The sequence below is a fragment of the Piliocolobus tephrosceles genome, chromosome 8, assembly GCF_002776525.5.
Source record: "Piliocolobus tephrosceles isolate RC106 chromosome 8, ASM277652v3, whole genome shotgun sequence".
Lineage (NCBI taxonomy): Eukaryota > Metazoa > Chordata > Mammalia > Primates > Cercopithecidae > Piliocolobus > Piliocolobus tephrosceles.
In genome coordinates, this window is record NC_045441.1 from 67,184,242 (window position 1) to 67,256,330 (window position 72,089).

Here is a 72,089-nt window from a genome sequence, read left to right on the forward strand (position 1 = left end):
TGTATATACATAATAACATATGCTAATTTGTAGTTTTAACATATCTCTGTATTTTGCTTTTATGTAAGAGTTATGTCTTTGCTAAGAGTAGGATTTGAAATTAAGTTTTTTCCTCACAATAGAATATAAATGTGAATATTTTGCAACTTAGAGTTGAAGATAAGATGAGAAATCGGCTTCTAGTCTAACTCCCCTGTCTTTGTTTTTAGTTCTTTGTGTCTGAAAGCCTGTAAAATCAGCTTTATCTTTAGAGTTCAGTTATTTTATAAGTTGTGTCTAGATGTATCTTTTTTATTTATTATAATTTGGATTTGATAGTTTTTTTCCAAATTGAAAACTCGATTTGATACTCAGCTATGCTGAGGTCTTACTGTAGTCTTCTCACATAAAATAAAATATTTAAAGCATATAGAAATATAGAAAAAAATTAGTAAAATTTTGAATATATAATTTTGCTTTATTTTCTTCCTCCTGTTTTGGCTTGTTTAGAAGTAAAACATTAGAGACTCAGTAGCAACACTAAGTTTTTTTCTTCCCCTTTTGAGAGAAGAAATTGTTATCCTCAATTTGTTTGTTATTCCTATGTGGGATTAATCTGTCTGTATACTATGTATGTTATGTATACATAATAAAAATATAATATTTTATGGTTAAAAAATTTGTGTGCATAGTATGATCATATATTTATAATCCATATGCTTGATTTTTTCATATAATATTAGGTTTTTGAGATTTATCCATGTTGATTCATGTGTCAGTATTTCATTCATTTTAATTCAGTATTGAGCTACATGAATAAATAGCAATTTAAAAATAGGCTGTTCAAATTTTTTCTGCAATTCTGAAATACATATTCCTGAACATGTCTCTATAGATATGTGCATGGGTTTTTCTTACGTGAGTGTTTCTGTATTGCTTTTCTGTAATCTTTGCCCACATTTTGTATTAACTTTTTCTTTGGGTTTAACTTTTTCTTCTTGTTTTGTAAATGTTCTTTATATTTTCAGATACTAGTCCTTCATTATTTAATGGAATATTTTTTCTTCTAGTTAATGTGTTTATGGTGTTTACATCAATGATTCGTGATTTTTCTTTGCTTGCCCGTAGGTGTAATTAATCTCAGCATAGCACAGATAGGTTTTGAAACCTTTCAGGCTGTGAAGTCCTGGAGAGCTTTCTGTAGGTTGGTCAGGTAGGAAAAACAGAATATTCTACTGGGCAATAGTGAAAAACTCCTCTTGGTTTAGTCATCTTCGGTACTAAGCAGAAGAGATATGGCTCTTCTTGACCAATGGGTCACAAATAAGTCAGTTTATGAGTACACCTTCTTCAAGATTTTGCTTATAAGCTAAATAGGCTCCTCCCAGAGAAAAGCAAAGTGCAAAAACCACTTTCCCCTTCCACAACAGATTCCATCAGCGTCTGCCACCAAAGCTCTCAGCAGCCTTAACCCCAAGTCTGTTGGTCTATTGATTGCCTCCCGGGCATTACCAAAATGAAATACCTAACTGTGCTTTTCTCTGGAGTATTTACCAGCAAGATTAATTTATTTGTTAAACCTCTTTAACAAGGAGCTGAGGAGGATGGGGCTGGGGAAGTGAGCTCAGGTGGCCATTTTCCCAGAACCCTCTACTCCATATCCTGATTTCAACTTTTTAAGAAATAAATATGTATTAAAGGTGCCTAGAAATATATTATCGCATTATCTTCAGGCTCATTATCTGCTTTCCTCTGACTTCTGAGCTTTCCCAATTTGCAATAATAAGATAGAAATTAATCCCAAACTAGCCATCTTTGTTTTTTCTTATGATTGTACCCCATTAAAAGGTTTGAATTTTAATGAGGTTGCCATTTTTGACACAATAGTGTTTCTGATTCACCTGTGGGCTCCTGTTACCTATAATGACACTCTATGCTATTACCCTGGAGACTCAAAGTGAAGAGCTATAGGAGGATGTTTCTTAAAATAAGGGAAAAAGAGTAGGAGAGATTGGATTCTAATTCCATGCTTCTCCAGTTCCATGCATATGAATCACTAAAACCATCCTTTTTTAAAAACGCATATTTTGGGATACCATTTTTGTAGAGTTAAGAAATTCACAATTTTTAACGAGCATCCCAAGAGTTTTGATATAGATGATCTGTAGATTAAAGTTTGAGAATCACTGCTTTAAGGAATGGCATTGAGCTTTGTTTGAAGAGTTCAAAATTTTATAAAAGAAAAAGAGCTGTCTGAGCAATGGAAAAATTGGGTCATACAGATGCAAAATTTCTCCATCCAGTTTGTATACAGGCACTCCTGTGTCTGAGAATCACTGTACATATGTATAGGGTACATTCTAAACTACTCATATAAGTATAAAAAACATATTCCTATTTCTTCTATAAGATGTTTATGCACATATTTCTATGTATTCTATAAGATCTTTATGTAAAGTTAGTTGCTTCTTGCATATGGTCTATATTGTTCACTCATTCACTTATTCATTATTTACCTTGGAATTACCTTTGAGCGCCTCTGCGATGATGACAGAATAAGAGATAGCACAGTGCTAAAGACACATTTCTCCTTATTTCCATCATTTCCCAGCCAATTCTTTCTGCAAAATCCTACTCTTTTAATAGGTCTCAAGGAGGAAAGGGGGATTTTAAGGCCGTGTAAGTTTGGCAAGCATTATATATTCTCTTCTGCTCTTACATATTCACAATGCATATCAGCATGTTAAAAGGCTCTGAGAAACATTGTTGTAGAATATCTGATCCTTTGTCACCATACTTCATTCTGATTAACTTAAAAATACACTTTTAGAAAACATTTGTGTTTAATGGGTGTTATGGTCTCAATGGGTCCCCCAAATTCGTATGTTGAAAACGTAATCTCCAATGCAACAGTGTTGGCAGGTGGAGCCTTTTGGGAGGTGTTTAAGTCACAAAGGTCTTCCCTCATGATGGATTAATGCCATTATAAAAGGGTTTTTTGCCCCTGCACGTACTGCCATGGGAGAACACAGTGCTCCTCCGGAGAATGTAGCATTCAAAGGCCATCATGGAAGCAGAGAGCAGCCCTCACCAGACACTGAACCTGCTGGTATCTTGATCTTGAACTGCCCAGCCTCTAGAGCTGTGAGAACTACATTTCTGTCCTTTACAAATTACCCAGTTTCAGGTATTCACTTACAGCAACATACAATGCACTAGGACAATGGATCTTCTACTTAATTCAAATGAGTTTGGTGATGGTAAGAAGAGTGCTGGCTCTACAGGCTCAGATTTTGTTTTATTTTTGTCTTCTCAGTGTTCAATTCAGCATTTAGCTCATAGTAATCAAACAAAAATTTTCCTTAATAACCATTCGTTGAATAAATGAATATATCACATTTGTGTGGGGGATGTACACTACCTTGAAAAGAATGTAAAATCTGTAAGTGGCAAAAGGAAAGAAAGTGGCAGTACTTAACTCCATCACATGGAATCAGCTAGTGTTTGCTTGAACAATTCTGTGGATGGGACTTCTGCTATTGGCTAATGTCATTTTCGTTAAAGAGAATAATCTTCATATTACAGTACAGTGAAAAACTTATATAAAAATAGCTTTTATGATTGTTTACCACTGGGAATTATCTTTTGGAAGCCATTAGTAACCTGGTGTCAAAGTTGAAATCTTGCAAATATCAAAGAGCAGAAAAACTCCAAGTCATAGAATTGACGTGTGAGCATGACAAACTCTGGTCAAGTTCTTAAATGGATTAATAAACAGACACGTTATGAATCTAAGAAAACAATGCGGTGATTATAGTATAAATTTACTAGAAACTAATGCCAGATCAGACTCGGTTCCTTTTTAGGCAGTGTTTATTCGACTAGAAAATCTGGGGAATGCTCTACTCTAGATATATTATAGCTTGGTTTTGGAAAAGGGTTATTTACCATTCTTGTCGTTAAACCTTAAACAAGCTCCTCCATCTCTCCCACTTCCTTCTGGTCCTTCTTCACCTCCCCCTTCATTACCTCATTTTGCTCCTTTTAATTCTTCTTGTCACATTTCCATGTGGAATGGAAATCCTGTTTGGAATTACTTCTCTTTAGATCTTCCCAGGTAACTCAGATTTGTTAAATCTAAAATGGAAAGAGTAAACTTCACTCTTTGATACATTGGAAATTAGAGGCTTTCAAATGCATTATAAGATAAGTTCTGTAATTTTGAAAAAGAGTTTAACAGTTCACTTAATTGCCGTTAAATTAGCCAACAAAGTGAAACATTTTTTGGCGTGTTATTCACAATAGTTAAATTAACCATTCAATTATTTGAGCTAGAGTAAATACATAAAAATATACCAGCATATCAATTTTCACAAGTATGTTTGCACATAGAATTATATTTCCTTGCCCTCTATGAGCAGAGTTAATTACACATATGTGAGTTCTAGTTGAAGAAAGCCTAATGTACCAGAACGTCAGAGATTGCTGGTTTGGGAGTGCTATTCTTATACTACTAATGCATCTGAACATCCCTTTTTAATCGTTCATAGTTTTTGCATATAAAACTTTTAGAAGTAATTTAATACCTTATTCACTTAATACAGATATTTTGTATTATCATTTTAAATAGGTAGTTAAGAGTCACTATAACTATATCAAAATATGATTCAACTTATAATTGCCTTACCATGTCACCTCTCAGGGAAGATTTGACTTTCTGGAGTGAACTAGGAAGCTGCCCTTGCAATTGTATCAGTGTATTTGCTCCCACCACACTCTCCCTAAACTCTCCTTTGGTTCCAAGTAGCTCCTGCATATTTTGAGACAGCATAGCACACTGGTTAAGATTCACAGTGGACTCCAACAGATTTGAAGTTACACTTTATGTATATCACTTACTGTAATAGTGGATTTTATGCGTTAACCTCACAGGACCATGGGCACCCAGACATTTGGTTGAACTTTATTCTTAGTATGTCTTTGAGGATGCTTCTGTATGAGAATAACACCTGAATCTATAGACTGAGTAAAACAGATTGTCCTCCTCAGTGTAGGTGTGCCTCATTTAATCTGTTGAAGGCCTCAATAGAACAAGACAGGCTAAGAAAGAATTCTGTCTGCCTGTATGGGAGCTGGGATATCTGTCTTCACGTGCCTTCAGACTAGGATTCTGACCAGAACTTACGCCACTGGCTCTGTTGCATTTTAGACCTTCACACTCATATTGGAATTATGTTGGCTCTCCTAGGACTAAAATTCTTAGCTTCCATAATTGCATAAGCCAATTCCTTATAATAAATCAATACTCTATGTAGCTACCTATCAATCAATCATTTACTCATTCATCCACACATCCCAATGGCTTTGTTTCTCTGGAGAACATTGACTAATACAATGACTATTTACTTTATTTGTGGCATGTGGCTTTTTCTTTAGTCTTCAGTTTTTTGAATCATAAATATGGGGTATACCACTCAAAATCTGCCTAGCACTCTGCCCACACTCCAGAACTGAAGTTCTTATCCCGAAGTTGCCTGGCAGGGTGGCTGCTGCTGACTCACAGCTAAGTCCCCTTCTGGAGACTGCCTCGGACCTCGCCCAAGGCCTCAACCCTTCTCTGGTGGTACCCTCATCCACTACCTACCAATGAGGGTGTATATGTCCCCAGCCACTTTGCCACAATTTGCACAACTCTGCAGGGTTCTTCCAGCTCCAGTGCTCCATTCAACTAGAAAGAGCTGAGACTTATGATCATACCACAGTACAACTTTTTCTTATCTTGCTAACCCCCCTTCCATTACAGATGTTAATCCGGAGAGCTCTTCCCAATAAATTTCCTGCATTCTAATATCTGTCTCGAACTTTACTTCCCAGGGAACCTGATCTGTCGCAGTACTTATCTCGCAGGGATAGTTGTGAGGTTTAAATAAGGGAAAATCTTAATAAATATTACCTGCTAATATCAGCATTATTAATAAGGATGTATTGAGCTGACTTTCAGCCCAAATGCTTTTATAGTTACAGTCAGATGCTCAATCTTAGTATCAGATTGGTGAGGTTTGAAATCTGATTCTGTCACTTATTGGCCATGTCATAATTTGCTTTACTTTCCTGTGTCTCAGTTTCTTCATTTGGAAATGAATAAAGATAATTCCACATTACAAAGTTATTTTGTGGGTTCAATGAGACAACTACATGTAAAGGGCTTCGAACAGTGCCTGGATCACAGGAAATTCAATAAATGCTGTTATTATAACTGCTATAATCATTATTCTGTACTTAGCCCCAATGATGTAATAAGATGTCTGCCATAGAAGTCACTTCAGGACACCTAGAGTTTGAAACATCAACTCCAGAAACTACCCTAGATTATTTCTTTTTTTTTGAGACAGAGTCTTGCTCTGTCACCCAGGCTGGAGTGCAGTGGTGCGATCTAGGCTTATTGCAAGCTCTGCCTCACAGGTTCATGCTATTCTCTTGCCTCAGCCTCCTGAGTAGCTAGGGCTACAGGCGTCTGCCACCACGCCCAGTTTTTTTGTATTTTTAGTAGAGACAGGGTTTCACCAAGTTAGCCAGTATGGTAGCGATCTACTGACCTCGTGATCTGCCCACCTCGGTCTCCCAAAGTGCTGGGATTACAGGTGTGAGCCACCATGCCCGGCAGATAGGTTATTTCTGATTCAAAATGAAATGCCACAAAGGCAGAACTAATTAAGCAAGAAAAAAAAAAGTCAGAATTTGAGGGAAAAAAGGTAGTTATAAAGACCATCCTTATTCCACAAACTTTTATGTTTCTTGGTTTTTGTTGATTTTTGTAATAATATTACCTGCTAATTTTAAGCAGGTAATTTAATCTTGTTTTTTTTTTTTTTTTTTCCAGATAATTTTGACTTTAATAAAATTAATGGTATGGTGGCTCAGGAAAGGTCAGGTCAGTTTGAGTATTTTCTTTTTTTTTTTTTTTTTTTTTGAGACGGAGTCTCACTCTGTCACCCAGGCTGGAGTGCAGTGGTGCGATCTTAGCTCTCTGCAACCTCCACCTCTCTGGTTCAGGTAATTGCCCTGCCTCAGCCTCCCAAGTAGCTGGAATTACAGATGCACACCACCATGCCTGGCTAGTTTTTTTTTGTATTTTTAGTAGAGACAGGGTTCACCATGTTGGCCAGACTGGTCTCGAACTCCTGACCTCAGGTGATCTGCCCACCTTGGCCTCCCAAAGTGGTGGGATTACAGGTGTGAGTCACCACGCCCTGCCAGCTTGAGTAGATTCTAAGTCCTGGGACAGAATAGTATGCTGGGAGGAAATAGGGGAAGAGAACTCAGGATTACAAAACTTGCATCTAAAGTTGACTCTCTCAGGCATGTGTCTTTCATTAAAAACTTTGATTTAGACAATTTGTTTTACTTATTTTTAAATAAACTTTTTATTTTGGAATAATTTTTGGTTTACAGAAAAGTCACAAGTACAGAGTGCCCAAGTTCCCTTCACTCTGTTTTATTCTAGTGTTCATAACCACAGTACATTTGTCAAAAGTAAAAAATTAAGTTTTCCACAATACTAGAGACATATTCATATTTCACCAGTTATTCTACTCTTGTCCTTTTTAATTCCAAGATCCAATTAAGAATTCAATATTGCACTTAGTCAATTGTCTTGTCTTCTTACTCTTTAGATTTGTATTAGCTTCTCAGTCTCTACTGGTTTTTCATGAGCTTTAAAGTTTTGACAAATACTTTTTAGTTATTTTTTAGAATGTCCCTCCATTGGGGTTGAAATGATGGGTTTTTGGGAAGAAAACCAGAGAGAAGAGATGTCTCCCTCATTGCATCATATCAGGTGGCACATGACATCAATATGACATCTCTAGTGATGTGAAATTTGTCACTTGATAAAGGTGATGTAGTCATTCCCTATTTCTGCTGTAACAAATTACCACAAGTTTAATGGTTTAAAATGACACACATTTATTATCTGATAGTTCTATAGGTTAAAAGTACAACATGGGTATCACATGGTAAAATCAAGGTGTCAGCACAGCTGTGTTCCTTTTTGTGGGCTCTGTTTCTTTGCCTTTCCTAGTTTCTAGAGGCTGTCTGCATTTCATTAGCTCATTTACCTCCATCTTCAAAGCCAGATTCAAAGCTTCTTCAAATGTCTCCCTGATTGATCTCTTCATCCACCTACCTCTTCCTCTTTAAGAACCTTTGTGATTATATTGGGCCCACCTGGCTAATCCAAGATAATCTCCCTATTTTAAGGTTATCTGATTAGCAACCTTAATTCTTCTTTGCCAAGTAACATAATACAATCGCAGGTCTAGGGATTAGGATGTGAGCATCTTAGGGGAGAATTAGTCTGCCAACCACAGGTAGTGTCTGCAAGGTTTTTCTACAGTAAAGTTAACTATTTTTCTCACACATATTTTTGATTCTCAGTTTCCTTATCTGTAGAAAAGAGGTGATAATCATATTTGCCTCATCCAGACTGCTTGGAGGTTTAAATGACTGTAGTGAAAGTATCTGGCATGTGGTCTCCTGAATGGTAGCTGAAGCTGAATCTAATGGCTCTCACTCTCTTTCTATACCTTCTTCCTCCAAGGCAGGAATATGATTATTTTCAACTGTGAAATAAGTGTTCTTAATTTTGTATCACTTTTATTTGGGTACAAAATGTGTGATATCCTCATTGGAACCAGGGAGGAGAGAACATTTTTCAAACTGTATCTAAAATATAGTAAGCTCTTTACTAACAATTCTGATGTAATCAAGGGGCTATTTACTCTTTTGTAAATAATTTTTATTTATATGAATATTCAGTTATCCTGCATAGGGAAATGGACAAGGTAATATTAAATAAAGACTACTTATTAATGATGCACTTTGGGTAAAAACAAATATAGAATTCACAATGAAACAGGAATGTGCTTATCTAATAATGAAATGCTTTCATTTTTGTCTACAATTTTACTATGTACAAGTTATTTCCCTGAAAATATTCTAAGACTTCACTATTTGCTACAGAGTGGAAGACAGAGAAAAATGCAGTGCGCTCATTAGTACTGAACTTGGAAGCAAAAACTGTTGACTTGTTCTTGGTTGGCAAAACTAATGGAGCTCATTTGCAATACTCAAAGTGGACTTTAGTTTGTGGGCAGTGCGATACAATGATGAGTTGGTATTGGGGCTCAAGTGCCTATTCTTTCTATTCAATAACGTAAAGATAAACACTGAGTATTAAAAATAAACTTGAAAATTTTAAATATTAAAACACTATGTATGCAAAGTATTGGACTTAAAGAAAGGACTGAATTTTCTTTTCAGATAAAGGAGGTGGGAAAGGAAAATAGATTTTTATTTGTCTTAATAAACACTCAGTGGCAAATGAGGTTTAGAACTTTGTAAAAAGGCTACATCTGTCCTGCTATGTATCTTTGTAATTTTAGGAGTCCTGCTCCTTCAGGGAGGAACATGCCTAGGTAGGACCTACTTGATGGTGACAGTTGTTTAATAAATACTTGTTGATGAACTGAATAAGTACAGATGCTAAGGCATTTTTTTTTTTAATTTACGGGGTGCTATCCAGCCATTTGTGGTGGCAGACACCACCCTTACCCTCCATATTGAAAGTCTCAGGATGTTGTAGGAGGCAAAAGCCCAAGTTAGTGGATAAAGAAGGGAGTTACATTTCTGCTTTGTCACTTTCAGTTACATGAACTTGAACAAACCACCTTACTTCTCTGGGTCTGTCTTAATAATTCTTAATACGGTTGGACAAGATTAGTGATGTTCAAACCTTTATAACAATGTTTTTTCTGGCTGACCCTTTTTAGAAAATGGATTTTTTTTCTGAAAACATGTGGTCCAGCAGAAGTAGAGCAGAATGCTGGCCTTTCCTTTCAGACAGACTTTGGAGCTCTTCCTGAAAACCAGGGCATCCGCAAAACACTTTTAACACCACTAAAATGAAAAGCTTCTAACAGTACTTTCATCTATAGAGTTGATCACCAGTCACCCAGGCCAGCAATTCTTACACATGGAATTGTGACTCTTTGCTGAATCAGTTGTATTACTAGTTGTGTTTACTGGCAAAAGAAAATCCAGTGGCTGAATCAACTTAATAATCTCAGTGGATTAATGCAATGGATCAGTTCTCTATTGCTGATTATTCAGGCACTCCAAGTTCAGTGACTTACCAGGAAATTCGTTATTTTTCACTATTCAGCGGGTCTTTTCTTTTATTTTTTTTGAGACCGAGTCTTGCTCTGTTGCCCAGGTTGGAGTGCAGTGGCACCATCTCGGCTCACTGCAACCTCCGCCTCTCAGGTTCACACCATTCTCCTGCGTCAGCCTTCCCAGTAGCTGGAACTACAGGCGCCCCCTACCAAGCCCGGCTAATTTTTTGTGTGTGTGTGTATATATATATATTTTTAGTAGAAACAGGGTTTCGCCGTGTTAGCCAGGATGGTCTCGATCTCCTGACCTCGTGATCCACCTGCCTGGGACTCCCAAAGTGCTGAGATTACAGGCATGATCCACCGTGCCTGGCTGGCATGGCTGATTTCTGCAGCAAGCTGCCTGTCAAGGTCAAAATTAGAGTCACGCACAGGAAGGACAAGTCCAGAGTTACCATTAAGAGCAGCATGGCTTCCGACTGGTAATCAATGCTTTGCTGTAATGTAGGTATTCCACCTAAAGGTTACTTCATACATAATGAACTGTAACCTAACTTGTTGTGTAAAGTAGACTGTAACCCTTCTTGTAATGAGTAGCCGAGTCTCAGCCAATCACAACAGCCAAACTTCAGTCAACCACTCCCAAGAAGCCAGCTGTTCAAAGCAAGATCAAATAAGACAAATGCCCAGCTGTAACTAATAGAGCTGTTTCTGTAGCATACTTCCATTTTCTACACAACACTTTCCTTTCTCATCTGTAAATATTATTCAACCATGTGGCAGCCTTGGAGTTGCTCTGAACCTATTCTGGTTCTGAGGTCTGCCCCATTCTGGAATTGGTTTTTTGATCAAATCAAAGTTAATTTGTCTAGAGTTTTTCATTTAACAGATGGCATCAGAAGCGGGATTCAAAGTAGAGCTTCAGGGGACCTCAGGAGCACTGACTGACCAAGCGAGACACCTTCCAGGGTCATCGTGTCCATTGGTCACTTGCAGTGACTGGAGATCGTGGGTAAGTTATTTCTCCGATTCTGAAGTTTCATGGATCTGTGTTTTGAGCTGAGTTTGTTTAGGCAAATTTTTGATCTAAATTGAGTTCAGAAGTTGGCATAAAAACTGGAATGGGTCCAGGATTGGATCAGATACAATAACTTACTAGATTGGATCCAGTTAGAGGCCTCAAATGTCTGACCAGACCAGGCAGAAACAGGCAGTAAACGGCAATCACTGCAGAGGGTACAAACTCTGCTTTTGCAAATTTGCGGGAATTTTGTGTTCTATTCTTTGTTTTTTTTTCACTTGCAAGTCTAGCTAGAGAAAAATCACTGACAATGTTGATCAAGGGGATCTCAGAACCAGTGCCAAGGTTCAGCGTAAAAATGGGATCCATAATTTCTGAAGAACTGAGTGCTCCACCTTCTAGCTAAGCCTACCTTTAGGTGTATAGTTATTAGGCCTCAGAAGCAGAGAATACTTACAAAAATGACATAATCTTACCAAAGAAAATAATTTAAAATTACAGTGGAACATTCAGAATGAACAGCACTGTAATTTAACAAGTGCATTTAAAAATGATGGCTCCCAAATTAGGCTCACCGAGGGACCGCTACTGACATGCAGAAACTTCTACAAAAATTTCAGTATTTTTATTGCCTCCTTTAAAAATTGTTTCAAAAGAAAAATAAAAAGCTTAAATGACTAATTGTTAAAAAAATAGACTCTGCTGACATTTGGTTTAGCTACTATCCCATCCCAAAGGTGAAAAGAAAACTGCATAAAGTGTTTATAAAAGGTGGCTCTCAGGTAAAGTAGGCTTTCTTCTTTTCAGAGGTATCCATGCTGAGTCCAGGCACAGAAGACACTTTTCGGTCCTATTTGTTAATGGCCTCCACCCTGAACTATGTAATTTTAGTTAAGAAATAAAAGCTAAGTCAAAAAGCTCTCCTACTGAACTAAATCAGTCATCAAAATACAGTCATGCGCTGCTTAACAATAGGGATACATTTCGAGAAATATGTCATTAGACAATTCTGTCCTTGTGTGAACATCATAGAATGTACTTACACAAACCTGGATGCTATAGCTTACTACACACCTACGCTGCATAGTGTAGCCTATTGCTCCTTGGCTACAAACCTGTATAGCATGCTATTGTTCTGATGTAATACAATGCTGAGTATTTGTGTATCTACGTATAGAAAAGGTACAGTTAAAATATGGTATTATAATATTATGGAACCACCATCATACATGCAATCCATCCTTGACCAAAATGTCCTTATACGGCATTGTACACTGTCCTTAAGTACACTGTCCTTCTGTAGAATTGTACAACTTTCTGGCAATTAGTTGGCTACTTTGAAACCCTTTTGTAAAAAAAATAATTACATCTATAAAGAATATCTATTTGTAAGAGTTTATATCTCTGTGCATTAGGAAGAGAGGAATGATTGAGTAACTAGAAACTCTTACAGTGGAAAAGGCATTGGTTTAAATTTACATAACATGCCTTATCCTTGTTTAAGTTGCTTTTCGTGACATCTTATTTTAACTAGGTCTTTTCCTATGCCCTCTTTCCTTGGCTTTGGCAAATGATGGTATTTAGGCTTTAGGTAGAAAGTGGTGTTTGGAAAAAATGAATGGGCCCTTAGAAAAATGGGTGATGGTTTGTGACAATATCTGTCTGGTTATGACAAAGTCTCCTTTCTAGTGATAAAAGTTAATCTTCCCTCATTGCTGGATCTCCCTGGAAAGAGAATTAACGACAATTGAGTTTCTTCGGAAAATCCGTCTTTAGACAGGTGCTGGGAATTTAAAAAGCCTTGCTTTGCTTACCTGTATTCATAGCAATAGTTCGATAAAATGACATTATTTTAGGGTGGTATTTCCAGAACTTCTTCAATGACTAGCTTAGCTTAATGAGCAATCCTCGCATGAATGAGTAAATTATCTGAATGTAAATGGCATAAAAGTTTATAAATGAACATGTCATAGTTTCAAAAATATTTTTTCAGCAACTTAAAATCTTAAAGTCATGTTAAATTAATACTCATTAAATATCTGAGTCATAGCTAAGTTAAAATATTGAAACATTAATTATTAAGAACAATTTTAAGTTTATATATTTTAACATGTTTTTATATGGTATAGAGAAGCTAAATATATTTGGGTTTATTAATCAACATAAAACACTGATTAAACATATATTTCTCAAAATTATGTAATGGCTTTCATCTACAAATACTGTTACAAAACAGTTCAAAATTGCTTATATTTTAGGTTCTTCACTGGAAATTAAAGTTATTATGAGTTAAAATTTTAATTAATGTATGTAATTAAAATTGCTAAAAATAAGGGTAACAATTCTGTATGCAAAATATATAATAAAAAAGGGAAAATATGTTTTTGGTGAGACAGGTTATAAAAGAAATATAAAAGTGTATTTTCTTTTAAAGTAATTTTATCTCACTTAGACATTATTTAAACATTGCTTCAAAATAAACAAATATGAAAGTGATATAGATAAAACTGAATGGACATAGAAAGTTTGAGAAAGAAAAAATAGTTAAAATCTTGTGTGGTTAAACTAAGAATAAATAAATTTGTTATAAGAGTTTTAAAAATTGAGCCTTAAAATCAAAAGAAGACTAATATGAAAATAAAATTTAGCTTTCTGTTTTAAGCAAGATTTTTGTGTTGTATTAATAAGAGATAATAAAAGATTTGTATTCACCTTTTGAGTAAATTGCAAAAACAGAGAGAAAGAGAGAGAATGAAAGAGAAAGAGAAACAACTATTCTGTGCTTTATTCTGACTTTATTAGGTCTTTTGATTATTTGGAAAACCGAGTCTCCTCTTTATCAAAGAGTAAAAGTTATTATTTTTCAAGATGTTTTAATTATCATTTTGGTTAAATGACTATTATTTTACAGCAACATGTGATCCTATTTTGGTTAGGTATTTTAAACCCTTAATATATTTGGTAGACTTCCAAAAATCAAATTTTAAAATCAAAATTAAGTCTTTTTGATCTCAAATTAACTTTGAGATGTTCCAGAGAGCCCCTGAAACATCCAAAAGAGATATATGAAAACCACTTATATGCTATGTTAACTTATATGGAAAGTATTATTAAATAAGAAATCATACTTAACCTTTTTAGCTTGAGTTATAGTTGTATAGATATGTTATTAATACATGTTCCAAAATTGTATAAGCTCAAGATATGTTATCAGTCATTATTGTTATTACATTAAATTACTGTGGGCCATAGAAATAACCAAATTTCCTTGCCAATTGCCTCTTTAACCAGAACCATTTCAAGTCTTGTTGTCTATAGTTAATTGTTAATTCTGATGTTTTTTTCAGAAAGCTCTTTATAAGCAATTATAGTCTTAAAGTTTTATGTCTTCAAGGAGGTTCATGGAAAGACTGGAAATGACTCTGACAAGCATAGGTTGCTGATAACCTTAAGATCATACCATTGGACTCAGTAAGAATTCCCAGAACTCTAATGAAGAGACTGACTGGCTCATAAAACTGCTAACTCAAGCAGTACAAGAACTAATTAAATACCAAGGAAATACTTTGGCAGATTTTCATGCTAAGTCAGCCAGTACTAAAATTGCTAAGACATGCAATTTGAATGAACTCCATGATCAAGTCAAATTACCTGTGTTAACCCATTTAATAAACAGTGCTATGAACCTGAATTACAGAAACAATGTTGATATTTTAGAGAATATAAATCCAGTGTTAAGCATGGATTCATGGAGAGCCTGGACAGCCACCTGGTCCCTTCTGAGTACTTAAAACTTCCATTATTAAAAACTATGTACTTCATGATTCATCATAAAGAGACAAAATGATCAAAATTATATTAAAAAATATGGTGTGGTGACTGTTCTAAAATTGGCAAAATTACTTATGACTAACATTTGTTTAGTCAAACCCTTAATTTTGTGAAGACATTCACAAGTTCAGGTACATTTCTGCTGCCTAATGGTCTATTTGAACATTTATAGAAGAATTTTTTTCCATTGTGATTTTTAATCCATGTTTTCTGGTTGGATAGAAGCTTTTCCATGAAAGAAGGCTAATGATGTAACAATAGGTAAAATGGTTATTAGAAAATGTGTTTCCCTCATGGGACATTCTTGGAGAAATTTCCAGTAATAGAGGTACTTACTTTACTGGACAAGTTGGAAAACAATTGAATAAGGTATTACAGATACAATAGCATTAGGTAATGCTAACTGAATCAACTAGATTGTCTAGGTCAAAGGCACTTCCGATTGATGACAATAAGATGAACTTTCAGTAGAACATATAAGTTGACCCCTAATGACATAGTCACTGAAAGGCCCATGCTTCTAATAATAGAACCTAATGTATTTCCTGCTTTTCTAAACTCTAAAATCATGAAATGCTATAAGACTTTAATACATTATTCTAATGTGTGCTTTCACAAGGTAATGTACCCTTTTCTTGATCCAACAACTGACGAAAATCAAACCCTTCATGATCTAGAACCCAGAGATTGGGTCATCTAAAACTGCTTTTATTCAGAAAAATATTCAGAGAAAGACTGCTCTTGCCACCCACACTGCAGCAAAATGTCAGGGCCTCAAACCTTCAGTGCACATCTCACAAGCCAAAAGGTCCTCTCTAGACTCTTGGAACTGTACACTCACTGGAGACCTTAAGATAAAGCTAGTCAGGGAAGTTTTCAGAAGCAGAGGCAGCTTAGGCATGAGGAGCTATCCCAAGATCACGGATCAAGACTCCTCTGCTATCATGAAACTCTTCTCTTAATTTTTAATTTTTTACTTATGCCTACTTCTTGTGCTTGGCAGGTATCTTAGTCCATTTAGTGTTGCTATAGAGACATACCTGATACTTGGTAATTAGTAAAGAAAGAAGGTTTATTTGGCTCATGGTTCTATAGGCCGTACAGGAAGCATGGTAACCGCATCTGCTCCTGTGAGGGCCTCAGGCTGCTTCCGCTCACGGCAGAAGGTGAAGGGGAATCATCATGAGCAGAGATTGCATGGTGACAGAGTAAGCAAAAGAGGAAGAGGGGAGGTGCCAGGCTCTTTCTAACAACCAGCTCTCACAGGAACTAACAGAGTGAGAACTTACTCATCCCCTCCCCTCCAAAGAGAACCTTAATCTATTCATGAGTGATCCACTTCCAAGACCAAATTAGTTCCTATTAGACCTCATCTCCAACACTGAGGATCAAATTTCGACATGAGATTTGAAGGGGACAAACATCTAAACTGTAGCATTTTGCTCCTTGACCCCTAAATCTCATGCCTTTCTCACATTGCAAAATGCAATCAGCCTTTCCCAATAGTCCCCAAAAGTCTTAACTTGTTCCATAATCAACTTTAAGTCCAGAGTCTTATCTGAGACTCGATGCAAGTTTCTTCCTGCTATGAGCCTGGAAAATAAAAAAAAAAAAACAAACAAAAAAAAACAGGCTATTTACTACTAAGACATAATGGTTGCAGAGGCATTGAATAAACATTTCTATCTTGAAACAGAGAGATCAGTCAAAAGAAAGGTGTAACAAGCCCCACACAAGTCCAAAAGTTAGCAGGGCAGACATTAAACTGTAAAGCTCCAAAATAGTCTTCACTGACTTCATATCCTGCATCTTGGGCACACTGGGATGTGAGGGGTAGGTTTTTAAGGCTTCTGGAAGCCCTGCCCATACCTTTGCTGGGCATAGTCTATGTGGCTGTTCTAATGGTTTGGAGCCTGGTGCCTACAGCTTTCCTAGGCTAGGATTTTATGCTGTCAGTGGTTCTATAATTCTGGGATCTGAAGGGTGACATTACTGCTCTCATTACCCTACTATGCACTGCCCTAGTAGGGACTCTCTTTGGTTGCTCTGACATGGTACCAGGCTTCTTCTAGTGTATCCAGGCCTTTCAATATATCCCTTAAGCCACCAAGCCAATGCAAGAATGACTCTTGCATTCTGGGCACCTGAAGACTTTGCACCACATGGTTGCTGCCAAGTCTACTGCTTGCATTCTCCAGAATGTCAACCAGAGCAGAAGCTGGGGCTGTCCAAGTTGTGGCTGGAGCCAGAGTTGTTGGGATGCAGGAGCAGCATCTGAGGTGACACAGGGCAGTAGTGTCCCAGGCCTGTCCCAGGAATATCTTCTGTACTCCTAGGCCTTTGGGGCTGTGATGGAAGGGGTGGGCTTCAGAATTCAGAAGATTTGTGAAATGTCTTTGGGGCCTTTTCCCCCCGTCTTGATTATTAGCACCTGGCTCCCTTTTATCCACAGTAACCTCTCTAGAAAGTGGTTGCTCTACAGCACCATTGGATTCTTCCCTTGAAGATGCCCTTTTCTTCTTTACCACATGGCCAGGCTGCAAATTTTCCAAAATTTTTTTTTTTTTTTGGCTCTGCTTTGCTTTTAATTGTAAATTTCACCTTTAACATATTTCTTTCCTACCATATCTAATTGGAAGGTGTTAAAAGCAGCCACACCACTTCTTGAACACTTTGCTGCTTCGAAATGTCATCCACCAGACACCCTAGGTCATCACTCTTAAGTTCCAGCCTCCACAAAGGTCTACAGCATGGACACAATGCAAATCAGGTTCTTTGTGATGGCATAAGAAGGGTGACTTTTGCTCCAGTTCCCATTTTCTCATTTCTGTCTGAGATCTTCTCAGCATTCTCTTTCCCATCTATATTTCTATCAGCACTTTGGTCACAACCAATTACCCAATCTCTAAGAAGTGCCAAACTTTTTCTTTTCTTCTGAGCCCTCCGAGCTCTTCCAACCTCTGCCCATTATCCAGTTCTAAAGTTGCTTCCACATTTTCACGTATCTTTATTTAAATACCCCACTACAGGAATCAATTTTCTGTCTTAGTCCATTTTGTGTTGCTATAAAAAATACCCAAGACTGAGTAATTCATAAATAAAAAGTGTTTATTTGACTTCCAGTTCTGTAGGCTGGAGAGAAAGCATGACACCAGTATCTGTTCCTGGTGAAGGCCTCAAGCTGCTTCCATTCATGGCAGAAAGTGAAGTAGAGCATGTGCAGGGATCACATGGCAAGAGAGGATGCTGGAGAGAGTAGAGGGGAGGTGCCAGGCTTTTTTTTTTTTTTTTTTTCTTTAGTTTTTGTTTTTGTTTTTAACAATCAGAACTCATGAGAAAAAATAGAGCAATAACTCAATCACACTTCTCCCTCTCATACCCTCTGAGAGGACATTAATCTATTCATGAGGGATCCACTCCTATGACCCAAACACCTCCCATTAGATGCACCTCCAACGTTGGAGATTAAATTTCAATATGAGATTTGAAGGGGACAATCATCAAAACCAAAGCAGCAGCAGAATGCTGTAATTAAAATTTCACAATCAGTAATATCTGTGAGTAACTTGACAGAGTGTTGAATCTGTCATATCAAACCCAGGTCTTCATATGACTTAAGGGATCCTGTAATGTACTTTGTGTGTTACTTTAGTAACATCCTTAATGTAACTGTTGTCCGAATTGTAGGAGTGGTAAGATTTCTCAACCAACTTGTTGGCATTCTCTGTTTTAATGGTATGCAGAGCCAGACCAATGAGTATATTACAAAACAGACTTACTCAAATGGAGTTTTTTGCAAATTAGCTATATGCCATGGTACCACATGTTATTTTAACCTGTAATAATTCTGTCTCAGACTCTTGGCCAGAAACTGTTATAATGTATATGTGAGCAATAGGTCTTTGTGTTCACCCAAGGGTTATAGTTTTATTTATAGAGGATTTCACAGCCCATCTAATCCATGGGCAACATTATGTCTTGTTGGATTGAAGATGAAGTGCCAATGTGGGCTTCAAATTCTTCGCTGCTGCTCCAAATCAGTAGAAACAGAGCACGGGTCCACTCCTCTTACCTTGCATCATACATTAAAGAGAACATTGTCAGGAGCTCTTCACCCTTCTGGATGGGAATCATTTGTTAGGCTGCCTTTTCCAGAGCTTGGAGTAAATATATAATAAAAGAGACAATAATTAGAGATGTATCCTTCATAACAGGCTCTATAGCAGATTCTATTGCAAAGGCTGTAATTGCAGAGCAGACTTCTTTACATTCTCTTGTTAAAGTTGTACTAAATAATAGAATTGCTCTAAATTACCTGTTAGCTGAACAGGAAAGAATCTGCAATTGCTCACACTTCTTGTTACACATGGAGGAATATGTCAGGTATTAGAGACTTGGTTGCAAGGGATTAACAAACAGGCTGCTTGGTTAAAATAGGTACACTTTTCATCTGGCACATTCTTTCATCTATTTAATTGTAGTTGTTTTGGTTTATGGGGACCCTGGCTAAGCAGCATATTTGGTATTGTCCTTCTGATAGTCATAATAACAGTCTTTCTGGTGCACTGTATTCTCTCAAAAGTTTTAAATGTTTGCATGCAGACATCTGCAGAATGTTAAATAGACTCTCTTTGATTGGAAGACAAAAAGTTAAAGAAATTTGCATTCATGAGGACACCATAACCTATGAATGACATAGTAAGACTGGCAAGCTAAAATGATGGTAACTGACAATAGTGCTAATGCCCTAAGTTTTGGTCACATGCACACCTAGATGAGATCCTGATCAAAAGGGAGAAATTTTTAAACAAAATTATTGGAGGTCATTGTTTTGGACTGAGTTCCTGCACTAGATCCCAACAGACTAGACCAAGTAAAAGTGAAGTCACTCATGTCAAATGCCACGTAATAAAACTAAAACTTTAGGAAATAAATCTCAAAACAGGCCCATTTTTGTTTTCCTCTCTCAAACAGGAGATTTTAGGATAATAGGGAAGCCTCCTCTGCTCTCTTACAAAAAAGAAATCTGAAGAGACCTGATGCTCCCCAGCATTTTTTCTTCCTGTTCAGTTTCCTTGTTCCCACCTACAAAACCACTATTCTGCCATTCTCCAAAGGGATTTGAGACCAAATAAGTGCATTTACGATGGTGACAGAGTGACCTCAATGCCTAAGGTTTTCTTTAATCGTTTTCAATTAAGAAGTTGACAAAAGAGGAAATGGTTAAATTACGCTTGGCCAAAAGGTTTTTCCATATACAATAAACTGTAACCCAACTTGATGTGTAAACAGATTGCAACCTACTCTTGTCACAAGTAGCTGAGCCTCAGCCAATTACAGCAGCTGAACTTGAGTCAACTACAGGCAGCCAACTATACAAACCAGGCTCAACTAAGGCAAACACCCAGATGTAGCCAATCCAGATGTTTCTGTACATTGCTCCCACTTTGTGTATGTTACTTTCCTTTTTCCGTCTGTAAATGTCATTCAATCATGTGGCGACCCCGGAGTCACTTTGAGCCTATTCTGGTTCCGTGGGCTGCCCCATTTTCAAATTGTTCTTTGCTCAGTGAATCTCTGTTAAATTTAATTTGTCTAAAGTTTTTTTTCTTTTTAACCAAAGATAATATTCAACAAATTTGTAGGTCTTTTTGGTGAAAACCTTACATGCACACACACACAAATATACACATATACACACAATAAATAATATGTATATCTACATATATGTACTCAAGTAAATGTATATGATGCTGTATATGTATGTTTGTGTGTGTGTGTATATATATATACACATTTCTAAAATTTTCATCCAAATATTTCAGATATTCACTGAATATTATCTTGTGGAATAAAAGTTGACTTTACTTTGCATATGGAAAAACTTGAACCATTATGTTCATCTTGTTTCTGAACAAAGTAGATATAAAGCTATACATTTAACCAGGTATTTTTTTCCAATAAAGAAGATAATAAATAGTATATTGGTAAGGCTCTTTCCTCCTACTATGTCCTTGCATTCCTCAGGAGATTTCATGAGGAATGCAAGGAAATTTAGAGATTTTACTTTCTTTGCTTCAGTCTTAAAAGAGGAAACATGTATCTGACTTTCTTAGCTCTTTTTGAGTTCTGAAACAGGAAAAATAAAATCAAAGCATATTGTCACTATGTCGTTACGTGTTAGAATTGGGCATAGCAAAATTACAATATTTTCTGACTCATCAAATGATAAATCCTAGTTTCAGAATGTTGGGAAAAACTAGTTGGAAAAGGATTTTTTTTCTAATTGTTGAAGGAAAATTCAGAAGCTAAAGTTGAAAATCCTAGTGATGGGCAAAAATTGCACAGGCTTGATTTGATAGCTTTAATTAGTGATCTTGTAATTGGGTATTATGTCAGTTGTCATGTAGCTGGCAGCATTCACTGAGAACACATCTAAATCCCTATTCTTCCACTCCCTCTCAAACATTGTCATTCATTTGGGTGACAATTCACGCATAATATAATAGCCCTGGGGTACAATTAATTTTAGCAGTTGCACAACTTAGTAAGAGAAAAAAGCATCACTGGTATTATGTGTGCCTTGAAGGTCAGATGATGCCACAATTTGCACCTTTGTTGTGAGACATGAAAATTAGCAATTAGCATAAATATATTGATTAACATATGGGTAGTTTAGCCTGATATACTAATAAAGCTAATCATATTTTACCAGCTATAAGCATCCTTTGCACCCACTATAATACAACATATGATAATTCTCTAAAAAGTGTGAATTGAGATAAATTTTGGACTAATAATGATTATTGTATGAAGTATGCACTAGAGCAAATAAGATGAGTTCCTGCTCTGGAAAGCTTTAAAAATAACAATATAATTGAATTTATTTGGTACTACCCATTTTATATTAGCGATATGCTTGTGTGGTCTGTCCCTTTTATTCTCCTCATATTTCTCCCATTCTTTCCATAATTAAGGCTGCTGCCTGCATTTAGATCCTCATCATCTTTCTTTTTTGATTGTTGCCATAATTTTATATTATTCATGAGATTTATTTCGTATTGTTGTTCAAATGCCACCAGAGAGATGTTTCTGAGTTATTCATTTGACTCTTGGCACTCTGTTACGACTATAGAATACAGAACTAAATTGAACTTTTGGTTAAGATACTACCACGAATTAGGTTGTTGACATTTATTGGTAGTTTAATTTGCTCTTCTCTTACTCTTGCAAGGTAGGCAAGTTTTCGTGTTGAATAGACAGCACACTTTTTTAAAAAGAAGTATTATTTAAGGTGTTAATAACTAACATCTATTGAGCACTTATGGTATCTCAATTATTGTTTAAAAACTTTTCATGTATTATCTCATTTAATCCTCTACACAGTTTTCTCAGAAAGTTACTGTAATTGCTATTTCCATTTTATAGATAAGGAATCTGAGGCACAGACAGGTTATTTAGCCAACGGCCACAAAATTATTCAGCAACGGAGCTGGGATTTGTACTTATACAAGCTGAATTAAAGCTTACACTTTTTCCAATAAATATGAAGAAAGAAAGAGAGCAAGTAATGGAAAAACCCAGCAGTTCCCTTTTGGCGTTTTGTTCTCTGTAAATGTTTGTTGTGCTAGAAGTTGTAGGCTAACTCTTGCTTTGGTATTTGGCTAATAGAGACTTTCTTTGTTTTACCGCAATGTCTTTATTTTTTAGTGTTAGTTAAAAGTTGAAGGGCATTATTTGCTGTAAACCAACATAATAAGTATAGGTCACTTTGCAGTCAAAGCAAATGACAAATGTAATTTAAGGGCTAAAGTCAGTCATTATTGTATACTGTGTAACAGAGATGTTACATGCACCATCTAACTTCTCTTAAGTAAACAGATACTATGGCTCATCTTTTCTTTTTCAAGGTTATGCGTAAGAATATTGTGCTTTGAAAAATAAAAGCTGAAGCTGAAGTGGTCAGATTTGGAAAGATTTGTTGTAAAGAATGCATTGTCAAGTAGTATTCAGTAGTTATGCATTTCTTTACAAGTTGGCATCAGTTTTCCAATTGTTAAACTCTCTAATTGTAAGTCATGTGATGTTTGTTCCCTAGGCCATCAGCCTGGATTGTAAGTATTGTTTTTACTTGATCTGTCCAGTGGTGACACCAAATAAAACATCTGGCTAGAAGAGAACGAATTACAAGAGATTACAATTGCACAACTTTTGTTGATGAGGCACAACTGCCATGGTTGTACTGTTTTTGGGGGAATAGGGCAATTTTCTATGTTTTACTTTGTATCTTTTTGTTGCTGCTCTGGAAAGGGAGAAGAAGAAAAAACCGGGGAGAGGATAGGGAGAAGGACAGGAAATGTTGGGATGGATTTGTTGGTAATGAGTAAAATGCGGAGAAGTAGTGACATTGTTGGGTGTTGATCTTATTGAACACTCTTCTGAGGGCTATAAAATCCTCAGGTCGCACAGCTAAGAAAGAACGGAGCAATAATTTAAGCTCAAGCAATGGCAGCTAATATTGTGATCTTTATTTTAATACCCCAACTCCTAATCTGCAGGATATTGAACATTTGGGAATTTCCAGGATGTGAAATATTTCCTAATTTCCAGGAAATAACATTTGGCTAGGCATTTCACATGTATGATTTCATTACATCTTTATACCTGTCTTTCAGTTTTATTACCATTATATAAATAAGAAACCTAAGATTTAAAAGAATCATGAAGATGTTAAAATACTCAATGATTTGCCCAATATTTCACAACTGTTTATTAGCGAAGCCAAAAAATTTGATTTCAAGGGTTTATTAAAGTATCTCTTTGTACCATTACTAGCAAGAATACTCTAAAGACTTTTACTGTAGATCACCTATTCTGTGCAAGTCCTGCCTCCAGAGACCTGGGATGAAAGTCAACCCAAATACAGTGTTCTAGTTAGTTCAACTCTGAAAACTATCTTTTACTATTAATTTTTATTACAGTTGCCTCTTGCCTGTATCTAGATTACCACGAAATTTAGAAGCAAAACAATACTCCACAAGCAAACACTTTTTGATTTGTTATTTTTGACTGATTACATTAAGAGAAAATACAACAGAATAATATAGTCATTCATTGAACCATGTTCTAAATAGTAAACAGATTTTATTTTATTGTAACCTCAGAATCTATCAATAAAAATAGGTAGGATGGCATATAGGATGGCAGTTACCTGAAAAAAATAAGCTATCAATAAATCCCAGATGTGTTTCACATACACACAAGCAGCATTTGATGTCTTTGAAGCAATATGCACACTGGAAGACACTTTAACTTACACGCAATATATTTTTTTCAAACTAGCTTCACAAATACTCAAGCAATAAATGTGCCCCTATAAAGAACACTAAAAGTGAAATATTAACAGACGAGATCATAATTATGGAACGAAATTTGTTTATCATTTTTAAGTAAACACTGAGAGCATTATAAACCCACCGATGTGTTTGAATAACACCTTTCACAGTGGTTCCTATGACAGTGGCTTTACAGGGATGCTAGGTTAGACAAACCACTGGGCAATTGAAAAAATATAACAGCTATGAATCAAGTCGAGCATCAACATCTGTGAGTTTTGGAAAAGTTTGAACTCTCCCACTCTCTCTCTCTCTAAATGTGTGCATAATGTTTACTGTTTGTATACTTTTGTAAATTATTTCAATAATCAATATATTAGTCAAGGAACTTCCTTCTATTACACATTGAGTAAAATGATTATGATATATTTAACTACTGGGCTGTGGAATCAAAATGTCTGTGTTAAAGTCTGGCTCTATAAGGTAACAGACGTGTAGTCTTTGGCAATTTACTTTACCTCAGTACCTCAGTTTATAGCTTAATCTGAAAAATGGGATGAAGATAGTAGTTACCTGAAAGGGTTGTTGTGAGGATTAAATTAGTATCTGTAAAACATATTTTACCTGCTCAGTAAATGTGAGCTTCAGTGATATTGATGATGATTATATTGCATGCATAACGATGTGTTCTGCTTTTCTGAACATTGCAGAGACAAGAAAATAAAATTTGGACTATTTAAACATTAGATATTATTTAAAAATCCCTTCTCAGCTTCTTAATAAAAATAACAGGAAAAACATTGAACATAACTAAAAATTATTTGAAATTAGCATAATACTAAGAAAAACTTTGACAAATACCTGATTACTATTGCAAACCTAAACAGCCAGATCAGAAAATCAAAATTTAAATTAAAAACAAAAAGAAAACAGAGTGCCTTGATAGTGGAGCCTGGTGCTCTAAAGCTTCCTTTGTTTTTTATATCATGAGAATTGTCAAGTGGCAAACTGCTGTGGGTAAACCTGGGCAAGTGATAGGATCATACCTTTAACTACTTGCCTTGTGAATCTACAGAAATGGCTAGCACTGCTTAGGCACTAAAAGATTAAATGAAGAATGTTCCAAGGGGAAGGGGGCTCCAAAAACAACTATTTAGACTCTGACCAAATGGACAGAATTTAAAACATAGATATAGTGAGTATTTTCAAAATGGCCTGGAAAACACATTAAAAACAAAAGGAAAGATGTTATGAACGTTTGAAACTAGATCTAAGGTTAGTTAAATTAGTCTGTAATTGCTGTTACATTATTTGGCTACCAGTGAAAAGGGTACAGTGTATATCTTTTGTTTGTTAATATTATAAAAACGGCCAAGCCAGGTGCAGTGGTGCATTCCTATAGTCCCAACTATTCTGGAGGCTGAGGTGGAAGGATCTCTTTGAGGCCAGAAGTTCAAGGCCAGTCTGCACAACATAGCAGGTCCCCCATCTGTTTAAGAAAAACAAAACACAGGCTAAATCAAGAGGAAACATATGAAACAGAAGGAGAATCCATGTAATTTTAAACTCAAGGCTTTATGTGATCAAAGTAGCATTCTGATTTTCTATTGACTATATTATTGTGAAAATTAGATACAATTTGGCATACATTTGTCTCAAGTCTAATCATTTTTACCACTTTTCAAAGCTTACTACCAAGGCATCTACTTCATTTCAGCCAATTAATTTCTCACATTGTTTTATTAACTGTAGTCATCATGTATAATAGATCTCTTGAACTTAGCCAATTAATTTCATTTCCCTTTTGTCTGATGGCTTCTTCCCTCTAAGTTCCCCCACCTCCCAGTTTCTCCTCTCTAGCATGAGGGATAGTCATGGACCCAGTCTCTAGAATCAGACAGCCTTGGTTTGAATTCCAACTTCTCTACTTACTACTCTAGCATCCTTGGACAATTACGTAACTTTCTGTGATTCAGTTTCTTCTACTTTAAATGAAGCTAATAGGAGATCTTGCATCATAGGATTGTCAAGAGGATTATATTAGTAAATACATGTGAAGTACATAAACGCATGCCTGGGACAGAATAAGTACTCAATAAATAATAGTCATTATTATTTTTCTGTCAGATGCATCTTCCTGGGGCCCACCAGTTTTCATTCTGATCCAGAAATTTGCACCGAGACCTGCAATTCATTGAACTAGGGGGACTGAATTAGCTGTTTTTGTAGAGCTATATGTTGTCAGTTGTTTGGAGAGTAAATAAGTTGCTCAGCAGTTCATGTCACACAGTAAGCATTCGATAACTTGACAATTACTAGAAATTGTTAACGTAACTCCAAAGAAAGTTCAGAAATTCTGGTAAAAGTTTTCCTTTTTCTATAAGATACTTTGTCTACATCATCTTAGTGTATATTATATCTCTGAGCACAATATTGTTTGATGGCTTTCAGATTTTTAAGCTTCTGAGAGAAGAGTCAAGTATGTTAGATATATTTTATTTTCCTTTTGAAGTGCCTGGAAGAGGGTTGAGCAAGTAATTGGGGTTTAATAAAGATTGCCCATCTGCACAAATGTACACCAAAATGCATTCACACATCGCTGAATATTTTTCCTAGATAACATTTTAGCAATTTGAATTTGAATAGGAACATATCTGTTTGTACTTTTAAAGTTTATTTATTACCATTTTTTTTTTTTTTTGCTAATTATTAGACTTTTAGAATAAAAATACCTGGCTTTAAAAGTAATGGTGATTATTGATCTTTGGATAAGCAACATAAAAACTGATAAAAATAACCTGAAAGGCCTTTTTTGTCTTCTGGTAGCTTTATATAGACATAATTTCATTACTTTTCTTCCTTATCAATGTACAGCACCATTAAAAATAAATTATTTGGAGAAACTGGTGAAATGTTAATATTGCTGTCCCAATGTTTTTTTTTTTTTTTTTAGTTTTGACAAAAGAACCCTGAAAATGTAATATGATAATATTAGGATTAACTGAAGTTCAGGTGAGGAGTGGATAGGGAGGTCTTTCTACTATCTTTGCCATTTTTCTATAAATTCAAAATTATTCCCAAACAAAAATTTTATTTTTAAAACATGAGGAAGGAAATTCAATTATTGACAAGTCTGTTATTTACAAAAGCTAAATGGTAAACAATATGAAAAAGTGATCATTTAATTTCCAGTGACATATTCACTTAATAGAATATTATGCAGTCATTAAAAAGCATCATTGTCAAAAATGAGCAAAATATAAAACACTTTTGATAGTAAGTAGAAAAACGATTCAGACAGCAACATAATATGATTACAACCATATAAAATATGAGAATGAAAGCAAGTATATCAAAGTAGTCATGCTGGGGCAGTGGAATTCTGACTCATATTTTCTTTTTATCACAATTTTCTAAATTTCTATAGCTTTTACTCTGAATAATCCTCAAAGGTGAAATAGAAGCTCCCAATGACTAAATACTACTAAGGATATGAATTACGCCATGTTAAAGAAAAAAACATATCTTACCATGACTTCCCAAATTTTAATGAAAAGTTTTCAATCACCAATTTTAGCAGGTATCTTAAGGATAACCTTATTCAGCCAATATCTTAGTCTTTTGTCTTGGATACTATATTTGCTTCATTTTTGTCAATCATGAATACTTTCATCTTCCAAATATCACCTCATGCAAAATTGATTAATTTTACCTGTGCTCAGCTGGATGCTCTAAAAACTCTGTCAAAACTTGTTACCTGGACACTCTTACATAGGAGCAGAAAAGCAACTTACGCAAATTCAAAGTACCACCATGGTTTAAGATTCCAAAGAGCAAATTGCTACCAAAAAACAAAGGCAACCGAATGGGAGGCACACTGTGGTTCTGGAAGTGACTTTGAGACAATACTGATGGCTTTACTCTTTCCTCGAGCATATGTATTGTGACATTATTGACATTAGCACTTTTGGGTCTATCCAGAGTCTAGGTTCTCTTGCTATGATCTTAGGACACTTGCAAACCCTCCTTTATGTCCAGCGACTCTATCTCAAGTTCAGTTTTTAACTAACAGTGTATAATTTCATAATTTTCCTTTCCTATTCCATTTTTTATTATTTGATTAATTTCATTTAGAAAACTACGGAATAAGTAGAAACTACTTACAGAAATATAAGTAGAAAATTATATAAAATATAAACATTATAATGGATAGTTCACAATATTCTGCTGTATGTGGATAAATACTATATTATTTATCTGGTATTTAAAATGCATTAGAGTAATTGAAACATAAATGCAACTTTAAAATAAAAGCAATAAGATTGGGAGTTATGTCTTGTTGGCAAAATTTTTTCATATCCTTAAGGCTCCTATTTGGAAATACATTCGTAGTAAAAACGGGGACATGTCTATGATGTCTGTGTAAGTGTGAAAGGATGCTAGACAGAAAGAGACCTTGGAATATTCCCATTCCTCAAGGCTGAAGGAAAATATATAAATATATATACATGTGTATGTATGTGTGTACACACACACACACACACGAAGACAGAATTCACCATCAAATAATAGGCAAGATGTGCCCTTGAAAATCATGACAATAAGTTACTTCCTCCTTGGAGGTGTTCTTCCATCCTTAAAAAGTGAAAACAATATTATATTGGATCTTTTGTCATTGCTTGGATAGAACTTGGGCAAGGTTTAGAAAATGGGCCTAATTTCAGAAACCCCTCTCTCCATGTTCAATGGAGAAAACATTTGATCGGAACTCACCACTTAAAAAGGGTGTGTGTGAAGGGATCCTTGGAAGATTTTCAACATTTGATGACATAGCTCCTTGGATGATTTTCAAGACCTGGAGGGGTCCATAATGAAGAACCATGCTGCTTCCATTAGTGTATTTTTCCTCTACATGTTTGCAGACAAAGCTGAGAATCTGTCCAATTTCTTGTTTGGCTAAGGTAGTCTTTATTTTAATAGAAAGGCTAGTCGACTTGGCACTTTTGCAAATGACAAGAGCAAGTGAAAGCTAGTAACATTTAGACAATTCTCATAGCCAATGGGAGATAACTTTGTGTATGTGACAGCTGTAATTTTTTCCACAGTAGTTTACCAAAAGGAGTAATATATTCTGAAAATGATGAAAAAATTTTGTCTTGCTTTACAGTTGTTAATCACCATATGATTTTATAGCCATATTGTGAAAGAAATTTAGTTGGGATATGTGCATTTAAAAGGAGAATTGTACCTTTATGTAGTTCATGCATCTTAACTAATATGCCAGTTTTCTTTTCAATGCTTTTGATATATTTAATTACTAATTAGGTTGATGGGTGAAGTATTAGTTTTGGAAATTCCACCGGCAATAATTGATTTATTCTTAATTTAAAAACTGGAAAGTATTGATGTATCTTAATAACCAGATTTCATTTTCTCTTGAGACAATAAATATAGTATTACAACATGTACCAAATGTATTTAGGTATAACTGTTTTGAGAGTTAGAATGCTACCATTTACTAAAATCTGAGGAATCTGTTTAAACTTTATTGCTATAATTATGAAAAGAGATATTATTCCTTATTAACAACAATAAGAACAAAAAAAAAATCCTGCAGAACTAAAAGAAAAAAAAATCACAAATTTAAAAAGTCACCTTTAAGGCTATATGATTTGTGGGGACTGACATAAAACTATAATGCTTCTTGATTTTATTCTGTGACTCAGAATGTATCTAAGGGTCTTAGTTTGCATTAAAATACATGCTTTAAAAAGTGTTCATTATGTTAATAATTATTAGGAAATGTATATTAATTGATGATCTCCTAAAGTAATTTAATGAAAATATTTATTCATACCCAGTAAAATGTAATATACTAGTAATTGATTTGTAAAGGGAACAAGTATAGAATAGTGCAAATTTTAAGCTGGTAATATTCAGGCCAAACATTTAAAAACTGTCTTTGTAGTTGATATTACCTTTAAGCTTCCATTATCACCCAAGACCAAAACGTTTAGCTTCAGCATCATGATCAGATTAAAACCAATTACACATGAATGATTTATTATAAAAATGAAAGATTGCTTTGGTAGTTGTTATGAATTCATATATTCAAGGCAGACAAGAAACCAACAATATAAAGGCTCAAAATTTCTATTATTTCAGGAGATGTTTCTGTTGTATTCCAGTTAAAGCCAGAACCTCTGCAAATAGCTTATTTAAGACTATAGTTGGTGAACATCCTTGCATTAAAGGATGGGTTCTGTGCAATCAAGGTAGTTATGGCTGTCAGTATAACTCTGTTATGAAAGCTAGTGACATTTAGATAATTCTCATAGCCAATGGGAGATAACTTTGTGTATGTAACTGTAGATAACTTTGTGTATGTTCAGTAGGGCAGTTCTAGTGAAACTATTCTCAATTTAAAACGGATTTCTACCAGGTTTCAAAAAGTGGAAAAAAATACTTCTAAATAATTGTTAAGTCAGAAAGGACCTCCCAGGTTCTATTTAACAGAAATTATATGCCTGCTTCCACAGAATGGATTTTCTATTTAGGTAAGTCATTCAGCTGAAAAATGAAATGGGCCATAACAGCATTTTTACTGCCTAAAATTTCATTTCAATGGCTCCCATTCTACTTTCCCCAGTGGAATGTGAATCCTTACACTCAAAAGCCAAAACAGTATGGGGGAGGGGAATCTGTTTTATGGCTTTAGAAGTTACCATTTTAAGTGCTGGCTCTAAGGTAGAGTTACAGTGGAATATTCCTTTAGCCAGTGGCACAGACGGGTATTTCTGGATGAGATTCTGCCCCCTTGTAGTGGAACGTGATGTACATTTTGATTCCCTGGCATGCCTACACTAACACCCATCTGTTATGATGGCATTGTTCCTTAAAAAAACGTGGTTTGCCAGGTTCCAGAAGTCCTAGGTGTCTGGCATATGTATACATTTGTAAAGGTATTTTCCAAAACTAACAACAACAACAACAACAACAACAACACAAACTAAAAACAAACCATGAGAGCTTAGTTAGGGTGCTTTCTTTTAGAGAATAATTTCATTGGTGGGCTATTACAAGCAATTATGTCACTAATGCATACATTTAGGAATAAGCACCCTTTCTTGTGTTCAACATTGGAAAATCTCCATGTGGAAAGAAATTCATTGGGACTTTGAATAATAACTCATCTTACATATAAACAATCCTCATTAATTGTAGCTGCTCTTATTCATGAATACCTATATTGTTTCATTCATGTTATTTTGATCAGTTCTACTAAGTATTCCATAAGATGGTTTATTAGAGACTAGAACCTCCAGAAGGACTGCTGTGACCAATTTTGAGATGGAAATTCATACCCCATAAACTTGACAAGATAGGGTTGATTGCCTGAGGTTAAAAAGCCCAGAAATGGCTTAAGTTAAAGTCAAACGATGGAAATCCTATAGAGCTCTGGGGCCCACAGGGGGTGATTGGTTAATTTGGTTACTGAAGAGAAGACATCCCGTTGCTTAGCTACAGGATTCTGGGTGGCAGCTCTTTTCCCTCTCACATTTCCTGGCGGTTTGTTTTTGTAAATGTAGTTTCTTGCAAATGAGAGTGTCTGCATGCAGATGTCCACATTGCAATTGTTTTGATTTGTAAAATGAAACAGTATTAGAGGAAGAAAAATACTTGGAGAAGTAAAATTTGGAAAAGAGCTTCCCCCATGTGCTTCACTGCTTAAATAGATTAAATCAAGTAATATAAAACATTGTAGAAACTTAAAATTGTGATATGCACTTTGCAAGATGCAGTATTTTTACTGCAGCACTGAATTCAGAGTTTCATTCATCTCTATAAGAATAATAGCATAAACACCTGTTGCATACATATGATTAAAAACCTCTAATATTCAATCTACTTGTGGAAAGGAAGATTGTTTCAAAAAAATCAATGCCAAAGATTTTATAGACATACTTATGTATGTTATTTATTTATTTCATCTTTGAGTACATTTAAGTTAAATTATCACATTTTACTTTGTATGCTGGTTTCTGTTTCAAATTTCTTAGCACTAAAGTGTGCGGTATAAACTGTAATAATTTCTATAATTATTATACCACAACCTATAAAAGTCATCATCATCTTATTAAAATAAAGTTATCTGTTTATTTTGTAGTATTAAAAGGTTATTGAATTATTTAGATTAAAATAGTAAGGGGTTTTTAATACAGTTCCATGGAAAACATACATGGCTATATTTAGAAAATCATTGATGAGTTGTGAAGCCAATTCAAAAGTGTATAAAGCTTATATTTTTATAAGGTTAGTGAGGCAATTCAAAAGAGTCATTCTGCTCTTCTTTCAGATTGTCCTTATTTGGGGCAGACTAAATACATAACGTCTTTGAATTTGTTTTACTACTGTTTATTATGTATAGCACTGGATAAAGAGCCTTAAAACAATGGTGATAGAAACCTTTTAGGCTAAGAAAGCCAATAGTTTTGCATGATAGATTTAAACTATATGTTACCACATAACTTAAACTTTGTAATTGATTTCGTTGGAAAAAAGAGATGTTTTTAAAAAAATTCGAAAATAAAAAAGCCTACAAGTAGAAATTAGTCATCCTATGGGCAAATAAACCTAAGAATGTGAGGCTGAGAAAGGATAGAATAAATTGAGAACCTAGAAGAAAACTCTGAAATTGTCATCGTGGCATTAACAGTGATGTTGTCAGGGTCCTTACCACATGCAACATGCTAGGAAGCCAAAAGACAAAACAAAACGACAACAAAAATACACACACACACACACACAAACCAAGATGTCACAGGAAACTGGGACAATGCTTAAAGAAAGATTTTATAGAGGATATGTGACTTAAATTGAGTTTTGACAGAATGTTATGATTTTTGAGTAGAGAAATGAAGACAGATATTCCAATAAGAAAAATAAGAAAATTTCAGTTAGAAAATAATGATAAAGAACTATTGAATCAATACTCTACTATTAACATTTTCTTTTGAATCACTGAAATATGCATCAATTTCATTAAAGGATAATGCTGTTGAACATGGTAAAGATAAGTTGCCCATCCAGAGACAAAATTAACAGAGTTCTTTGGACACATTGGATCAAGCAGATATATACAGACAGATACATATACTTGTGATTTATGTTCCATTAAGATCATATATCTTTTTTCAGAAAATTTAGAGAAAAGAAAACACTAGAAGAATATACACTAAAACCTATATTTTGTGTTTTATGGAGCCTTTTTCTGTTATCCTTTTGGTCATCTATTTTTTTTAATCCCCAGCAATAAACATGTATATATTGTACAACAGTGTGCCTTTTTTACTTTTTACCTTTAATGTTGTTACATTTATCTAGGTTCCTGGAAAGCAGTGAAACCAGCATTTGTGTTTTGCTATAAAGTACTTACTTTTCTACTTAACTTGCTACCTGTGATTAAGAAGTCTAAGTATAGACTGTCCAGAAGGCTACTGTACTATATTAAAGTTGGGTCATATTTTCAAATGTGATAAACATTCTTAATGCACTCTTTTTTTTTTTTTTCATTTAACTTGCCTGAGTAAATTTGCATAACTAATGAAGATTATACAGCCCACAACACAGCTCCCTATACCCTAGGTATTTCTACAAATACCTTTAAAGCTGTTTATGTTGAATAATATTTATGAATAATGAATGTTTTTTCTCTCTTCCTTCTTTTCTCTAGCCCACTCTTATACTGCAAGGCACTGTTGAAATAGCCTGCATATTCAATAAATGGCTTCTGTACAACAGCTTAGTAGAAAAATAAAATAAAATAAAATAAACCCGGTGAAGAGATGACAGATGTCTTTCCTAGTTTCTTCCTCCAAACAAGAATATTAGGTACAGGGCTGTTTCCAGGAGATCTCTGTGGAAAACCAATTTTTGTATTTTATCTTGTGAACATACCATTGAACAATGTTATAGAAGCAAAAATTGACAATAATTACTGTGATATAAAGTTTAAAATCATTTTCATCAATAGGCTAAAAAATTCATTCTGCTTTTTATGTTTTAAAAAATTTTAAACAAGTAAATTAAAGTCATATGCTCCATGAATGCTAATTCTGTCAGAATTTAGTATAAAGAAAGGTTATTGCTTTCAGTTTCTACTCACAAAAACTTTATTTAAATATCATCCATTACGTGTTATTGTTAAAAAGAATGCTAGAAAGGTCAAGTTTATGATGTTAGATATATAAATGAGAATCTCTTAAGATACTTCTTATAATAAATGCTTAGGGACTGGTATTTAATACATCTATTTAAATACATTTTATAGGCTAGAATTAATAAAAACCTAAACACAATAAATGTATGTAGAAAGAAGCATTAAGATTTAAAGGGTGAAGATATAAAGGATGATAATGGGAAAATATTAGCAGTCACTTTTTATTTATTTCCTCATGATATTATTTATTTATTTATTTTTGTTTAGCTTCATTTCATTTCATTTCTTTCTTTCTTTTTAACAGTAGGATATGCATGTTGTAATTTCTGGAAATGTTTTCATTGTTTAAAAATGTCAAATATATTTTTCATTAACATTTTGAATCTTTTAAAGTAAAAATGTATATCATTATTAAAACCTACTTTCCTACATTCTTCTAAAGATTAAGACATTCTGAGGTGGCTGTATGTATTTGGGCTAGACCAAGTAGTTTTTGCAGAGAAGGGCATTCTGGTCCCAACTTATTTACACCCTGCTCTTTCACAGCAGCACAAGACAAATTAAGAGATTTTAATCAACACAGAAAAGTCCTTTCCAAATCCATACAGCTGGTCTGAATAATTTATTCACTTTTTATTTAAACAACCTGCTCTCATTTTTTTCTCATGTGTTATTTCTAGTCTAAAAACTACAATGCCCCATCTCCAGGTTGAGAAACACGAGCCTGAATTCTCTAGCAGAGGGAAGTGTGACATGAAATGAATGTGCTTGCATGTAACAAATGAGAAGCAATTCAATGTTATTAAACTAATGGGTAAAATCAAAAATCTATGGAGAATCCCAGTACAATTCAAGACACACACACAGTAAAAGGACTAGCTGCAGGTTTTGCTAATGTTTCGGTTTTGCTAATGTTTCGGGTGTATATTTTCATGTTTCTTTTTTCAGTAGGTTAGGTGACAATCAGAAAGTAGAAGACTCAGTGATATGGCGATATACCCTTTATTCTGGATTAATTTGGGAGAAAAAATGACAGCTATTTACATTACAAGGTTCTTAGCAACAACCTTGGATAACATGTTGAATACAGCTCCCCCAAGCATCTGTTGGTTTTAAGGATCATGATGCATTGAGTGCAGTAAAAGTCTAGTATTATGATAGACTATCTACTCGAGTGAATCATTTTGCCTCCCTCACTATTATTTCAAGTGGATAATTCATTTTTCACTGTCCATTTGAAAACATAGTGATGTAGAGTGGACAGGCAAAGAAGAGCAATGAAACTGCTTTCCAGTTAAGGTGGGACTTGTTCTATATATCCAATATGGGGCAAAATGCAATGTGATATTTTCTTTTAAAGCTGATAAAATGGCTTAGAGTCAATTGCCCTTCCAAAACATCAGGAAAATTGGAAAATTAACTGCTTAGACTTTCATGATGATGATTTGGAAGGCTGTCACTCATGTGGATGAAGATATTCTGATGTCCACTTTCCCCCTTGTCCCTGGTGTGCCACGTTTTATAATCTCATAGCTAGAGACTGTATCAGGGTACACAGTCTAAGCAAGGGGTACTGTACAGTGGTGGTGGGAGAGAGCACAGGCACTGAATCACACCATTTTGATTTGAAACCAGGATCTGTCACCCTTACTAGCTGTGGGATCTTCAGCAATTTAAGTTACTATCTATAAGCCTCAATTACATCTTCAAAACAGTGGGACAGTAACAGTGCCCAACAAATAGAATCAAATGAAATGATAATTATGAAGTGCTTGACCATGTACCTGGCATAGCATAAGCACATAATAAATCTTATTTTACCAAGCTATTTTTCTGGAGAAATGCGACTTCAACTCTCATAAAGACTTTGTTACAGAACTTTATAAATATCTTTCCCCCAGTTTAAGATTTAAACTTAAGGCTGATCTAAACATACACACACAGATACACAGACACACACATGTTGTTTCTCTGTGTCTGCCTCTGTAGTTCTTTCTCTTTCCTGTATACATACATGTACACATACACACATATACATATATAAGTGAATATAGTGTGTATTCTACATACATACACATATTTTTGACTCTCAGATAAATGTCCATGACTTCACAAAATTTGGATTTATGAGATTGTTAAAAGGAACCACAGGACGACATTGGAGTAAGGAGAGAAAAGAAAGACATTAGTGTGAAATCAGTGTCACAAATCAAAACGCTGGAGTGCAGTCAAGAAAGTTGTGTATGAAACTTGTTATTCTGTCTTCTCCCTGGAAAGCTTTACTTTTTCTGAGAGAACTTAATATCACCTAGGAATTATTATATTTTTCCACAGTCTCCCCGTTAACTAATTCCCTTGTTGCACACATAGAGGTACAACAGTTTAATAAAACAAAGACTGACTTGACATTGCCAGCACGGGGTTGTTTGTGTTCACCTGTGACATTTACAAGTGAAGACATACAGAACCTTCTTTTGTTTCCTGGATAATCGTTCAGGTGTTAAAGAAGAAGTTGATTCAGTTTTAAATGGCATGATTTTCTCAAGCCTTGGGAAAATAATTGATGGATTTTCTTCTTCTTTTTTCATAGTCCAAGTATACTAACTGCAAAGTCATGTCTAACTGTTTAATTTTACAAGACTGAAAATATTGAATTTAAAGCTTACACTTTAGTTTAGGTTTATTCCTGGTGTTCAACACTGTCTAAACTTTCACAGGCAAATCGGAAATGAAACACAATTGAAAGTAAACCATGCTTTTTCTGCCTGAAAGGGGCCCTAATATTTCATTTTATGTTTTCAAATGGAATCTAATGAGAACGTGATTTTATACAGATACCTTGTGTCAATTATGCCCTGTATTCCTTCTAAAGCGATCTGTGCATTCATCTTGAAGCTTCATTAAGGATCAAGCCAAGTAGTCTTTAAAAAGTACAGGGTTTTGGTGATAGACAGATGGTGGCTTTCATGATGTCAGGAAGTGTCAGATATTATCGTTGGCTGCGGGATGGTGGCTACTATCCAAACAGATTGGGAAACAGACAGAAAGAGCAAGAACACCATTTGTTTTATTTAGATACATTGTGAACAGAAGGAAGCAAGACAGAGCATACTTTTACACATCTTTTTTCCACTCCTTGTGAAAACAGTTTAGGATTTGTTATGTTATATTAGCCCTTTCATTATGCAAAAACATGTGAAAGCCAGAGACACTGGTAAAAGAATTTGTCTCATTGTGATTTTCTATGAAGTTTGTTTATTTTTATTCTTACAGAACATGATTTTTTAAAAAATTTCCTTTCCTTGGCAATGTTGAGTGCTAGAAACAGAAAGAGCTGAGATGATGCCCTTTAGAAGTGCTATACTGTTAAGAGAGTATGAAGTGGGTATTGACTTCATGATCCAGAATGAGGGCTTCTCTGAGAACCTTATCAAAGATTCAGTTCCAAAACTGAGCTTGCTTGTTTGTGATGAAGCTTAGTTATTTCTGTAATGATTTAATTCACATTGGCAGCCAGAGGGCAGTCTCAGCTCCAGACAAACATGCTGGTCCAGTTACACCAGCAAAGCTGAGTATTTACTCGGCAGTAGACCTAGGCATCAGGGCACTGTCCTAATCTTCATTTAAATGAAAGGGAAAATTTGCTAGAATATTCAATAGATAAAATACCTTCAAACTTTGCTTTCTGAGAGTTACTTGTATTTCCCTCTTACCATAATCTTCTACTTCATCCCATAAGAGGTAACCACATTTTTGACATTTTGATGGATCAAAGATCTGGTGCCACAATCTGCTGTACAGTTGTGTCCCCAAACCAGAGTGAATATATTGGAAATTTGGTTCCTAATGCAGCTCCCATATATTTGAATGTGAGGGCCCATACTAAATAAGGAAGGACATGTTGCTCAAAAAAAAAAAAAAAAAAAAAAAAAAAATCCAAAAAAACAGTAGTATGGTGTTATATAGAATCCAAATATTTAGAATATTTGGAAGAGCATTTTAGATTAGTGGTTTTCACGCAGTGCTTCAGAAAGTTCCAAAGTTTCATGCAGTCCCTTTATGGGCTATGCTAGAGGGTGAGTAAAAGGTCAAGACTCCACTCCAGTATCTCTGCTTCATCTCAACAGCTGTGTCAGTGATGTGGCTTTCTAGCCTAGGGACAAACAAGGATTGGGATCTTGGCTTAAGAGGTGAGCATTCCTGTAGTAGAAAAGTGTAAAGCATTTGGCTGGGGCTGAGTTGGCATGACTGTATTTTAATTGCTCCCTAAGTTCAAACAGGAGTCAAATTCCAGAAGGAGGTTTGGGATAACTATGTTATAAAGTAGAATAACCTCCCTCTCACTTCCTTCCACGTCCCACTGATATTTGAGGCCTGAACATGATCAATATACCCAGAGGTTTTAAAGAGAAAGGAGAGCCTGAAAAACAGTAATCTTAGCCACTTTCCTAGGACCCCCTAAAATTGCACAAGGCTGTACTTCAGTTAATGCTATCTAAAGCACTACAGACACCTCTTTTGTAAATGAGCTACTCCACAGCAGCATACGAAATGTTGTGAATTATTTATTGGGGGAGTCTTGAAATCACAATATACATACTGAATAATAACTAATAGTTTAATCATGTGTTCATTAAAAGGCAAAACAAAACTCTCAAAATACTTTCCTTCGGTTCTTGAGACAAGCCCATATATAAAGGGGAGTACATCCTGAGACACCTGGTGGAAAGCTGGTCTCTGGATTGTGGGAGGGACTGAAGTAGATTGAAAAGAAGGGTACCAACATGGCACGTGTATACATATGTAACAAACCTGCACATTATGCACATGCACCTAGAACTTAAAGTATAATTAAAAAAAAAAAAAAGAAAAGAAAAGAAAAGAAGGGTAGCATAGACCCTTCATGCTAAGGGCATCTCTGATTCAAGAGTCAGTCAGTGAATCTCATAGAATTTCTACAAAGTTTTGGTTTATGCAGTAAATTTTATTGCCTTAAATGAAATTAACCCTTGTTCTATCTTGCAAAGAATCTGAAGCATTTGACAGGTTAAAATTATGTTTCTCCAGAGCATGAATTTAATATCAGCCCTGGTTAGAAGTCATCAACTGTTGCAAGAACTCTTGTAAAGAGAAATGTAATGTTAGAATATATGCTGAAACCATTAATTTATATCATGGAATGGAAATATCTGGGAGTCATCTTAAATCTCAGGTGGACTTTCAGACGTAGTACACATTGAATCTATATTTTGGTGGGCTATCAGAAGAGAAAACATTTGATACATAATGTATTGCTCAAATGTTATGTTATTACTAGGTTTCAAACAGCTAAATGGAGAATTATGTGTAAATTAAGATGTCATTGCATTAACAATTCAACTTCTTATTTAAAAACAATGTTGGGGCTTTGTTTCAGTGCACTTTTCTATGAAGTTTATTTTCATTTTACAGAATGCAATTTGTTTAAAAATATCCTCTCACTGAAAAATATTGAAAGCTTCAAACAGAGAACTAATTTTAAGCTCTGCAAAATATTATTTCCTTCTAATTTTAGGAACAGGGAAAAAAACCTCCTTACTTTACAAAAGTGGACAAAAATTACTTGCCTAAGCTGCTTGGTGTTAATCTCACGGTTTCTAGAGCTGAAACCTCTGACCGAGTATTCATTTTTCAAAATCACATAGATAATTCTGTATGTCACCATCCAACCCTCAATAAATTTATACACACTCACTTGTTTAAAACAACATTTTGAAACACGTGGTCTGTTGTCATAACCCACCTCTACATATATATACATATATATACGTATATATATGTAAATATATATCTATGTACTTATTTTATTTTTATAACACCAACTTCGTCTTGAAGTACTTATAACTTCAACCATAAAATTTATGCCATTTTAGAAACAGAGGGAGAATTATAGATGCTGACACTCATTTTTGGATCTCCCCAATTTCTGAGAGAAAGAGTTGAACTGAACCACAGCAGATTGAGAAGGAAGAAAACCTTGAAATTCATTCTTAATGTAATATGCAGAGAAGACATATTAACTCTTATAGCAAAAAGAAAATTCATCTACCTTCTTATCATTCAAAACAGCCTAAATTGACATTTTAACACATTTCCTTATGGTCTATTTCTGGTTTTGGCAGAAGCATGTGTCTGTTTTTTTTTTTTTTTAAATAGTTATACTCTTATATACAATTTAAAATACTATTTTTATATTGGATTTTTAACAGTATTCTTGAGTAATGAGGTGTACTAATTTTTATGCTTTTCACTGTTATTTCTTCAATATTCGCCCTAATTTTATATTTATCTTATAGTCAGAAGAAAGTGTTTAAAAATAATGAAAATAAGAAAGTCAATATGGCCACAGTTTTCTAAGTAGATTTGTTAGAAAAGGAAGGAAACATAAAGCTATTTGGGACAGTGACTCTTGGTAGGAACTTGGAGAGAAAGAACATCTTCAAATTGTAACCTCCCGCTGATAAAGGGTTCAAGTGATGTCAGTAGGATCTAGCTCCCTTGGTTATGTTTTGTCTTGACTTTCTTCTCAGACTTGATGGAGGAAAGTTATATGCTTCAGGCTCACAGAACTGCAACAACAGTTCAGAAGAATCTATTTCCCCAGTAACTCAGAATTCTGTAATTGTATTGTGTTGACACCGATGGACTTGACTTGAGTCCTGTGCCCACTCTTAAGCCAGGAGGGAATGAGCTTGTAGACATGTTTTGTAGACATGTCTTGTAGACAGGAGAGAATGAGCTGACTAGTTTTGCCTATTTCACATATTCAAATCCAGTAGGTTTTCATGTATTCAACTTCATATTTCACATATTCAACTTCAATACGTTTTGCCTATTTCATGTATTCAACTCCTAGACCCTAGGGGTGAAGTTTGAAAAGCATGATTGAGAATGGAATGAAGAGTTTACTCATATCAAATTTCATCTAGTAATACCATAAGAAGAAGAAATGAATTCTGGGAATAAAAACCAACAAATTCCACTAGAACTTTTATGACAACACACTCTCCTTAATGTCTTCCTATCTCATCTACATACCCTCATGTACTTTCTATCTCTTCCCATGACTTCAGTGGTTTTAAATACATAGCTATGTTTCCAGTGCACTCCCTCTCTTTTTGTCTCTATTTATCTGACTATATCCCTTAGGCAGCTTGATCCACTTTGAATGCCTCAATCAGAATATATATGTATCAAATATTTATTTCTATCCCAGCGTTCTCTCCTCAGGAGGAGCCCTGTCTATGTATCTAACAGACATCTCTATTTGGATGTCCTGCCCTAAAACTTCACAAGTTTCATAGTGAAAATCTTATCTACCTTTATGAATCTGTGTTTTTTCTGTTCACCTTCTCTTAGGGAGTGGCACCTTCTTCCCCATTCTTCCAACACCATTATATTTTAAGTCCTACTGCCTTGTTATCCTTTGAAATTGTCAATGTCTCTCCATCTCCCTTGCCACTATTCTATTTTGTCTATGCTGCAGTACTGGTTTTCCAGCAGACTTAGCTGAGGCTGGTCCATCTTTCCCTCCTGCCAAAATTAACTTACTAAAATCTGATCAGGTCAGTTCCTTTTGAAACCCACAAATGATTTTCCATTGCTCTCAGAAGAAGACCTATTCATATTGTTTATAAGAGACTCTAGTCTCTCCTTATGTCTCTAGCCTCATCTCTCTTCATGCAGGCCCTGAATTAATGGGCCACATAGGACAACTTGCAGTGGCTTGAGTGTGTTGCTTTTTTCTTTAATTACCTCCAAGCATTTGCATGTATTATCACTTCTGCCTGGGAGACCAGCATATTAGCCTGATATATTTTCTGTTCTGAGGTCATTTCCTATGGATACGTTTTTCCAGTCACCTTTCACACCTATTCTAAATGCAAGGTTATATGCTCCCTGTCACCTACCCTGCCCCATTGTGGGAGAGTTTTTTTTTTTTTTTTTTTCTTTCTTTTTTGAGATGGAGTCTCCCTCTGTCGCCCAGGCTGGAGTGCAGTGGCGCAATCTCAGCTCACTGCAAGCTCCGCCTCCCAGGTTCATGCCATTCTCCTGCCTCAGTCTCCCGAGTAGCTGGGACTACAGGCATCCTCCACCATGCCCGGCTAATTTTGTGAGTGTGTGTGTTTAGTGGAGACGGGGTTTCACCTTGTTAGCCAGGATGGTCTCGATCTCCTGACCTCGTGATTTGCCCACCTCAACCTCCCACAGTGCTGGGATTACAGGCATGAGCCACCGCGCCTGGCCTGTGGAAGAGTTTTGAAACCTTTTTGTAATTTCTTCCTTACTCGGCTATTTTCTCCAGTGGATTAAAATTCCCTGAAGATAGTGACTGTGCCTTAGTCAAAGTTATATTTTCAGCATTTAGATGGTGCCTTGTGCTTAATTGTCTCCCAAAATAATGTTTATTGAGTGAATAAAGCAGTTGTTACCCCATGTTACAAACAACAACCCTAGTCACAGAGTAGTTGTGGGTTTTAAAATTCAGACAATCAGTGTTTTAATGTGAGTGTGGCTACAGACAAGTATTTTAGCTTTATAGTCAGCCTGTTAAATTTCTCTCTGCAAATTTTTGGGGCAAAGTCAATCAGAGTGGTCCTGCCGAAGAGGATTGTATTCTTTATCTTCAGGAGTTTATTGGCATCAAAATGAGGCATTTTTTTTTTTAAAGTATGTATGTAACATCAGTTCAATAATGACAGATTGATTAGGTTTCATCTCTGAAGACAGTTGATAGACTAACATGAGGGCAGGAATCATTACCTTTAGCTTGTCATTAATCCTTATGAAATATCTTTTCCTATAGTAGTGATTGCTCTAATAAATTGAAAGTGGAAATATATTTATGCAAGGCTGAAGATTTCTGTTTTCTGCTATTTCAGGTATATGTGCAAGGTATTTCTAGAGACTTAATGTTCTGTACTTAGGCTTATCAGATTGCTTAATACAGGTTTCCACACTCAGTCTGTGTAGTGGATAAGATTTCCTCCTTCATCATTTCTAACCCCATGATCAAAGCAACAATCAAAACCCACTTCGTGTAAATGTTTTTCTGAAGCACATTTGTACATTTTGCAACAGCCATTCTGCCTCATTACAACATAACTTGGTTGAAATTTCTGGTTATCTGTGTATGTATTGTGAAGTTTTCTTATAAGAGGATTTTTATTCTTATGGACACAAAGACGAGTGTCCATAAGAATATGTAACGAGAGGAAAAAATATATTCTAAATTAAGCATCTACTTAATAGTTTGAGGAGTATTTCATTTACTGATTTTAACACCATCATTTTTATTTCATATAAAGGTGAGTGGTGATTATTTTTTATGAGCAAATATAATGAAATTAATAGATATATGTTTAAGAGACTATCCATAATTGCTGGCTTAAATGATTAGGGTTTCTACAGATGTGTTATCAGAATTTCTTTCATGTGTAATGGCAAATAACTGAAGGCTACATATTTTAACTATTATTTGTGACCAACTAGACTCTCCTATCTAACCCTACCTGTGTCACACTTGACCACAGGTAGGGTTACATTTGACACAGCTGGTGACACAGCTGGTCACCTAATAAGCTGTGCAAGAGAAAACTTGATGGGTGGATGAATGATTAGATACTAATTTGGTCACATTTGCAATAAGTTCTAAGCAACTGAACAAACATTCTTAGATTATAGAACTTGAGTTATGTGAATTTCTGTGGACAGGGACAACACTTTCTTTGGAAATCTTTCTTTGTGAGTGGCCTCCATGTTACAGAAAGCACATTCCCTATAGGTGCCTTTCTTTTCCTTTATATTCAAGTAGAAGAGGGAATAGAGTTGATGGGCCTGTCACAAAGACTAATATTAATGTCACATAGGATAGGAAAATAAACCAAGTTACTCCATCTCTGTCTCACATTTGGTATACTACTATACTTGAAAGAAATATAGAGGTTTCTAGATGTCCTGCTTTGAGAACTATTAACATAAGTTTGAATTTCAATTATACAGGTATGCTGTTCCCCACAGCCATTAAGCCAACTCACTTGACTTATGAGTCAGTTAAACTATTGCTCCTTTCCATCAAGCTGGCCATGCTAACATGTGACTCAGTCAGCCATTATTAATTTTTTACCAAAATATTACCTATATACAAATCATTTTATTTTATGTTTTGTTTTCAATTAATTTCCAATTGGTTTACTGAATGTGTTGAGTGATTTTTAGACTATAATGTAGGGGTGATTACTTTGGATTCTTATAATCTCAAAAGAACTTCTGAAAGTCATATGCATTTTTAGAAAATATCAGTGATGGTGATAAGAAGAACACTTGAAACTGTATTAGGTATGAAGTCAGACAACTTGGGTTTGAATCGTGACTCTCCCAGAGTTTAGCTACTTGTTTTCATATGAATTACTTAATCATTCTAGGATTTAGTTCTCAGAAATAATAGAAACAGCTTTAGAGGAGAACCATGAGTATGAAGTTTATGTGAAAATCCTTATTAAAATGTCTTGCTCCTGGTAGATGGGCAACAAAAACATATTTTTGAGTTAATTATTAAATTAATAACTAAATGAAAGAAAATAGGCATTATTTTAAAAGACCAATGCAAAAAAAAAAAAATGCACTGAGGATTAAACTGCAGTTGAAGTTAGTGTAAATGAACCTGAAATAATGGAGTTACACAGAGTTCAATTTTAAATTAAGATCAAACTACTCTGAATTCCAGAGGTTTTATTAAACCTTTCCACTGATGTTAGTCTTAATAAGTAGACTTTTGTACCATATTGAGGAACAGAATTTAAATTTTCAACACATTTAATAAGTTGGAAAAATAAAATGTCAGAAATTACAAACTGAATTTTTTAATAATAAACTTATTTGTACAGCAGGTACTGTAGAGAGAAAACCTAAGTATTAATAATGATAAGACAACATAAGACCCTTTGGTTATGGTATTCTTTCTGTAAGTTACTAATATTATTATAAGGTCTTTTTATGTGGGGTATTGCAGAGGGATATGAAGCAACAAAAGCACGTATGAGAATTTGTCATTATAAATTACCAGTTCACAAAATCTTTTATACACTTTTTGCTTTTCTAAATACCGAGAACCCACTATGTGTCACACACTGTTCTCAGTTCTGGGAATATGAAAGCAAAGGCAAAAACTGTTTGTCGACCTACCAAAACTATAATCCACAGAAAAAGAGAGCTATTAAAAATATTTTACAAATATAGTAACTTTTATGAAAAGAAAACAGTACTAATAGTGCAAGTAAGAGACCAAAGACTTGAGATAAAGTTCCCTGTAGTCTGACACCTAAAGACCTCAAGAGAGAGTAGGTATCAGCAAGTGTGAATCATGTGTGTACATATATATATGCACTTGTGTGTGTGTGTGTGTGTGTGTGTTAGAGAGAGACAGACGAGGGTTCTATGAGAGAGTAAAGTATATTTTCAGAGGCATGGAGATGAGAGCATATGTCTATGGTCTGGAGTGGAGAGCTGGAGATCAGGTTAAAAAGTAATCAGAAACAGGCCGGACACAGTGGATCATGCCTATAATCCCAGCAATTTGGGAGGCCAAGGTGAGCGGATCACCTAAGGTCAGGAGTCAAGACCAGCCTGACCAACATGGAGAACTCCACCTCTACTAAAAATACAAAAAACTAGCTGAGTGTGGTGGTACATGCCTGCAATCTCAGCTATTCAGGAGGCTGAGGTAGGAGAATCGCTTCAACCCAGGGAGTAGAGGTTGTAGTGAGCCGAGATCGCGCCATTGCATTTCAGCCTGGGTGACAGAGCGGGACTCCATTTCAAAAAAAAAAGAAAGAAAAGAAAAGAGAAAAGGAAATCAGAAGCAGATATTGGTGGGGACTTTAAGCCTTCAAAAGCATTAAACATATGTGTAAGGAGATGCTACTCATGTATTTTAAGTAGGACATAATATTGTCATTTTTTGTTGTTGTTATTGCTGTTAAATACAGTCTTGATCCTTCACGGTTTGTTAAAGAAGCATCTGTAAAGACCACACAAATAGCAAATGGAAAGCAGCACCTAGAGAAGGTAAAAAAAAAAAAAAAAAGAGAGAGAGCATTGCATATCATTTAATAAGTTAACAATATTTTTTAAAGAAAATATATAATGTGGGGAAGAGGCCACCATGCTCTAGGATGGTGATTTTCAAACTATCTGTGGTGGAGGACTAGTTTTCTTTTTCTTCTCTCTGTTGTTTCCAGTCTCTCACAGACTGACACTTTTATGAAATACAATGAAGATGAATTACTTAGAAAATAAACTTTAAAAGAACAGATATACAAAATATGAACCTCATTTTTTTATAATTAGATTCAACAAACACAAAATTGCATTTTCATAAATGCAATCAGAAAAAAAAAAAAAAACAACAGAGGAAAAGAGACAAGAGTCTCAAAACCTGTACATGTTGCTCATTGAAGGTATGTGTGGAGGTGATTAAAATTTCTGTGCTTACTTCCTTGCAGACCAATAAAAAATGGGACATAGATCACACTTTTAGAGATTTTTGCTTTAGGAATTACTTTACATACCACTAATGATATCAACTTTGTCTCCAAATTTGTTAAGGATAAGAAAGCAAGAAAATTAGTATTAACAACTGGGATTTGGATACTATGTAGAAAGATGTGAAACTAATAAAAAACGGAAAAGAAAATTCTAAGATTTTTGCCTATATAGCTCCCTTATCAAAGAATATTAAATTTATTTTTAAAATAAAAATGGCTTTGATGCCATTTTTCCTGTCATGCAACCCTCCCAGGCTAAGGGATATTAATTACATTGACAAATTTGTATTGGCAGCAAAAAACCAATGGGTTTGACTTTTATCATTTGCTAGAAAATTACATTATAGTAGCCATTTTGTATAGTCTAATATTTCTCAGTTTACAGCAACATTCTGCATCCTGAGAAACTTCACTTGGAAAAAGAGTGATTTAAATATTTAAGTAATATTTGCTTTTAATGTTTTGAATAATAGGAAGCAGGAAAGAGATTTTCAAATGAGCAGATAAATAGATATATGGATGGCAAATAAAGTTAAAAATTAATTAAATTTATATATAAATAGTATTGAAATGAAAACATTAAATTCACAGTATCAGTAAAATGCATTAATTCAAAACTATTCTATTTTTCCTTATTCATTACTTTATCTGTTAATTCAGCTCATCTTTATCGAGAATCTAATATAAGCCTACAATTGTGTTGGGAGCTGTGATTATTAAAGATACGAACCGCTACGTGAAAAGTGCTCATAATATAAGGAAGAGTGGAAAAAAACATGTAAGTGATTGCAATCTGATGGAATAACCATGAAGAAGCAGTGTCTGTAATAGAAGTTTAGTTTCAGGAAAGGTTCTTGAACACTTCCATACGCTCTTCTAAAGACTAGGCAGATGTTATCATGGGAAGTCTGAGGCTCTTATAAAATGATCAACATATGTATTTTAGGGCTCTCACACAATTTCCCAAGTTCATATCATTTTCGCCAGCCAGCATTCTTAGACTGGGCCCATACAAATTTTCACTTTACTTTTTTTCCTACTGGGACATTAGAATTCAGTAATAACCAACTAGTTATAATCAACTAGTAATAAATATAATGATAATGTTCATAAAAATAACTGTGATTTATTGATTGTCTATTATGGACCAATCACTTGACAATTTTTATTTAATCCATTCAAAACAGAGATATTATATCCATTTTAGAGATGAGGAAAGTAAGGTAATCGGCCTAAGATTATACAGCAGTTCTGTGGCAAGGTGAGAAGTCAAACCTAGACAATTTTGCTGCAGCATTCTCCAGCGTAAGTCCCTCACTGAGTTTTCTATAGCATTCCTCCTCTCTGAGGCCCAAATCCTTTGTATTGGTGACTAAGTACATTCCAATCCTTTGCCACAATAGAACAATATAAATTTATGACTCTTTCTTTTTTCTTAGTGTTGTCTGGTTTCTCCACAAAGACTCAGTCTACTACATTACATTGTAGAATGGATGAGCTAGTCTTCTCTAGATCTGAGAGATTATTTTTGAAAATCGTAATTCATTCAAACCTATTTTTGAAAGAAGGTAAAACCTGAATCTTGAAAATATCCATTTTACTTATTTTGGTAATCATTCAGAGAACATAACAAATAAAACTCATGTTTTCTCATTGTTCTTCCACAAAACATTGAAGAAAAATGCTTAAAAAATATTAGTTAATCCCTAGTTTGCCTAATATATTTGTATGAACACTTGTATTCTCAATGTTATGTTTGGCAAGCATTGGGCATTTTAAATTAATGAATTTACCAACCACTTAGGGAGAAGATTTAAAACAAAGTTTACTCTCAAGATGTAACTTGAGACTGAGTTATACCACTGTTTTATTATTCCTAATGGCACTGAGTCAATCCACAGATATTTCATCCTGCAATTTTCTACTGTTATGAAAATGCATAATATTCATCATTATAATACTTTACAAACTGACCATAAACCAATGTTTATAGTCAGTTAATCATTGTATTACTTTGCTTTAGGTAATTTAGTACATTACCATAATGTAGCAATCTACTTAATACAAATTTTTAAGTGAACACAATAAAGTTGTATAGCATTAATATATTATGCATTCTAACCTGAAATTTTGAAATACAACCGAAGTTTGGACAGAGTTCAGATGTTCTACGACTTTGGTTTCCTCTAGCTTTGCTGAGAAAACAGTAAAGACTTAATGAAGGTCATCAGTAAACTATTATTCTACTTCTAACTATGCATCCTTTCTCAGCCTGCTTTAGGCCACAATTTAGGAATCTACAACTACTTATTTTTAAAATACTAATAACTCCAATTAAGGGAAGCCTACTTAAAGTTTTAAAAAATCAGTAACTTTGGGAGTAGGTGACAATAATGTCAATAAAGTGAGATAGTGCTTCTCTTTTAAATGACTTCAAGGAATTTTTTATAAGCACTCTTAAAATGAACACAGTCATTTCAAGATAGTGAAATTGGACATCATCTTTGTTTTGAGAACTAACATTTACTGAGTGGCTACTATGTCTCAGTAACAGTGCCAAGAACTCTTTTTTTCATTATTACCTTTAATCCTCATTATAGGCCTGAGATAAAGATTGCATTTTGGGGACATAAAACTTGGAAATCTTTTATTAATGCCAAGTTGTGGTATTAGTTGGGATTTTTAGAATGAGTAAAGAAATCTGTATAAATGTAGATCTTTCCTCCACTGTTCATATGATATAAAGAATATGAATCTTATGGAAATATTAATGCCTCTGAACTGTGAAAGTCTCAGCATAGGTATTGCATGGTGTTCACACAGATGGGAGTAGATGGTAGATTCAAGGAATGGACAAAGTATTCATATGAATCAGAGAGAGAATGGCTGCATCTATGAAGCTGTCTGGTCACCTCCAATGTTGATGAAAATCAGACAAGTAGTTTCTAGACATCAGATGAAGAAACAGACCCACTTCAATGACATTTGCAAAAGAAATTGGTGTGTATAAGAAAAAGTATGAGGGGATTCTTCTCTGGTCACTGCAGTTATTGTGGTTCACTTGCATTTAAAAAATATTTTCATTGTTTTCAAGTGATTAAGTTCTCTCAAGATCATTATTGCTGAAGAGAGACACTTAGAATTTTAATCATTGCTCTATCAGGTGAACAATCTTTTAACTTTTTTTTTTTTTTTTTGAGACAGAGTCTCACTCTATCACCCAGGCTGGAGTGCAGTGGCGCAGTCTCGGTTCACTGCAACCTCTGCATCCCGGGTTCAAGCAATTCTCATGCCTCAGCCTCCCGAGTAGCTGGGACTACAGGCACTTGCCATCATGGCAGCTACCTTTTTTTTTTTTTTGAGATGGAGTCTTGCTCTGTCACCCAGCTTGCTCTGTCACCCAGGCTGGAATACAGTGGCACAATCTTGGCTTACTGCAACCTCTGCTCCTGGGTTCAAGAAATTCTCCTGCCTCAGCCTCCTGAGTAGCTGGGATTACAGGTGTGTGCCACCACACCAAGCAAATTTTTGTATTTTTAGTAGAGACAGGGTTTCACCATATTGGAGGCTGGTCTTGAACTCCTGACCTTGTGATCCACCTGCCTCGGCCTCCCAAAGTGTTGGGATTACAGGTGTGAGCCACCATGCCCGGCCTACTTTTTGTATTTTTAGTAGAGCCTGGTTTTCACCATGGTGGCCAAGCTGGCCTCAAACTCCTGACCTCAAGTAATCCACAGGCCTCGACCTCCCAAAGTGCTGGGATTACAGGCATGAGGAGCCACCAAGCCTGGCCTCTTTTAATATTTTTTAAAGCAGAATCTGTGCTCTATATCTTTTTAAAAAATTTTCTTCATCAGTCCCTATCAGAATGTGTTGAACACTGGAGAAGTGGAACACATTAATTTAATTAATTGATTGAAAAAAGGTGTTTTCTTTGGTGTGTTTTCATTTTCTGTTATAAAATAAAAGTTTCTGTAATGAATGTACTTGTTCTTAGAGAAAATTAATGGAACAGGTAGAAATTGCTTGAGCACTAAGAAAAGAAACATAGTGAGGAAGCTCATTCAGTGCTTCTGAAACTTGCTGCACACTAGAATCACCAGGAAGTCCTTAGGAAATGTCAAAGCCAAGACCATAATGCAGACAATGGAACAATAATCTGGCCGGCGGGCAGGTAGTGGGTCAAAGGTGTCAGTATTTGTTGAAGTTCCCCCATGATTGCAACAAGCAGGCAAGTTAGGAACCCACTGAACTATTTTATCATATGTTGTGGGCATCACTTTCAAACTTGGCTTTACTCTGTTTGAAATAAATCCTTCTAGATTAAATATTTTTATGTAATAGTCTTGTCCAAATATATACATAACAATGACTGAGTAGAGATTATATAATACACTGTGTATCTTATGAATGAATGTTATAGGTCTAGGTTCTGAGACTTAAATTTCTCTCACTCTACATTAGGGAAAAGAAGACAAAAATAGAGAATTTGCAGAAACATATCTTATTTCAAATGATAAGATTTACCAGAAAAAATACTGAGTTCAAAATAGAATATTTAATGTGTTTTCAATAATGGCAATACTCTGTTAGACTTCAGCACTAATGCTTTCCAACTGTTAGTTTTGATTGTGAGTATTTTCAAAAGAAGCTGATTGAGAATACCCAGAAAAAGCAAAATTGGTAAACGCGGAATCAAACTATTTTTTCTCTTTGCTGTATGTTTCATTCCAGTGTTTTGGTTAACAAAAGTATATACTGAGTTAATACAATAATACAAATATTAATAATATAATAATAATAAAATAATACAAATAATAATAGTGATAATCACCAATACACTGGCCATTTATTGAGCATCTATTTTAGGTTCTTTTTATAGATTATTGCCAATCTTGAAATTGACTGTATCAGTCCATTTTCATGCTACTGATAAAGGCATACCAGAGACCGGGAAGAAAAATGGACCCCACAGTTCCATGTGACTGGGGAGGCCTCACAATCATAGCAGAAGACAAGGAGGAGCAAGTCACATCTTAAATGGATGGCAGCAGGGGAAAAAAGGACTTGCGCAGGGAAACTACCCCTTATAAAACCATCAGATCTCATGAGACTTGTTCACTATCATGGGAACAGCATGGGAAAGACCTGCCCCCATTACTTATTTACCTCCCACCTGGTTCCTCCCACAAAACGTGAAAATTCAAGATGAGGTTTGGGTGCGGACACAGTCAAGTCATATCATCGACCTTGATATTCACCCTTTGTATTGAAAAGAAAATGGACATCCAGAGCCACTGACTTACACAGCATGTAAGTGGCAAAGCTGGGACACCAACCTAGAGGGCTTCACCTCAAAAGCACATGATTTTTCGCTTAATGAATCCTGTGTCTCTAGTCACAATAGCTAAATTTGTTCTGATTTCATCCACATTTACACTTTCCTTATATTATGTGTGCCACTTTATTTTCTCAGTAGACTAGGAAGATGGAGTTCTAGGAAGCATTACTTCTGGCCCACATGAGATCATATAAAAATCAAGAAAATCAGGAAGAGGGCTGTGTGTGTGTGTGTGTGTGAGAGAGAGAGAAAGATTCGTTAAGTGTGCAAATTTTGAGTCCAGTTTTACACATAGAAGGGTGAGATACAAACAAACATTGCATGCCAGTGGGGATTAAAACTGTAGAGCTTTTGGAAATTGGCTCATCCCTGTGTTTGCCAAAACCAGTCTGGTGCTTTGTGTCACACTTCCCTGTCATATGCAGGCACGCTGGCTCTTTTCCTAGGGAAACTGTTTATTTTAAAACCCACCCGAAAGACACTATTGGGTAACAGTGGTTATCTCTGTTTTCTGCCATACAAGAACCTAATATTTTGTAATTGTACAGTCTAACGGCCTCCTGTGTTCAAGTGACAAAAATCCAACTCAAACTAGCTCAAGGTAAAACAACCGCAGCAAAAACAAAACCCAATAAACAACAAGTTTACTGGAAGAATTCCTGGGTAGCTGAAACACTGAAGGAAGTTCTGAAGAAATAACACTGCTTTAGAGCTCTTAGCTAGATCAAGTGAAAGTCTCAAGGCTTTTTATTTTCTGTTAGTTCTCATTTCTTGTAGCCATTGCATTCATCTCTTTCCCTTCTGTTCCTCAGGTACCGAGGAGTGCATATGGAGGGTTCTGGCAAGAAGCCCAGGGTTTGAGTGAAGCTTCATGCCTACATCATTTCAACTTGGAGATCTGAAGGAAAGAGCTCTCATCACCCTTCTTCCGAGAAGGGTAAAGAATACCAGGGAATGCCTTTGCTTGTTCTGGCTTAGACCTCCTACTGTCTCCTGGACATGTCATGGTGGCCAGGCCTGCACTACATGCCCAATTCCCAGAGTTCGGGATTGGCATTCCCTCCAGAGTTGAAGCAGAAGAAAGCCAACCCTGAGTGGAAGGGAAAGCGTTTGCTCCAGAAGAGAAGGAAGAAAGAGGGCCTAATGAACTAAACAATCAGTGACAATTACATTGATGTTTGATTTCTCCTTATTACTTTGCCTCTCATGGAACCTGATAGATAAATAACAGATCTGGCTTATAAGGCTGGTGCTTTCCCTTCCAATTCAAAGCTGATTGAGGACGTAATTATGTTGTTGAACAGAAAAACTATAAGTGATTAGAGTGTCTAGCAGCCATATTAGTTTTGAATGGTAGATAAATGTATAGAAATTGGAGTTAAAATTGGGGTCAAGCCAAGTCCACTTACTTGTATTGATGTCTCACAACTTCTCTGAGCTGCATATGCTTCAGAAAATAAATGGGAGAATAATGGTATCCATCAGGTAGTGTTTTACATAGACTCAACAAAATCGTTTTATTTTATTTTGTTACAGAAGGGGTTTCATTATGTTGCACAGGTTGTCCTCAAACTCCTGGACTCAAGTGTTCCACCCACTTTAGCCTCTGGATTTGCTGGGACTACAGGTGCTTACACTATTGGGTAACAGTGGTTATCTCTGATAACACTGGGGATAACAGTGTTATCCCCAGCCTAAAGAGATTATTTATAAGAGCTTTTAATCAAAAACCTGCCATACAGTATATATTCAATATGTGTTAAATAACAATAAAAACAGTTAACAGAACTTAATAACAACAAAAAGAATTCTACAGTTTAATCAGGAGGTAGAGATTAGAATGAAATGGTCAGTTTTCATATACTCAACAACAGACCACATTTTATATGTGTGTATTGTAGATACATATATATACACACATTCAATATACTAGTTTAGAAGGTGAGCAGCTTATTTTAAGTCATGTGAACAAGGTATGTAGAACTTCAACAATTGATATTAATGTCAGTTCTGTTTTGATGTTTCACATATCACTGGCCAGAACTTGAACTTTTGTAGTTAAGGCTTTGCGTTTAAGTCTTTCCTTTTAAAATTATCTTCCATATCCGTGTATATTTATGGAATCCTGGACCTTGTTCCCAAAGCTTCCCCTTTATAAAGAATATTCTATAAAAATCACTTGCTTTATTTTAAAACGCATAAAACTCACATATTATAAAATTTTCAAGGATATATTTGTATTTTTCTCAACTTTTTGAATGATTTAAATTACTTCTTGGTAAATACATGAACAATATGGAAAGAAGAATCCATTTGATATTTGTAAAATATGAGTGGAATGTACATTGAAAACAATATATTTTAAAAGTTTCATGCCCAGAATTTATTTGACTAAGTCTATGAGAGTACAGAATTAGTGCCTTTGTAAAAAATAATTCTACTGGCGGGGGGCGGTGGGAGACCTTACCAAATTTTAAAATAATACAGCACTTTATTTTATAATAAAAAACTATTTTATTTTTAAGAAAAATTATAATTGTTGACCACCAGATGGCTCCCATATTTTTAAAAATTCAGCAGAAAGACTGGAAACTGTTCAAAATAAACAAAGATTTCAAAGAAACAAAGGTAAAGAAAATGATACAACCTGTGAAAGTTTTAACCACATATAAAAATAATTTAAGTAACAATTTTTAGAATTATCTTTCTCTTAAAAAGACATATGAATTACTTGTGAACAGCACAGCACAATATACCCTTCAGGTTTTTATGCCAATCTTTGAAAATACTATTTTTCTGTGTAAACTACTACCCCACAGGTGCTATTATTCTCCCCATTTGTTCGCCTCTTCTTTTTATATAAGTATCATTCCACCAGACACATAGCAATAACGTCACATTACAAATCAAGGTTCTCCATAAAAGCAAAATAATTTTGACCTGTGTCAACAGTGGAGCCAATTCATGATGTGGGATGCATTATGCATCACAGCTCAACTACGATGTTGCTGGTGTCATGGACAAAGTTCTAAAGGATGTGTTTTACTCATCTTAATATGTAAGCTATTAAGATAATAGACCCTGCACTTGTCACTCTGACAGTTTTTTTAAAGGCTAAGGTGCCCAATTTGTCTTTCATTAAAAGCTCTAGTGCCGTTTTGTGATATGCAGTCGCTGAGCCATTGAGCTTTCAGAGTGTACAATTCTATTTTGAGAAAAAATTTTGTCAATAAAAAAGGCATATGTTTCAATGAGTCATCTTAACAGAGCAAACTCATAAGAAGTGGTTGACCTGCACTTCCACCCGCTACTGAGTTTTCCCTACCTTTTCTTGTTAGCACAAAGCTTGCCCCGGTGCCTCATGCCACAGGGAAACCAGAAATGTAGAGACAAGGTCTTCTTAGCCCATATGGTTTTATTTGCGTTCTGCTGGCACAGTTATAGTCATACAGTAACCAACATAAATTTTTAGTTTTATTATCACCTCTAAAAAGAGACAGAAATGTGAAAATTGAAGCCAGAAGGTTTGTATCACAGGATTAATTAGGCAGGGCCAAGTGGAGTCTCACTCCTCCTGGCAGCGAGTGCCTCAAGAAGGTGCCTGCCTTCAATTATGGAGCACACAAAGCAATTAAAAACCCTGTTTCTTTTTCCTGAGGTGTTACTTGTTACTGGATGAATCTCTTTTTTAAAATTCTCTAGGGATCTGAATTGGCTAGAGGTGCAATCTACCGGGGTAGATATTCATGAAAAATTGATTTAGCTCTAGTCTAAGTGCAATAGGTTTAAAATAAACCTGAAAGGAATGAACAGTGTGTTTCTTGGCTGACATTTTATTGGCCATTTTTTTAATGCACAAAAGACTAGATAATTAAGAATTGAGACATTATGGATCTCCACTAGGAGATATGAATCGAATCGGTCAGCCATCCCAGGTATTTTATCCTAAGTCACAGTGCACATTTGATTAACCTTTCTTCCAGGGTTATTTGTACATTCTGTGGACAACACTGTGGTGTGCATAAGTCAGATTAAGTGCAAGCCTCCCAGAACCCACATTCCCTTTCTAATAGAGAATTGACTTGGTATGAAATTATATCTTTTTACCTGATTTATGGCCTAGCCCAGTGGGATTTGAAACTTGGATCTATTGTTTTATTTCTCCAAAAGGAACTTTTCTTGCTTTTCACTGTTATTTTTGAGAATTACATTATTATCCTAACTCTGGAATGATTTATAAATATTCAGGAGTAAGCTTCAATTGTCTTCTGTACAGCTAGTTTTGTGGACTGGGATTTTACCAGTAGTACGTAAATCACCTAGCTAACTCTTTCCTCTGAAATATAAATAATTTAAAATATGCAATGTGTACAGTGTATAACTGGCACAAAGACTAGTGCTCTATCAAGACATATGAGTTTAAGCTTTATCTGTGATCTCATGCTTCCTGTTGAAAAGAGAAGCAAAATTTTTTTTTTAATCGATAGACAATAAACCATCATTGTAAATACAGGGATGAGACTCTACTTTCACTTAAAACTATATTAGGTGCAATTTAATACAACAATAAAGACAGCAAAAGATTTTAGTGTATGTTACTTTCTATGATGTGTATTTCTAAATTAAAAATATTAATTTATTTCAGACAATTAATTATGATAAAAATAATATTTTATCCTCTCCTTACTTTCTTTTTTCATTGTATTCTTTCTTTTTCTTAAGTTTAAACATAATGTAAAGGTTAAACAAATTGTTTTAAAAGGAAAATTTAATAAATGCCAAATAGGAAAAAAATTTAAATGGTGATTATATTTAGATTATAATCAGAAAAATTTTGCAATGTTTTAGTGAAGACAATTTTGATAAAATATAACCTTGGAAATCTAGATTCTAGTTATTATAAGTTTAATTTTATTGAACTTTTTACTTATGGATGATTATTTATCCATCTTTTTCCATTTCTTAAGAAAAGCATGTTATTTTTTCAGGCTTGTGACAATGTATTTTTACTCTGTTGTGCTGTGACAATGGGATATCTACTGGAAGAGAATGCTAGAATGGCATTATGTTAAGAAAGTGGAACAGGTGCCAGAAAATAATGCTTATGTTTTTGTATGTTTACTTTAAGCCTGGATTAAAAGTTTCAGCAATAGGTACCTAAATGAAACCATGATACATTTTGCCATCGGTCTTAGCAAAATTGATTAATTTGTCTTTTAGGTAAAACAGTGTGAAGAATTCAGTCAGTGACATTTTTGTTGAGATAGTGGTCTTGAGTTGGCCTTTGGCAGCTAGGATAATTGTGGGTTTAAAGTTCTTTCATGATATTAATATTTTCTCCTCCCTTTTCAGCTCTCCACTATCTATATCCCTTTCTTTAAAGTTCCCCAGTATGGTTTCTTGAGTCCCCAGATGTCCTTGTGATTCCCTTCCCCTGGTATCCAAGCCTTTGTATAATCCCATGCCCTTGGGTAGAGGTGGGATTTGTGACTATAACAAGTATTACTCCAGTGCTTAGATTATAAGACAAAGGTGATGTGATTTTGCAGATGCAATTAAGTTTCCTAATCAGTTGACTTGAGTTAATTAAAATAAAGATTATTCTAGATAGGTCTATTCTAATCAGGAGAGCCCTTTAAAAGGGGATCTACAGGTCAGAAACTTAAAGTCACAGAGATTCTCTCTCTGGGCTTGAAGAAGCAAGCCCTGAGAGTCCTACAGCAACAAGGAAATGAATTGTGCCGACAACCAGTTGAGCTTGGAAGACAATCTTCCAAGCTGCAGTCCTCACTGGTTTCATGATTTCAGCCTTTTACCATGAGCAGTAAACCCAGATAAGCTAAGCCATGCCTGGACTCCTGACCCTGGAAAACTCTGATATAGTAAAATTTACTGCATGGCAACAGATAACTAATATACCCAATGATACTATTCATGCCCTACACATCTAGTTCCCAAGTTTTACTCAGGGTATTAATATCACAGTATGTCAATTAATGTTACAGATCACACTGGGCAAATGAGCAAATTTGTGACTTTCTATAACTAGTTAAATCAGTTTCTCAAAGACTTTTCTAATATGCATGGTGAACCTCAAAGAAGGATCAATATAGGCAGTATGTCCTGCACTTCTTAAAAGTTTGAACCATTTTTCTCCCATGTGGCTACTTCAGAAAATAGTGTTCCATAGAATCTACTTTAGAAAAGAAAATTTTGTGTCAATTCATCATACTAGTTTAAAAATCATTACCCTGTCTCTCTAAATGAGAAATCTGATACTAGAGTTGATTAAAGAAATTAATTCAAGTTAAGATTTTAATGGCTGTTGGTAGAACAGTGTGCTAAACATTTTGGAATATTTTTACTTTAACATTGAAGCAACAGGACCTTGACTAGAAGAAATTAATCTCCAATAATGGAGATTTTAATAAATTTCAAAAAAATTATTTTATTGTAAAAGTGTTACAATTCAAAAACATAACTTGAATTAAAGTGCTGTACTCTGATTTCTTCCATGCTAAAGTCCCGTGTGCATTAACATTTGGATTCCTAAAGTAGGTGTCTGCCAATGAAAAAACACATAGGTCATCCATGTTGTTCCCAAGATTCTAGGTGTGGTGTTTTCTCTTAATGAAAAGGATGGAAAATGGAAGATGTTGCCAGGGAAGATTTTCCTTCTCTTCAGCAGCAGGGCTATTCTTTAAACCTGGCTGCCTCTTACCTGATAAAGTTTCCAGTGAGTCCATTTGCTTCCCTTACCTCTTAAATTTGCTGGTTCCCACTGCACCATTTGAGATCATTGCCCTGAAATCAATGTGAAGAATTTCAACAACCTTTTCTGCCTTTTTTCTGCCTCTGGAAACTAAGTCTGAATGATTGCAAAAACAGAATTAATGGAAACGAGTATCAATAACATTTAACTGAATTAATTTAAATATACATCTTTTACTTTGATCTCCATTATTAATGTCTTTTAGCCTAATATTTAAACTATCATTGTAATATTATTAGGCTCATTGATAGAAATCTGGAGTCAGTTTGTTGACAAGTACCTCTATGTCTTATTTGGTATTTATATAAGAAAATTAATTACTTAAAACACTTGGAAATTTTTTTGTAAACTCAGAATCTTGGAGAGTTTATCCCTATTTTAAAGCATTTAAAAATTTCAAATTTATCTATAAGATTAAGTTGTACAAAGATTCCAGTGCCTTAGACACTTCCGTTTCACTTACATTCTTAATGGTGTGGTATTGTTTTCAGATATAGCAATAGTAATTCTCTTCATTCCTGAAAACCATAATGGATTAGAAAATACATTTCTTCCTACATACTGATGCTATGATTTTAACACTATAAACCAGAGGGTGCTGCCCAAATAAAGGAAAAGAAATTGGACTTTAATGATAACTCCAACTCAGGATTTCTAAAATCTGGCACCATTGACATTTTGTGCCAATAATTCTTTGTTGTAGGGGGCTGGCCTAGGTATAAAAGGATGTTTAGCAGCATCCCTGATCTCTACCCACTAGACACCAGTAGCACCCCTTCCTTCATTTGTGACAAACAAAATGTCTTTAGATATTAACAAATGTGCCTTAGAAAACAAAATCTCTCCCAGTTGAGTTTAACTGATTTAATTTTACAATCTTTACTATTTGTGGATCGATTGCTTTTCTTTTAATTTGGGGAAATTTTGATTAACATTTTGAAAAATTTTATTGTTATTAGTGATTTGGTGCTAAGTTGGCCAGATAGCACAACTAGTATTCCAACTGTGATTTTATTTGTTGGTTTTAATCCATGTTAACAACTAGTGTACAAAACTAAAATCTTTTAGCACTTGGTGAAAAGTGTTCAAATATTGCTATCTGGCAGATTTTTTTGATGCATCTATTTTAACTTTGAAAGTATTTACAATTATTGTAAAAGTATTGAAGATGATTAGGGAGTTTGGAAATTGGTAGGAGTTGAGCCAACACAGATATTCTGTATTTTGGAAACTCATTGAACTTACAGAAACTTCCTGATTTGCTCTGGTTTGGCTAGCAATCAATGAATGGACATTTGATAACTAGAAATAATTACTATGTCAGTGTTCCCTTTTGCTTACTTTAACTGCAGCAGGTGGAATTGAACAAGTGTTGCTTATGCATTTTGAAAAAAAAATAATCTGCTCTGGCTTGTGCTTTAGCCTTCTAAGATTATTTTAGAAACAAATTATTTTACATGTTCTTGTTAACTGGTCCTAGAATCTTACTTATTCCATCCTTCATGGCTTCCTGAAAATTCAAAGTTCAAAGTTCTGAAAGTAGGACAAGAATAGGATGAAAATTCTCAGCTTTGCTAATTTTTGAAAAGAATAAGTTCAATAACGGAGACAATGGGTTACCAAAAAAATTCAGAACAAGTGGAAATTAGGAACTTATAGTAGAGGAGGGATATAGAAAAAAAAAATTGGCCAGTGGCCTGACTCACCCAAGTTGGAACATAATGATTTCCTCAAATACAAGATTGCCAGGAACAAGGAAGGATGTATCTCCTTTTTTGAAGCTTTCTGTAGGAAAACTGCCTTCACTCTGAAGAATGACTTACTAGTTTTGGTGTAACATATCTGTCACTTCACACCCTCTGGGTCATTTTTCCAAGGTCCCTCCCCACAGTACCAGGGCACCTGGATCAGGATGGCTTCTTGCATCAAACCACACAGTGTGCACAGGAAGGTATTCTCTCTAATCATCCTATCCTGTGTTGATCCCAAATCACTAGTCTAGAATCTTTCCCTGTCTTGTTTGCCTTTTTGGTGCTATTTTTCTTTGCTATTCCCTGATCTATCATCAAACATGCTTCCATATCTTTGAAACACTCAGAGACAGAGTCAGGTACAAGCCATACTGCTCCCAGGTAGCTATTATGCTCCCAGGAGCAGATATAAATTCACTGTTAGGCAGACACATTTGGGAAGGGCATTATCTGATATCACTCACAATCTTACAGAGCCCTCAGAAGCTTGTCAAGCAAACATTTTTGTATACTCTCATATTAGCAAGTAGAAATTTCCTAATTCTTAATATTACTCAAGCAGCACTTCCAAAAATAAGTCATGTTCTACCCAAAAGGTAAATATTATTGTTCACCTTAGAAGAAAGAAACTGCCTAAAAATGTAAAATATAGATTTTTTTTGAGCTATAAAACCTTAAGATTAAATTTTTATTATAGACTCGATTACATGCATTTAAACCAGGCCATTTTGATATGTCAAGAAATAAATTCCTTTGAATCCATGATTATTCAGCTCAGTTATTACAAAGTCTGCTTGAGAGCAAGTGGTATTTTGAGGTTACTATATGTTTGAACAACAGCCATAGTGCCTAAATAGATGTTCTTTGGTTTGAAGATCCTTTCTGGAAAGAGTTAAATATTACTCATAGTTTTCTCTTACCTTAACTTTTATATTTTTTTCCTTCTCACCATCATTTAATGATAATTTTAATGTTTCAAGATTTCTGTCTCTTATTACTTCTCCCCACCACACACACACACACACACACACACACACACACACACACACACACACACACACACAGTGAGAATGAGAACCAGAGAGAAAGAGATATTGAGCTTCTTCATGCCAACTTCCCTGGCTCTTCAAAAAAACCTATACTCTCTGTTCCTTTCTACTCATTCCCTGTCATTCTTCAGCTACCTCTCTAATTCCAGTCTGGCTTCCTCCCTAACAGTTTGAAATTCTATTTTTGCTAAGGCCACCTTTATCTTCTATGTCATTTAATAGAACAAGTAACTATCACCTATATCTCATTTGATCTCTCATTGGCACTCACCTCTGTGGTTTCTCTCTTCCACTGGCTCACAGGTCACTGACTGTCTGGATTTCTTTTTACTTTGATGAACATAATTTACAGATTCTGTAGCTGTCTTCTTTTTCTCTGTCTGGCAATTTTGGAATTCCTAGGATTCTATTCTAAGCTTCTGCTATGGTTTGAATGTTTGTCTCCACTGGAACTCATGTTGAGATTTAATTGCCATTGTAAAAGTATTAAGATGTGGGGTCTTTAATAGGTTATCAAATCAAAAGCACCACCCTTATGAATGGATTAAGGTCCTTTCATCAGAGTTGCTAGTTATGTCAAGAGAAAGTTGTAATAAAGCCAGCTCAGTACCTGATACATTCCCTTTTGCATGTGCTCACTTGTCCCTCCACTTTTCTGCCATGAGATTACACAGCAAGACCTCACCAGAAGCTGGCACCATACGCTTGGACTTATCAGCCTCTAGAACTATAAGAAATAAATACATTTATTTTCTTTATAAATTACTCAGCCTATGGAATTCAGGTAACAGAAAACAGACTAAGATAGCCTTTTTTCTTTCATGTCACATATTTATTGTCTTAACCATCTCATGGCTTCATTAACCTCTATACACAGATGACTCCTATTTTAATTATCTATTATTTTATAACAAACAACTCCAAAATTTACTGGCTTAACTATTTTATTATTTCTTAGTATTCTTAGTGTTGACTGTACTAAACACGGTTGCTTTTTTCATATAAAATTGGATTTGGCTGCATCATCTATAGACTCAATTGTTCCGGGACAGTCAAGATTTCTCATTCACCTGGCAGCATTTGATGCTGGTTATTGGCGAAGGGTTCCCTTGAGACTGTCAATTGGATCATCAACATGTGTCCTATACATATGGCTTGAGTTTCTCACAGTATGATGGCTGAGTTCCAAGAATTGTTCCAAGAGTGAGAAACCCTCGAGGGGGACATTGATGCTTCAATCCTCTTAAAAAGTGTGTCTGTAACTGGTATATCATCACTTCCACCACATTCTATTTGTTAAGCTATCACAGGGCCAACCCAGATTCAAGAGGGAATGAAAATAAATGCCACATGTTGATGGAAAGAGTAATAAAACATGTTTGGTCATTTTTAGCCCACAACAGTGAGCCTTCAGTCATAAACTATTTAAATTCATTCTACATGCAAAATACCCTGACCATTCCCTATGACCCTCAAATTCTCAGTTTGTGAGTGAATTAGGTTAAATGTCCAGAATTCCATTATCTAAACCAGGTCCAGGTGTGAATAAGGCACCTCAGGCTCCTCTTGGGATGAAGAGATGAACTAGAAAACTAGTTATCTGGCCCCCTCAAACTCAATATGTAATAGTGAGACAAGGACAGTAGAATCTGATAGACACACACATTCGAAAAGTACAGTAGCAAATAGCAGTCACTGGTTCATGAACATCCAGAAATTTAGGTGAGCAGATGTGAGTTCCTTGGTTAGGGTTTCTTCCAGCTTTCCTGGGTTGATTCTCTCTTCCTCTTAGCTTTTTCCTCTGGGCTCCTTGGATATGGGTCTCCCTTTTCCCTAAGAAACAGCCCACATGTGTAGCTGAATGACTTTCTCAGGCTGTGTTCTTTTTGTTGAAAGTTGAGTGTCTCAAAGGTCTCTTAATTTTGAACTGTCACTGTTTTTGTTTGTTTTTTTGTTTAGTACAAATTGGTGTACTTCCTATAGATACTTTGTGGTTTTCCTGAGTATAAAAATATAAACCATTTTCCTAGACAAAAGTGACACCAAAATTTCTTTGTAAAAGGCCTTTCCCTACTTTGAACAGAGAGTTTTAGAAGCCTCATTGTCTAGAAGAAAGTTTCAAAGAGGCACACCTGAGTTTTTAACAAATGTCAAATCCTTCTGAGTTTTTAACAAAAAGTTCTTATAGCCACATATCTGAGATCTTGACTTTGAAACTGTACTTTTACTGACAGTGCCTTGGATTTGATCTTTGTCCTAAAGTAATTTCTTACTTTGAGAGACTTTTGTTGAAGGAGACAGGGAATAAGAAAATTCCCAACAAGACTTGCTTAAGAAATACTTCCTCTAGATCCTGTTTGAAAACTTTTTTTTTTTTAAGTTCCTCTCTCTATGTATACCTTATTTTATTCAGGAAAAATAGTTGGTACTTTCAGTATTCTGCTGCTAAGCTATTCAATAAAATAAAAAATTTTTCATTTGCTTTATTTTCTGTTTTTTGTGTTCCCACAAAAAAATAAGCCCTCTTCCTCCTTTACAGCATCAAATAACATTTTTCTCCATATCATTCCATTTTTCACTAGCAGTCTGCTTTAGACTACCTTCTACCTGCTTTCTAGGTCCAAAGCCAATGCCAAACATTTTAGCTTTTTGTTGTTTCAGCACCTCACTAATTTATGTTTTGGTTATTATTGCTGTGTATTACTGCAAAATTCATGGCCTAAAACAACAACTATTTCATTATCTCTCATGGTACTGTGGGTTGACTAAGTTCAGCTGGGTGGTTCTTCTGCTCAATTGCACTGGAACATCTAAATGGCTCACTCATATGGCTGATACTTGATGCTGCCTATTTGCTGGGACAGCTGGGGCTGTCATCTAAAAGTGAACATCCATTTAGCCTCTGGGTTCTGGAGGAAAGTGTCCCAAGTGTAAGCATTTCAAGAGAGAAGAAGCAGTGCTTTTAAAGGTTGGGCCTAGAACTACCACAACATCACTTCCACATCATTGTATTGATTAAACCATCATAGGGCCAGTTCACATTCAAAGAGGAAGATAAATAAACCCCATTTCTTGATTTTTTAGAGTGACAATTTATGGCCATCTGTCACAACTTGCAAATGTCTGTAACAAGATATTTCTCTTGAGCTACAGACTTGTATACTCTGCTACCCACTTGACATATATACCTGGATGCTTCATAGGCACAAGGACTGACTTCATGGCATGTGACATGTGCAGTCAAACAGGACCTCAGATTTTGGGGATCACACTCTTAGTTTAATGATCTGCTATTGCAGTCTTACATTTCATAATAATTGTTGAATAAGGAGCTCTGATTTTTATTTTCTACTGGCTGTCCTAGGTAGCCAATCCTGACTGCTATCTTAAAGGCAGCCTCTTCCTTCTTCAGTGTTCCTTATCTAATTAAATAGGAATAAATTTCCTTAATATAAAATTCAAGACCAAATTTGACTTCTTAATTTTTGCTTGCAAAGCACTTAGAGCACTCTTTGCTATTGCATTTATCACACATAGAATTACTTGTTCAAAATTTGTCTTCATTTCTAGAGTATAGATTTATCATCTCATGAGGCAAAGGACCTTTATTCATGTCATATTTCCAGCATTTATAAAGAACCTGGCAATATAAAAATCTTAGTATGTACTGAATGAATGTAGAAACAAATGCATTAAAAATGTAAGGGGAGATTACCCTTGGGATAAAAATACAAGCCATATAGATTGCATAATTTAAGTAAGTTTGTGGTTTTTTCAGAAACAATAACAGCAGTATCTATCAGATTTTATGACACAGAAGCACTGGTGGCTCTTCCTTCCCTTCCCCCTTCCCTCCCTCCCTCTGTCTCCACCTTCTTTCTGTCTCTATTTCTATCTCACTTTCTCTCTCTTTTACTTTCTTTCTTTCTTCCTTTCATACATGCTTCCTTTGGCTATCATGATAAACAAAATATTTTTATCTACTATTTGATCAAAATTCAATGTACAAAATGTTAACAAAATAACCTTTAGAAATATGACATTCCTAATCACATTCCATAGCACTGAGATTCCAAATGATTTTAATCAACTAAGCAACATCAAAGTGAAAGTAACAGATTAAATGGAAATTAGAATGCCTTAATGTAAAGAACTTTTGAAGTTACAAATAAATGGACCTATGAGAAAGGAAAAGAGGCAAAGTAAAAGGGAAAATAAGCAGCTGCCATACCTAATTTTAGGGAATAAAAAATTACCTACTAGAGTAACCTCAAATATTTTAATTTATGGTAAGACTTGAACTATATGAAAAGTAGCATATAGTTTATCTGATCTCTAATCTTCTTTCTATATGTAACAGTTAATTTTAGGCTTTTCTTTAAAAACTCTAAACACCTCCAGCTGGTTTTGTAACTGGTCAGTAATTTGGTTAGCAACAGTGATACGCTGAAGGTGTCTCCTGTTGGATCTAATCATGAACATCTCTCCCCCACGTTGTATACAGTATAAAGGTCATCATGGGAATATTTACACCATGGATATAAGCAAAACCTATAAATAAGGCTTCTCTGCAACTCCAGAGAGACAAGTATAATACATTTACCATCATTAGAATTGACTAGTGGGTACAATAGATGCATACTCTATCAATGAAAGTAAAATATAGTATCTTTGTTATGCTCAGAATCTTTCAAAGTAAATTCAAATGAAATTCATAGCAGGATATTGGTAGAACCTTCTCACTCAATGATGGCTGGAGAAAACCAAACAAAACAAGGCCAGTACTCAAGCAATGGAGAGAAAAATTGTCTAGATTTTAAAAATATTTTGTCAAAAATTGTCTTAGGCACCTCTGCATTTCTTTCCTTGTGCACGCAAACAATGCCATGTTTCAAAGTTTCTAAAGAGAAATTATAAGTTTGTTAACTGTTTCACATTGCAGAATTAAGATTTAAGGCTTACTGATAACCTTAAATTCAGTAGCAATAGGGATGTCATTTCCAACAACAACTTTGGCTATATAATAGAAATAAAGGTCTAACATAGGTGATCTATGAAAACTATATAGTTCTGAAGCTATATATGCTTTGTTCAGGAAAAAAGCTTTGAAATTTTCTTAAGTGTAGTAGGTTTTGTATATTGATAGCAGTATTCATTTAGTTCTATGACTATGTGGATCCTTTGAGCGATGTGCAGTATGTTTGGATGCTTTTTGGCATTCATTTCCTCATGTGTGGTACGCATTTGTGTTTGTATTTGTGTGTATGGTTTGCTTAAAACATTTTCCTGTAGGAGTAGCCTTCTATAATTCATTGATTGTAATGTTAAAATTTCTATATTCATGCTTAATTGAAGAACGTGTTAATGCATCCATGCCAAATAGCCAGAATTAAATTGTCCATAGAAAACAGCATACTCCTCTGTGATAGTTAAATCTTTCCTTTGGATTTATGAGTATAAACCTATGACTTTGACACTATAATGTTTCAAAGTTGTTTATTGTATAGTTTTGTCTAATTTTAAAAATTACTGACCTATATAGTCACAAGTTTTCAGGTAAGGGGAAAGCATCATTCAGAATTCTGAAACATAAAATCATTTGTGGAAGTGCAAATCGGTAGACAATTACATATGAGTAACTGCAAATGTATGCCTGCCATAGAAATGCATTCTTAGAAAATATCAGTGATTGACATAATAATTTATGCGTAAAATGTTTTTAAAAACATTGTGAGACAAGTAAAAGAAATAAGGAGATAAGCTAAACATCCAAAAGTAGAAATTAGTTAGATTTTAAAATTTATATGGTAGAAAACTGTGGAGTCATGTTTTAAAAATGGAGGTAATGTAAAGATGGCTTTAGAATGTTGACTCTGAAGATAAACAGAGGTTTGAACTCAAACTTCATCATCTTATGACTTTGACCTTCAGCAAGTTAATTTAAAGCTTTAGATCCCTGAAGTATAAAACAGATTGTTTAGATGAGTAAGAAAAAAATATGTGTATGTGTATACATATATATATCTTTAACATGGTTCACTAAATGCATATCATAAACATTTAATGAACAAGAGGTGTTACATAGCTTATTTTTAATATTTAAATATATAATTAAAGGCTATTAAATATTATGAAAAATGTTATAAATATAAACACAAGCTATAAAATGATAAGTACGGTATGATGCAAATGTTTTCATTTAATAATGTGTACATATGCTTTATTTCAGAAGGCATACTATTCAAATATGTTTCTAAAGGATGGGAAAATATTTACAAAAATGGCAGTAGAAAAATTAATTGAATTTTTTCTTCTTAAACACTTCTTTACTTTCTATGCTTGACAATGAACAGTACTATATAATGAAAAAGTACAAATCTTCAAGAAAAAGATAGTTTTCTGATGTATGTATTCCAACTTTCTTTGGTAGATTTTTTAGAGGAGGACTTGATTTGAATACATAAGCAAAAATTCTAGTAATTAGTAACAGCTTGAAAATAAACAAAACATTCGTTGTCAAATTCTTAAGATGTGAATTTAAAAATCCTCCAAATCATAGAAACTTTATGACAAAAGCTGCTTGATATTTTATATTTATACAGGTTTGGCCTTAGCTAAAGTTATAAATATTGTTTGTCACATACTTAACACAAACTGTTTCTTGTTATAAAGATTTATTATTTTATTTTACACTTTCTTGTTAAATTCACCCTTTCTAATCCAGTCTGAAGTGTTGGAGAAAGCAATGGCATAAGATGAATGAGAAACCGTAATCACGTGTTCACCAACGACTCACAAGCCCGGGCAGATGACTTACTGTAGTTGGATTTGCCTTTATCAAGAGTGAAAATAGGACGTTTGATAAAATAATTGCATACATCTTCAAGGATATTTTTCTTCTCATTCAAGTTAACATGTCATCTGAAAAGGACCATCTAGAGTGTGCATCCTAATTTCCAAAAAGTAGAAACACATTTCTGAGGCAAGGTTTTCAGAGTAACTTCAATGTTTTTATGTTACTGGTAGAGGAACATTTTTCAGTGACAAACTGTTATAATTTATCAAATTATTGAATTTTCTAACAAAACAATTTTAGTATGAAATCCAAATGTCTCACTTTACAGATGAGGAAATGGAGACCCAGGGTGAGAAAATGGCCTACCCAAGGATGCATAGCTAATGGCAGGATCCTGCAAGGGCCTAGGGCTATCCAGAAGCTAAGGCCTGTTTTTTTTTTGTTACTTTGTTTTTTCATTTTCTGTCCCAAGTACATCACACATTTTTCTAATTAAATCTTTATTTTTAAAGTCCAGGTGTCATCTAACAAAGACATTTAAACTGTTTACTTAAGAGATTTTGCAAATGCAAACTTAAAACAAATGGCAATGCAACAACTTGGAGATGAGTTTATCCTTTGACTTAAACATTCAGCTGCACAGCTGAACTCTGAACTTCTGTAAGTGGATTTTGCACATGTAGGTCCTAGGTTCAAATCCAACCAGCTTACTCTTCAAGTATCACCCAGTTGAGCTTTTTAGTAAAGATCTTTTTAAAAACTTTATTAGTATTCACCACCTGCCTAGTAACACTTTTGGATTCTGGTTGCCTGTTATTTAACTTAGATAAGTTGATTTTTTAAGGAAAATTGTGTATCAGTAATTATATAATATTTAGATGTTTAATTCTAATAAGCATACATTGTAGATTTGAGGATATTTTAAAGTGTTACCGACAAAAATGAATGTATAAATCTTATTACTAATACTTCAGTCATATATTTAGTAACTGTAATGTAAAAACATAACTAGATATAGTTAATAATGTTTAAAAAACAATGTTTTTAAAAAGTGGCCAGTGGAACTTCTTTATATTGTGTGTATTTAAATATAAATAATTTTATTATATAGTAATGCATTTTCTGTGCAGCATACTTAGAAAAGATAGAGAAACAAAAATGAAGAAAATTCCCTGTAATTGCACTGCCCAGTGAATTAATAGTAATATATAGCTTACTTAAAACAGATACTTCTTCTCAAAAGTCTTGAAATAATTATAGTGATTATGTATATGCATATACTTATAATTTATCTCCCATATATGTTTTCATAATGGTAGATAAATTAGAACTATTTCACTAATAAGAATAGTGATATATTTCCTCATAAAATATTTTTAAATTATTGCTATTGCTATTTTAAATCTTAGACACAATATTTTGTGATTTAATGTGTATAAGTTTTTGGCATTTCTGTATTTTCTAGATAATGAAGATGATTACTATTTCTGATGCTCTATTTTCTAGCCACTTAGTCCAAGTGATATTTTGTAACTTTGAGCTAAATGAGGGTCAACTCTTTAAACATCAAATATGATATTAAACTGTAGAAGGCAATCTGTTCTAATGTGTTTGTCAATATATTATCTATCTTATTTTTAGTGTAAGCTTTTTTCCTCAGATAAAACCACCCCACACAAATATATATCCTTTAATGGAAGTATCTGTCAGATGCATTAGAGCCAGTCTTGTAAATATTTATCAAAGCTACTTTTAAAGTATGGTACTTTTTTAAACCACTACTCATAACCATTTGAAACTGATATGGTATATTGAGTAAATAGAGAGTTCAATCTATTTTAAATGGTATGTTAGTTGCCTAACAAACTATAAAAGCACTTTTAGAGTAGTAAGAACCTTGAGTGAATTGTGAAAAATGACATAAAATCTTCAACAGTCTTTTTTTTTTTTTTTGACATGGAGTCTTGCTCTGTCGCCCAGGCTGAAGTGCAGTGGCATGATCTCGGCTCACTACAACCTCCGCCTCCCGGGGTTCAGACCATTCTCCTGCCTCAGCCTCCTGAATATCTGGGATTACAGGCACCCACCAATATGCCCGGCTAACTTGTGTATCTTTGTAGAGACAGGGTTTCGCAGTGTTGGCCAGGGTGGTCTTGAACTCCTGAGCTCAGGTGATCCACCCGCCTCGGCCTCCCAAAGTGCTGGGATTACAGGCGTGAGCCACCACGCCCGGCCTAACAGTCTTTTTTCTGAACTTGAAATATTTTACTTATAACTTAGATGGTTTATCAATGATAATATTAAAAATCATTCAAAACTATAAAAGTAATTTGAAATAATCTCCCAGAGTGACACTTTAATGTTGGTTGGATAAATACTGTGCTTCTTCAAACGGTCTTTAAAATTTAATTCTTGCTAAAGAGAAAAGAATAAGATATTAGTTAATTTAAAAACATTACATGCCATGTTAAAAAAATGAATTGAAAGAACAGTAAAACTTCAACATTCTTCATTTTTCAAACATTCTATTGAAAATTAAGGTTTGTTCAAATTGCATCACATTATTTATGAGAAGTCTCCTGTTAGATGTTACTTATTTTTATGAGAATGCATATTATCTACTATGTATATTTTGCTATCTAGTTCAACAATCTATTGCCTTTTATGTACTTACAGTCCATCTGTAATGCCATAGCTGATTTTTATATTCTTAACAAGAAATAATACTTCTGCAAATAAATTAACATGCTATTTACTTAACTATTTCTTTTCCTCTAATTTTATACTTGCTGTATTTTCTTATTTCTTAATTATTCATCTATCACTCTTCATTCAATAAATAATTATTAAGATATTACTGTACGCAGAAAAGCATGGGAAACAAGAATAAATATTCAAGGTCCTCTCCCTTAATGAACTTACATTTTAATAGTAAAGATATGATATGTAGTTGACATATACATTTTATTACTGAAGTAATAAATATGAGTGTGTCATAAAAATTTTTGTACTTTAAAATTTTTAAGCCTGCTAACTCATATCACTTTTTTTCAACCTGCCACCAAGAACACTTGGAAGACTTAAAATACTAATCAGCAAAGTGTGTTTCGTTCTTTTCTAAGCAGGAATACCAGCATAGGTTTGCATCTTTGCAGAGACAGGGTTTCACTATGTTGGCCAGAGTGGTCTTGAACTCCTGACCTCAGGTGATCCACCGGCCTAGGCCTCCCAAAGTGCTG

At 34.8% G+C, this 72,089-nt stretch overlaps 1 long non-coding RNA gene across 1 annotated transcript; it reads right to left on the bottom strand.

The window, feature by feature from the left end:
- Positions 1-37,881: 37,881 nt before the first annotated feature.
- LOC113220191 lies at positions 37,882-52,227 on the bottom strand. Its single transcript, XR_003307116.1, has 4 exons — positions 52,115-52,227; positions 49,264-49,336; positions 43,555-43,561; positions 37,882-37,891 (listed from the first exon to the last, which is right to left on the bottom strand). It is a non-coding gene; the product is annotated as an uncharacterized LOC113220191 (long non-coding RNA).
- Positions 52,228-72,089: the final 19,862 nt, after the last annotated feature.